This window comes from Phyllostomus discolor, chromosome 4 (genome assembly GCF_004126475.2).
Source record: "Phyllostomus discolor isolate MPI-MPIP mPhyDis1 chromosome 4, mPhyDis1.pri.v3, whole genome shotgun sequence".
Classification (NCBI taxonomy): domain Eukaryota; kingdom Metazoa; phylum Chordata; class Mammalia; order Chiroptera; family Phyllostomidae; genus Phyllostomus; species Phyllostomus discolor.
Genome location: NC_040906.2, coordinates 148,476,830 through 148,548,918, shown reverse-complemented (window position 1 = coordinate 148,548,918; position 72,089 = coordinate 148,476,830). Strand labels below are relative to the sequence as shown.

At 39.0% G+C, this 72,089-nt stretch overlaps 1 pseudogene; it reads left to right on the top strand.

Moving 5' to 3' along the window:
- Positions 1-24,807: 24,807 nt before the first annotated feature.
- Positions 24,808-65,661, top strand: LOC118499950 (annotated as a pseudogene).
- The last annotated feature ends 6,428 nt before the right edge of the window (positions 65,662-72,089 follow it).

Sequence of the window (72,089 nt, the reverse complement as noted above, 5' to 3'; positions counted from 1 at the left end):
TCTAAACAGTCCCAAACTTAGAACTGGTTCATCCCTTTTTTTTCTTGCCGTAGATTCCCTCAAAAACTTTGTAGCCAGAAGACACTTGCAGTGAGTTTTAAATGCCAATAATCATATCCAAAATTCCTTCTAAGACATAGTTTTCAAACCTGTCTTATTTTTCTCATAGCTTCTTCACCCCATGTCTTTTTTTCTCCCTCTTTCTCTCCCTTTCTCTTTGTACAGCAATTTAATGGTTACATTATTATAAAACAATAGAGTTTAGTGTAAATACAACTTTTAATCTGAGTTATTGTGTTTCAGTGAGAAACATTACTAGTTTTTTTCAATAAAGCCTTTACAGTCTTAAATTCTACTATTCACTGTTCTCTGAAGTAGTTGACCTGTAAGGCCCTTATATCTAGAATGTATCCACTCTCTTGGTTCTCTGCTTTGTAATTAGCCAAATCTTGCTTTATTTTTTTACTATAATATTTTTCTCAAAACAGCCCATAATGATCAATATAATCGCAGCGATCCTCATTTCTGCTAGATATACAGGGTCCTAGGCACATATATGCCTTCCAAGTTATCACAGGTGATATTTTTCCCAAACAGTTTGCCACAGCACACAGAGCTCTTCAGCCTTCTAGATTTATGTGATCCTAAAGGAATTTTTTTTTACTCCAAAGATGAGATAACTTTGGTCTGAATATTCTTTTTCAGACCTTTTCGAACTGTTTGGACCTAGGGGATCAAACAAATTGTAGCATAAAAACACTATTGCTTTTGTAAAATTAACAAAAATGAAATAGAAAAATGTGTGCAAAAACGTCAGGAAGTAGCAAGAAATGATAAGTTGGACATAGACTAGTTCCTGAAAGAAATAAGAACCACTTAGTTGTACTCCCTCACTATGAGCTCTTATCCTTGGAATAGGTGATTTATCCTCTCCAAATCTCCAAATAACAGTTTCTTCTCTGCCTCATTGCTGGGGTTGTGGTTAGGATAAAATGAAATGATGTACACAAAAATGAATTGCAAGAAGGTTCCACATGACAGAAGTAGGAAGATCCTGAACTCACCTCCTCCCTCCCATGGACACAACGAATCTAGAACTATTGAATACATATGGAGTAATTTCCTATGCAAAAGACCTGAAAGCTGGATGAACTGAACTTCTATAACAAAGGCTAAAAAGGCAGCATCAAGACAAGTAGGAGAAGCAGAAACAGTTTTGAAAAAAAAAAAAAAAAAGTCACTCCAGTCACCTCCAGGCACAGAGATCCATACTATGGAGGGATCTTAAAATATGGAACTTTTCCCTAAGGAGTGAAGGGTTTTGGCTCCACATTAGGCACCCCAACCCTTAGATCCTGAGCAAGAGAGGTGAATCCAAAACACTTGGCTTTGAAAACCAATAAGGATTACATCCAAGAAAACCATACAATGGGATAGAGAACCCACTCTCAAAGGGCTCATGCTCAGACTCACTCACCATGGGCCTGAGCATAAAATACCAGTTTGAAAACTACCTAAGACATATGTGAAGGAGACTCACCAATCTTAAGGAGTGTGCCAGAAAGGCAGGAAACTGTCAGGACTCTCCTGGGAGACAGATACCAGCAGGCACCATTTTTGTGATTTCATGCTACCATGCTACGCCAGCATGCATAGTAGCCATTTTGGACCTCTTCTCTAACCTGCTGGAGCTGGCAGGTTGCCCCACTGAGAGCACTGTCCACCCCTGCCAGGCATCACAGTCAGGCTGGGCAAGAGCTCCACCCACCCCAGCACCACAGCTGTGGCCTTGCCACATAAAGTGGGTAGGCACAGCCCACGCAGGCGATACTCCTTGAGTATCTAGCTGTAGTAGAAAGGTGAGATGGGGCTTGTGGGCCTTACATGACATTTCCTACACAAGGTTGTTTGTTTAAGACTAGGAGAGGTAGTTGAATTCCCTAATACATAGAAACAAACACAGAGAGTCAAATAAAATGAGGAAACAAAGGAATATGTTTCAAATAAAAGAACAAGACAAACCTTAGAAAAATACATTAATAAAATGGAGATAAGCCACTTAATAAAGGGTTTAAAATAATGCTCATAAAGATGCTCACAAAACTCGGGAGGAGACTAGATAAACAGAGTCAGATCTTCAACAAAAAGATAGAAAATATAAGAAGTTCTAAACAGAAGTTACAGAGCTGAAGAACACAATAAATAAAAAATACATTAGAGGGGTTCAGCAGTACACCGGGTGGAGTATAAGAATGGATCAATACGCTGTATACAAAAGGATGGAACTTATCAGATGGAGCAGTAAAAAGGAAAAAATGAAGAGAACTTGAGGGCCTTTTGAGATAACATCAAGCAAAATGACATTCACTTTACAGAGGTCCCGGAAGAAGAAAAAGTAGAGAGAAAGAGCCAGAAAATTTATTTGAAAAAATAATAGCTGAAAATGGCCCTAACCTAGAGAATGAAACAGACATTTAGCTCTAAGAAGCCCAGAGGATTCTGAATATGATCAACCATAAGAGATCCACACCATAGCACATTATAATTAAAATAGCAAAAATTAAAAATAAAGAAGAATCATAAATGTAGCAAGAAAAAAACAACTTGTTACATATGAGAGAAAGGTCATAAGGCTTTCAGCAGATTTTTCAGCAAAAACTTTACAAGCTAGAACACAGTGCCATGAATATTCAAGGGGTAAAGGGAAAAAATGACTTCCAACCAGGAATTCTCTACCCTGAAAAATGATTATTCAAAATTGAAAAAGAGATTAAGAGTTTTCCAGATCACACCCTGATCCGTGTAACTTAGTGGGTTAGGGGTTGACCTACAAATGGAAGTGTCACTGTTTCAATTTCAAATTTGGGCACATACTTGGGGTGTGTGCCCCAATTTGGGACATGGGAGAGGCAACCAAGAAATGTTTGTCTTGCATATTGAGGTTTCTCTCCTCATTCTCCCTCCCTTCCGTTCTCTCTAAAAATAAGTAAATAGACTTTCAATCAAGATGGCAGCATAGGCAGACATGGCTCACCCCTTCACAAAACCACATCAAAATTACAACTAAAGTATAGAAGAGCCATCATGCAGAACCATCAGAAATCAAGTAGAATGGAAGTCTGACAACTATGGAATTAAAGAACCCATATCCATCCAGACTGGTAGGAGGAGCAAAGACGCAGAACAGGCTGCTCCCTCACACATGTGTGGTGAATAAAAATTCAAGAGGGATATCCCAGGAACAAGGAGTCCCAGCCCTATAGCATGCCCCTCAACCTAGGGTTCCAGTGCCAGGAAGGTAAGTCTCCATGACTTCTGGCAGCAAAAACTAGCAGGGATTGATTTGGTGGAAGAAACTTCTGGAGCCTCAAGCAGTTCCTCTTAACCCAAACACAGACTAACCTACTTAGACTCACTCCCTCTGAGCTCTAGCACCAAAGTAGCAGCTTGAAAGGCACCAGTGGCATACTGGGAGAAACTGAAGTGTTTAAGTTTCAAGGCAAGCAGAGGCGATCGTCCCTTTTCTAAACCCTCCAGCCACAGAGCCATAGATCTGGAAAGTTGGTGCCATATCTGAGACTCCATCAACATGACTAACACTGTTTGATCCACCTCAGAAATCTCCAGAGACTCTTCCCCACCCAATTTACAGGCTCACCAAGATGCTTTTCCATATGAATGGCAGGTCTTGACTCTAGCTTCACAACTTCCTAAATCTTCTCACAGAAGCAACAGCTGGCCTTAGTGAGTCCCAGACCCAGCACTAGCAGCAGCCAGCCTACATTTACAACTTGGCTGTGCCTGAGAATCTCCAAGCCCAGCAAAAGATGCAGCCATCTCAGATTGCTTTATAGCTCAAGCAGGGTGGCCCAGGCAAAGTACACATGAGGGATGACCTTCACCTGCACCACCCAAGAAACTTCAGGGCCTGCTCACCCATTGGACAGCTATCGACCACATCAGGGAACCACTACCCTGCCTCTGCATAGCTGATCCTCCAAGGAGGGTGGAGGTTTGTGGAGATTGGCACAGCCAATCCTTATGGCTTACTGGCCTGGATAAATCCCTCTCATTGATCTTCCAACAGCAACAAAGGTGTAACTACAAGAGGAAGGTGTACTCAGCCCACATGAAGGGCACACCTTGAGTACCCAGCTTGAGTGATAGCAAATGCTGTGCCACTGGATCCTACAGGATACCTACTACATTAGGCCACACTACCAAGACACAAAGTCAAAGCAGCTCTACCTAATACATAGAAACAAACACAGGGAGGCTGCCAAAATGAGGAGACAAAGAATTATGGCCCAAATGAAAGAACAGATCAAAACTCTGAAAAAAAGAGCTAAACTAAATAGATAATCAATCTATCACATGCAGAGTTCAAAACACTGGTTATAGGAATGCTCAAGGAACTTATTGAGGATCTCAACAGCATTAAAAAGATCAAGTCAGAAACAAAGGATACATTAATTGAAATAAAGAACAATTTACAGAGAAACAACAGTTGAGTGGGGGAAGCTAAGAATCAAATCAATGATTTGGAATATAAGGAAGCAAAAAAACAACCAATCAAAACAAGAAGAAGAAAAAATAATTTAAAAAATGAGGATAGTATAAACAGTCTCTGGGACAACTTCAAGGGGTCCAACATTGATATCATAAGGGGTTCCAGAAAGAGAAGAGAAAGAGCTAGAAATTGGAAATCTATTTGAAAAATAATGAAAAACTTCCCTAATTTGGTGAATAAAGTAGACACACAAGTCCAGGAAGCACAGAGAGTCCCAAACAAGATGGATACAAAGAGGCTCACTCCAAGACCTTGCAAGCTAGAAGGGATTGGCAAGAAATATTCAAAAGTCATGAAAAGCAATGACCTACAGCCATGATTGCCCTACTCAACAAAGCTATCATTTATAATCAAAGGGCAGATAAAGAGCTTTCTGGATTAGAAAATACTAAAGGACTTCATTATCACCAAAACATCATTACATGAAATGTTAAAAGGACTTATTTAAGGATAAGAAGAAGATCAAAATTATGAACAATAAAATGGCAACAAATACATACCTGCCAGAGTCCAGCTCCAGCAAGTCCAGGGATTCCCAGTGGAGGGACAGCATCGGTGCAGGAATGACATGAGAGGTGCAGTTTCAAACTCAACAGCCAGGCATCTCTGCTGGGCTCTTGAGTTCTTCATTTTTATACAGTTGGGTGTGTACATGTGGCATATGTGAAAGCAATCAAAAAATGAGGTTTTCAGGGCATATTTGCTTTGTCATTGTTCTGCAGAAAATATGACACAGACATAATAGGAAGTAGCTGTCCATTGCATATTATTGTGCAAGCTTTTAGCTCCTAACTTTGCAATTAATTAATAACACATTTTACCATGTTACATAACACCTTAATTTCCTAAAGCTTAACTGAATTTTAATCTATATATTCCAAAGCCACAAGCTGGGCACGTAGATGGGCGCAGGATTATTTTAGCTCACTGGCAAAGGCCATGGGGAAGGCTTTCGTGGTCAATGTGGTTAGTACCTGTCTCTCACTTCTCACTTCAGCACCAGAGCCCTGTCTTTCCATGCAAGTAATAATCTTTGTGTTGCTCAGTCCATTCAGCTACCTGCCATTCACCTCAGTGCATTTCTATTATTTGTTTCCATCTTTGATGTCTGACCTTTTTTTGGCAACAAACACCATGGGGGCCCTGATCACTTAAGTGCCTCATAGAAGGGGAGTGTATAATAATCTTTCCAATATCCATTTACATTTACCCATCCTGTCCCTTTATGATAGATTCCGGTATAGGGTAAAGGGGTATCAGTGGGCCTAGGAGTTAGAAGGGGAACAGACCATGGATGGATACTGGTACAATGCTGACCAAATGTGTTTTCTGAATCTATTTCTAGTTCCTAGAGCCCTGGTTTTAAGAAATTGTGTAATAAGGGTGGGTATAGGGGCTTTTGTAGGGAGTAAACCTAGGAGTCTTTTCCATTCCCATTCTTTGAAGTCCCTAACCCAGGAGGACTGGTGGGGAGTCACTTTCCAGTGAGCTGTCATTTTCTTGCTTATTTCCAAAGAACTGTATTTCTTCTGTGGAATTGCCATCTGTCGCGGTTCCAAGGTAAATCACATAGACCCTAAGCATGGGTAGTAATCCAATTATTAAGCAGAGGAGTGCCAGGTACTTTCCCCTGCCGTGTCTGCTGTGCGGACTCGAAGCTCCCTCTGTGACTGTGTCAGACAGCAGGGCTGGGCTGGCTCCTGGCACATATTTCTCCACACTTGAGTTTAAAAACAAACTAAGCATAGAAGGACAGAGACAGAATCATGGATATAAAGAGTGTTTTTATGGTTGCCAGATGGGAGGAGAGTGTGGCCAAATGGGTGAAGAAGTGAGGGGATTAAGAAGTACAAATAGGTAGTTACAGAATAGCCATGGGGATGTAAAATACAGTATAGGAAATGGAGTAGCCAAAGAACTTATACACATGACTCATGAACGTGAATGATTATGGGGTAATTGCTTGAGGGAGTGGGGATTGCTGGGTGGAGGGGGGCAAAATGGGAAAAATCAGGACAACTATTATAGTATAATTAATAAAATATAATTAAAATAAAAACAAAATTTTGTTTAAACATAAATAAAATATTTTTTTAAAAAGAGTTTTCCGCCCTGACTTGCGTAGCTCAGTGGATTGAGCACAGGCTGCAAACCAAAGTGTCGCAGGTTCGATTCCCAGTCAGGGTACATGCCTGGTTGCAGGCCACAGCCCCCAGCAACTGCACATTGCTCTTTCTCTCTCTCTCTCTCTTTCTCTCCCTCCCTTCCCTCTCTAAAAATAAATAAATAAAATCTTTAAAAAAAAGTTTTCCATATAAGCAGAAGCTAAAGAAATTCATCACCACTAAACCGACATACCAGAAATTTTAAAGGGAATTCATTAAGCTGGTAAGGAATGATCCTAATTAATAACAAGAAAACACATGAAAGTAAAAAATCTCACTGGAAGAATGTGAATATATAGTGGAGGTATTGGAAAAATCACTTATTAAGCAAGTATTAAAAAGCCAAAGGTAGCAAAATTAACTGGAACTACAGTAATGAAAGGAGGCATAAAATAAAACGATGTAAAATGTTACATCAAAATATAAAACATAGAGGAAGTAAAATGTAAAGTTTCCAATGTATTTAAATTTACGTTGCTATCAATCTAAAACAGACAGGATGTTATATGTGAATCTCACCATAACCACAAACCAAAAACTTATAGTGAATACATAAAAGAAAATAAGAAAGGAATCTATACATATAATACTAAAGAAAGCCATCACCACAAGGAAGAGAAAAAGAGGGGAAAAAAGGAACAGCAAGGAACTACTAAAACACCCAGGAAACAGTTAACAAAATAGCAATAAGTACATACCTATCAATAAATACGTTAAATATAAATGGACTAAATTCTCCAACTAAAACACAAAAAGTGGCAGAATAGATTTAAAAAAAAACACCCTTCTGCCCTGGCTGGCATAGCTCAGGGGATTGAGTGCGGGCTGTGAACCAAAGTGTCGCAGATTCGATTCCCAGTCAGGGTACATGCCTGGGTTGCAGGCCATGACCCCCAGCAACCACACATTGATGTTTCTCTCTCTCTATCTCCCTCCCTTCCCTCTCTAAAAATAAATAAATAAAATCTTAAAAAATAAAATAAATAAAATTAAAAAACACCCTTCTACATGTTGCCTCCATGAGATTCTTCACAAGTAAGGGCACACAGACTGAATATAAAGAGATGAAGAAATATATTTTATGCAAATGAATATAAAACTAAAGCTGGTATAGCTGTTTTTATATCAAACAAAATAGACTTAATCATAAAAAAAATAGAAAATCTGAATAAACCAATTACTGATAAAGACATTGTATCAGTATTTAGGTACTTCCCAACAAACAAAAGTCTAGGACCCGACAGCTTTACTGATGAATTTCACCAAACATTCAAAGAACATTTAACACTTATGATTCTCAAACTCTTCCATAGATATTGAAGAGGAGAGATGCTTCCAAACTCATTTTACAAGGCCAGTATTATCCTGATACCAAAACTAGACAAGAAAAAAATTAGAGGCCAATATCCTCAATGAGTATACATGCAAAAATCCTCAACAAAATTTTAGCAAACAATACATTAAAAATACTACACGTCATGAACAAATGGGATTTATTCCAGAACTGCAAAGACAGTCGAACATCTGCAAATCAATCAACATGATACACCACATTAACAAAATGAATGATAAAAATCACATGATCATCTTGATAGGTGCAGAAAAGGCATTTGACAAAATTCAACATCCATTTATGATTTTAAAACTCTCAATAAAGTGGGTATATAGGAGCCATACCTCAACATAATAAAGGTCATACATGACAAACCCACAGCTAACACATACTAATGGTGAAAAGCTAAAAGCTTTTCCTCTAAAGTAAGAAACAAGAAAAGGATGCCCACTCTCACCACTTTTGTACAACATAGTGTTAGAAGCATTAGCCACAACAATTAGGGAAGAAATAAAAGGCATTCAAATTGAAAATAAAGCAGTAAAATTCTCATTAGCTGCAGATCACATTATATACAGAACCCTAAAAATGCCACCAAATAACTGTTAGAACTAATAAATAAATTCAGTGAAGTTGCAGGATACAAAATCAATATGGAGATTTGTGGAATCTCTACATGCTGATAACAAACTATCAGAAAGAATAATTTAAAAATCACAGGGAGCTTCCAGCCAAGATGGAGGTATAGGTAGATATGCTTCACTACCTCACACAACCAAAAGAAGTATATCAACGAATTTAAAAACAGAAAACAACCTGAACTTCCAGAAAATTGAACTGTATAGAAGTCCGACAATCAAGGAGTTAAAAAAGAAACATTCATCAAGACTGTTTGTGGGGAGGAGATGAGCAGCTGGGGTGGAGAGGACATGTGGCAAGGTGGCAGCTGGCAAACCAGGCCATCCCACATTTGTGTGGGTATAAACTGGGAGGAACAACTGGGGAGCAAGACAGACCACACAACCTAGCATTCTAACAACAGGAAGAGAAAGCTTCAAAACCTCTGGCTGTAAAAACCTGTGGAGGTTGTGACAGTGAAAGGAACTGCCAGTCTCACAGGAGAGTCCATTGGATGGGCACAGGAAAATGACAACACACAACTGTCAATACTGAGCCTAAAAACAAACAAACAAAAAAACAAACAAACAAACTAAGCAAACAACTAGAACAGGAACAGAATCACAGAAATGGATATCATATGGAGGGATGCCAGCGGTGGGGGAGAAGGGCTAAAATGGGGAAAATGGTACAGAGAATAAGAAACATAATTGGTAGGTACTAACTGGACAGGAGGAGGTTAAGAATAGTATAGGAAATTTAGAAGCCAAAGAACTTTTATGTAAGACTGATGAACATGAAACAAAGCGTTGGGGGAGGATGCTGGAGGGAAAGGGGGTACAAGGTGGAGAGGGATGAAAGGGAGAGAAAAATGGGACAACTGTAGTAGCATAATCAATAAAATATACTTGAAAATAAAATAAAATACTCTTACAGAAAAAAATCAATCTCATTTAAAATTGTGTGAAAAAGAATGAAATACCTAAAAATTAATTCAAGCAAGGAGGTGAAAGATCTGCACACTGAAAACTATGACAGTGATAAAAGAAATTGAACAAGATACAAATAAATGGAAAGGTATTTCATGCTTATAGATTGGAAAAATTAATTATTCATATGTTCATATTACCCAAAACAATCTATAGTTTCAATGCAATTCCTATCAAAATTCCAATGACATTTTCACATAACTAGAACGAATGATTTTAAAATTTGTATGGAACAAACAGGGGAAGGAAGGGAAAGAGTCAAGTCAAGGAACACGTGTAAAGGACCCATGGAAAAGACAACAGGGGGGCAGAGGATTGAATGTGGGAACTAGGGGGTGGATAGGGCAGGAGAGAGTGATGGGGAAAAAATTGGGACAACTGTAACTGAATACAAAAATGCAAACAACAATAAATTAATTAGAATAAAGTTTGTATGGAACAACTTAAGATCCAAAACATGCAAAGCAAACTTCAGAAATAACAAAACATGAAGGTGTCGTGCTTCATAATTTCCAACTAGAACACAAACCTATATAATCAAAACAGTTTGATATAGTGATAAAAACAGATACACATATCATTGGAACAGACTTCAAAGCCCAGAAATAAACTCATACATACATGAATAATTAATATACAACAAAGGAGCCAAGAACATACAATAGTTAAGGAACAGTTTCTTCAACAAATGGTGTTCAGGGAACTGGACAGCCACATGCAAAAGAATGACACTAGAGCACTATCTTACATTATACATAAAAATTAACTCAAAATAGGTTAAAGCATTGAATGTAATACCTAAAACTATAAAATTCCTAGAGGGAAACATGACAGCAAGCCCCTTGATGTTAGTTGTAGAGATGTTTTTGTGGGTCTGACTCCAAAGGCAAAAATAAACAAGTGGGATTACCTCAAACTAAAAAGTTTCTGCACAGAAAAAAGAAATCATCATTAAAATGAAAAGGCAACCTACTGAATGGGAGAATATATTTGCAAATCATATATCAGAAAAGGAGTTAATATCCACAAATATAGAAATAACTCAGGCAACTCAACAATGACAATAAAACAACCCTATTAAAAATGGGCAAAGACCTGATTGGTGTGGCTCAGTGGATTGAGTGCCAGCCTCAGAACCAAAAGGTCACTGATTGGTTTCCCAGTCAGGGCACATGCCTGGGTTGTGAGCCAGGTCCCCAGTAGGGGGCACACAAGAAGCAACCACACATTGATGTTTCTCTCCCTCTCTTTCTCCCTCCCTTCCCCTCTGTCTAAAAATAAATAAATAAAATCTTTAAAAAACATGGTCAAAGAATCTTAATAGATATTTTTTCCAAGAAGATATACAGATGGCCAACTGGCACAAGACAAATGTTCAAAATCACTAATTATTAAGAAAATGCAAATTAAAACTACAATGAGATATCACTTTACACTTGTTCCAAAAGCTATTGTTGAAAGATAAGAAACAAGTGTTCGATAGAATGTGAAGAAAAGGGAACTCCTGTTCACTGTTGGTAGAATATAAATTGCTGCAGCCACAATGAAAAGCAATATGGAGATTCCTCAAAACATTAAGAATAGAACTACCATATGGTCCAATTATTCCACTTCTGGGTATTTATCCAAAGAGTATGACAACACTAATTTAAAGACATATGCACCCATATGTTCACTGCAGCATTATTTACAGTAACCAAGATATGAAAATAACCTAAGTATTCATAAGTGGATGAATGGATAAAAAGATGTGGTGTATATGTGCAGTGGAATACTACTGGACCATAAAAAATGAAATCCTGCCATTTGGGTAAACCTGCCCCTAATTATGCTAAGTAAAATAAGTAAAATTTCACTCATATGTGAAATCTTTAAAAAAAAAGAAGAACAAACAAAAATTTTTTTAAATCATGGTTACAGGAAATAGATTGGTGATTACCAGAGGCAAAGGGAGTTGGAGAGTGGGCAAGATGGATCAAGAAGATCAAGTGAATGGTGAAAGATGGTAACTAGACTTTTGGTGGTGATTACTTTGTAGTGTATACAGATGTTGAATTACGATGTTGTATACCTGTAACTTATATGATGTTTTCATACCAATTTTTTCTCAATGAAAAAGTGATTTGCAAGTTTAAAATAAATATCAAAGAGAATGTTGTTATTATTTTCAAATGATTAAGAATAAATCTCCTTAGTCTTTAAATAACATTAAAATTTATTGTAGTTTATGTGTTCCTCATAGACTACATATAAACATAAGTAGTTGTCTAGGTTAATTGTTACTGTTTCTATAATTATTGTTTACTAAAAAGAATTCCCAATGCTTTCTCTACTTACGCAATTACAAAGGCAACATGACCTAGACTAGACTAGAAATACAAAGCATACTTTTAGAAAGGTATTTACACAAGGCAAAATGTAGTCAGCTTTTATAAATTTACTTCTAAAACTATCATGGCTAACTAAAGAGCAATAAACCAATGTGGAGAAATATCATTTAAGAATGAGGTCTTGGTAAAGCAAATAACAAAACTGAGGAAATATGCATTTGATGAAAAATGTCCAAATGTAAGAGAGGGAGGTGATGATCTGGCAAAAAGGGTCAAACACAATCATGAGTAGAATCAAAAAACTTAAGCTAACAGTAGCAACTCATTTGAATGGGAAATCCATGAGTTCAGAAAATAATTCTTCTTGAGAATTATTCGACATGCCAGTGTGAATTGAATTTCTTATATTCAATAGATGATAGAAAATATCAAAGAGAGCATTGTGAAGAACTGGTTTTCCTTTTTTTTAGTTTTGTGTAATTTAAAAAAATTTTTTTATTGTTGTTCAATTACAGTTGTCCCCATTTTCTCCCATTACTCTCCCCTGCCCTACCCATCCCCCACCCCAGCTGTCTTTGTCCGTGGGTCCTTTATACATGAGTGGCAGATCACAAGGTTTTTAAGGTCTCCACCCTCTTCTGTAGATTTTGCAATAAAGCATAATTTACAATGTAGAAAGATAGTTTCCATCTAGGGCCAGACTCAGAAAAAAGTAGATTCAAAAGAAACCTAGTATTAGTCCTGGCTGGTGTGGCTCAGTGGATTGAGTGCCTGCCTGCAAAGCAGAGGGTTGCCTGTTTGATCCCCAGTCATGGCACATTCTGGGGTTGCAGGCCAGGTCCCCAGCTGGGGCATGTAAGAGGCAACCACACATTGATGTTCCTCTCCCTCTCTTTACCCCTTCCCCTCTCTCTAAAATTAAATAAATAAAATTAAAAATACATAAACCTAATATTGACAAGTTTTCTACGTATTATCCAGTAAGGCAAACCCATCTGCACCCTCATTCCTACCTCTCATCTAAAACCCATAAAATTTTCTGAATTTCTAGGCTCTGAGTCTGGAAGAATGCAGGACTCTAACATCTGTCTGGATATAGACTGAAGCCTCCACAGAAACTTTGGCTCTGGTAGTGCTGGTACCCTATGGAGATAGCCCTCCCAAAGGTGCCTCATTGAAGCAGATTGCTTATTTTAGTGTCAGAGAAATAGGTAACAGATAGCAACAACTCAAATGATATTCAAGATCTATGAAAACAGACCTCAGTGCAAAAGGAACATCAGCAGGAAGTCAAGATAAATGGGTTTATCTTTTTTAAAAAAGTGATGAAGGGCCAGTTAGTATTATAAATACTAGTATATAGTGCCCCAGTCATAGACAGGCCTCCAATTGTTCACTTGTCAGCCTCTGTACATGCCTGTGTAAGGGTGAGTCTTTTTGATAGTATTACTTGGAGCTCTGAATGGCATTTTTGATATGACTAATTATGGTTGCCAAAGCTTCTAGAAAATCACAAGAGATCATTATATTTGTTGAATCTAAAATATAAAGGAACAACAGAAAGGAAAACAAACATATTAGGATATAATTCCCTTTTTATCAAGGATTCAAACCAAAGAAAACAGTTTGGTCTGAATTTTGTTCAGGGGCATTTTGACATTTTGGCTTTCTTCCAGCTCAGTGTTTTTTGGAGAAAATATACATGCTTAATTATGGTTCAAACCAGTTCAATTTTTTGGAATAAAACGGATGCAATTTCTATTTAATACAAAAGTGACATTTGGGCTCAGTTCAAGACTCAGCAAATTAGTATGGTTCATTCTAATTTAATGTTTCATTCAAGTCTCTATTTCTCAACTGTTTGTTTCATCAGTTATAGTCCAAAGGAGAAAATTATATGCATAGTTTTATATATATATATATATATATATATATATATATATATGTATATACATATATACTATTGCCAGAGGAAAAATAGAGGCATACAAGTAATGGCTTTGAAAGGAACCAAGAATCTCATTAGAGTGTAAACTAAGCACAAGTTTTTTTCTGTTGTCACATCATTTAGAGTATAAACGTATCTGTGACCAAAAAACTCTTAGAATAATCCATAGACATCTTTTTCATTAAGCATTTGCTCCATTTCCCTTCTCCCAAAGAAACTAAAAAGTTTCTGACTAGTCTTTTCTAGAAAAAACTAAATTAGAAAATTTTAACTCTTCATTCTTTTTATGAATCAATATTATACATAAATTTTATATTGAGTGATATGTAGTAATTGTATTATACATACACATTATACATAAATAAAGTATGTATACATTATATTACACATACACATTCATATATAAAAGGTAGTTGGGAATGAGGAGTGTTGAGTTCACTGAGAGCAAGAGAAAGGCAAGTGAGCCAATAAAAACAGATTGATCCAACATTGGGGGTATCCAAGATTCTTTTCTTGATCAAAACCCACTGCTTAGAATTTATCATTCTACAAGTACATTTGGTAAGATGATTTATTGAGCTTTACATGTGTTTGCACAGAATTTTCTTTTTTTCACAACCAATTCAATTCTCTTCATTTTTTATTGTTATTCAAGTACAACTGTCTCTGTTTCCCTCCCATTACTGCCCCACTGACCCCCACCTCCCACCCTCAATCCTTCCCTCCTTTGATTTTCCCTCTTCCATTCAAGATGGTCTCCAAGGCACCTTGCAGTTCTGTTATTTATGTACTTCATTATATAGATATGTATTCTTTCAAAGAATTTCAATATATTATATAAGAATTATTTCTCTTGAGTAAACCATGCTATCTTCCAACTGCCTCACCCCTATCCCCAAGAGATAGTTCATTTGTGTTCAGTGGCCCTACTCTTTATCAAAGATTCTGCCAGCTTTCCTGGTGCAGCTGCAAAGGAAAGGTCTCTTCCACTTTTACTGAGTGTCTGGAATAAATTATGCCTTACCTTTACAATTCGTATGCTGAAGCTCTGACCCTCAATGTGACTATTTGGAGACAGGGCCTTCAAGGAGGTAATTAAAGTTAAACGAGGCTATTACAGTGGGGCCCTAATTCAAAGGACTAGTGTCCTTAGCAGGAAAAAACACAAGGGGTACACACACACACACACACACACACAGAAAAGTCTGTTTGAGGACAGAGGAAAAAGGCAACCATCTGCAAGCCAAGGAGAGAGGCCTTAGGAAGAACCAAATCTGCAGCACCTGGGTCTTGGACTTCCAGACTTCAGAAATATGAAAAAATAAATTTCTGCTGTTTAAACCACCCAGTCTATGGTATTTTGTTATGGCAGCCCTAGCAGATTAATACATTGAATAAATATATTTGATATGCAGACACAAGAAGCAACAAGTAAACAATTTTTGATAGAACATAATCAAATGAAGATGTGCATACTCTTATTTGCAGATGACATCTCAATGTAGCTGGAGAAATTAGTATGGAGATCACGGTTTAGCTCTCTCTCACCCATCTGTGTGACATGATCAAAATGAGCATTTTCAACCCTATGCACTAGAAATTGACAAGAGGCTTGTTTCCTGGGCATCATACACAAAGAAAACAAAAAATGAAGTGGCACAATTTTCTCTCCCAATGCATTTCACATCTTAATTCTGTGTTAGGCTACCTAATTGGGTCCAATGTTTTCTTTTGAAATGAATGTAGCTAGCAATGGCTATGATTTTAGTAATAACTCTTTTTTAAATTTTATTTTAATAATTGTTCAAGTACAGTTGTCTGTCCTTTATTCCCATTTACTAATAACTCTTTAACTTGGGAGCCATGAGGCCCCCTCTTAAGTGGTTTATTTTTTTTAAAAAGCCAGAAGGGTCATTATAGGTCTTACAACATCATCTAAGCAAGCAAGTTATGGTCCTCAGCCACCCACTCCCTGTAACAGCTTGCTCCCTTCCTCCATCACCTTCCTCCTCTCTCTATCCATCCCTCTCTACCTCCTGCCCTCAGAGCAGGACCCCTATTCTCACACCCAAGGCTGGTCTACCTACAGCAGTGGTTTTTAACCAGTGTGCCACAGAATTTTTAAAACATGCAATACTTGACTATTTAGTCAGGGGCACTGACCTCTTTTCCCTTAGATTGTCAATAAAATAAAATAACAACAGCCAACATAACAATAGTCATCCAGTGTGAATGAATCAAAATTATATGTAATTATTTGTCATATCAGCAAAAAATATTATATATTTTTGGTGTGCTACAGAATTTTAGTTAATTAGTTTATATGTACCACGAGATGAAAAAAAGTTGAAAATCACCGACCTACAATAAGAACTTAGCTTGTATTGACTTATTCCCCACCCCAAAAGACCCACTCAAAGGAGTTTCTATATAATTGTTATGGCTTGGTTGTATTACCTTGTTCAGGGACACAGAATTTAACTAACATGAACAATTAAAACCTTGTGTGGGCCCCACCATGCTGACTGTATTCCTCCCTGTCTCTTTAAGTGTTCTTTCTGTTTATAAGCATGCTCATACTTGCTCTCACATCCTTTACACCTAAGATTGGTAACCACACCATTATTTAGGAAACTCTTCAGACAGTTCTGAGCATGCATGCTCCATAGCCCCTAGCACAATGTACTTTACAGAGCTGGTATTCAAAATATATGTGTGGAACAAATTATAAGAACAGAAAGAACTGCATTTAAAACCCTCTTCAGCTAAAAAATAAATAAATAAAATTAAAAATAAATTAAAAATAAAAATTTGACAGCTGTTTTTTATGTTTATATATAAATTATACTAGCAGATTTTATTTTAAAAACTAACTTTAAAGAAAAACTATTTGTTAGGCACTCTACTAGATGCTTTACAGATAATAACATAGTGAGATCACACCCATGTTCTCACCTGCCAGAGTCTCCTTACAACAATGCTGCATCCTTCACCATAAAGAGCATGGAGCAGAGAAGGAGTTTGTGTGACGACCATTGTGCTTGGTATGTGCCCACTGCCTGCCAAACAGATCCTCATTCAGCCAGCCTAAGGAAATGGGTGTGGTGCCAGGCAGGCTCTGGTCCTAATCAAAACACCAGAGATTTATCAGCTTCAGGGTTGATTGTGGGTTGTGGGAAAGGAATTTGATTTTCTAAGACACCTTCATTCAGAATTCTACATTCAAAGACAAGTCCTCTGAAACTGATACATCTAAACATCATCTGATTATCAGCAGAATTCTTGCTGTAAAGCCTTAAAAAGCTTTGGGGATCACATGGGGTGATGTGTAACAGAAAGAGTACTTATCTCTGCACAGACAGAAGAGGTGAGGCTGCAAATGCCGAGCGAAGGGCAGAACAGAGGGCAGCAGATGTTCAGCTCTTTAATCGGCTCCTTAGGGGACAGGAGAACTTGCAAATTCACAAAACAAATCATTTGTTTTGGGGGCATTTGGCTCAATCCACAGTCTAGAGTTAAAGCTGAAGACAAGATTGGATTTCTAAAGAAACAGAAAGAATTTGCCAATTCATCCTCCTTCTTCCTGCTGGTTAATAAATATGGAATTTCCATTGGGAGAAATGAAAAAGGCCTGCAAGAAGATAAGGGTGATGGCAGCACAACATTGTGAATTTACTTAATGTCACTGAATTGTACACTTTAAAATGGCTAAAGTGATATATTTTATGTAATATATAAATATACCCATGAGTATCTCACACACAGCTCTCTCCCCATCTCTCTCTCTCTTTCTCTCTCTCTCCACACACACACCCCTCTTAAATAATAGACTAAGGTTGATTTCAGAGAACTTTTATCCACATTTCTAAAACTACTTCATTTTGTATATACTCTTCTTAAAACTTAAAAAGTTCCTTTCTTATATAAAACTTAGACCTCCAAGGCTGGGAGTGAAAGAGGAGAGGTGGCTGGACAATTCTGTCCCAGCTGTACCACTAAGATCTCTCCCATGGGGAATTCTAGATGCTGCTCCCCAGTATTCACTCAAATACACACAGCCAGCTGGGTTGGGGACGGTGGGCAAGACATAAAGAAATAGGTTAAGAGTTTTCAATGGTCTGGGTAACATGATATACAGAGCCCACTCTAAGAGTGTGCCAACTACGGAATTAAAGAAACCACATGCATCCAGACTGATAAAAGGGGTGCAGATGCAGACCAGGCTGGTCCCACACCCATGTGTGGTAAAATTTGGGAAGGATATCTCTGAAGCAAGGAGCTCCGACCCACACCAGGCCTCCCAGTCAAGGACTCCAGTACCGAGAAGATAACTCCCCACAAATTTTGGCTGTGAAAACTGGTGGGGATTGAGTCAGTGGAGGAGGTTGCTGGAGCCCCAAGCAGTTCCTCTTGGGGAACCCACACATGGACTCACCTACTCAGACTCACTCTTCCTGAGCTCCAGCACCAGGGTGGCACCTTGAAAGGCACCAGTGGCATACAGGGAGAGAATGAAGTGTCTGGCATCAGGGTGAGCAGAAGCCATTGCTCCTTTGCTGAGCCCTCCCCCAGTAGAGCCAGTAGACTGGTGCCATATCTGAGACTCCATCAACCTGGCTAACGCTGTGTGAACCCACCTTGGAGATCCACAGGAGCTCTACTCCACACAACTCATGGACCCATCCAAACTGCTTTTCCATAACAATGGCTGGTCTTAGTTTTCTGCCTTTTACTCTCATTCCAGCCCACCCACCCATCCCTCCCCACCTGCCTCCCATTTCCACACCACCCTGTAATTGTCCATGTGAACTTTATAATTGTCCCTGAAAACCCTTCACCCTTTTATGCTGAAATTCCCTCCCCTTTCCCCTCTGGTCACTGTCAGCCTGTTCTCTATTTCAGTGTCTTTGGTTATATTTTGCTTGTTTCTTTGTTTTGTTGATTAGGTTCCTGTTAAAGGTGAGATCATATGGAATTTGTCTTTTACTGTCTGGCTTATTTTGCTTAGCATAATGCTTTCCAGTTGCATCCATACTGTTGCAAAGGGTAGAAGCTCCTTCTTTCTTTCTGCTGCACAGAATTCCATTTTGTAAATGGACCATAGTTTTTTGATCCATTTATTTACTGATGGGCACTTAGGTTGCTTCCAGCACTTGGCTATTGTAAATAGTGCTGCTATAAACATGGGGGTGCATAGGTTCTTTTGATTTGGTGTTTCAGGGTTCTTAGGGTATAATCCTAGCAGTGGAATTGCCAGGTCAAAGGGCATTTCGACTTTTAGTTTTCTGAGAAAATTCCATGCTGTTTTCCATAGTGGTTGCACCAGTCTACAGTCCCACCAACAGTTCACTAGGGTCCCCTTTTCTCCACCACCTCTCCAACACTTGTTGTTTGTTGCTTTGTTTATGATGGCCATTCTGACTGGTGTGAGGTGGTATACTCATTGTATTTTTAATTTGCATCTTTCTGATAGCTAGCAATACTGAGCATGTTTTCATGTGTCTCTGAATCCTCTGTATGTCCTCCTTGGAGAAGTGTCTGTTCAAGTCCTTTGCCCATTTTTTAGCTGGGTTGCCTGTCTTCTTAGAGTGGAGTTGTGTGAGTTCTTTATATATTTTGGAGATTAAACCCTTGTCTGAGGTATCATTGGCAAATATGTTTTCCCATACAGTTGGTTTCCTTTTTATTTTAATACTGTTTTCTTTAGCTGTGCAGAAGCTTTTTATTTTGATGAGATCCTATTTGTTTATTCTTTCCTTTATGTCCCTTGCTCTAGGGGACATGTCAATGAAAATATTGCTGTGTGACATATCTGAGATTTTCCTACCTACGTTCTCCTCTAGGACTTTAATGGTGTCACGATTTATATTTAAGTCTTTTATCCACCTTGAATTTATTTCTGTGTATGGTGTAAGTTGGTGCTCAAGTTTCATTTTTTTGCATGTAGCTGTCCAGCTCTCCCAACACCATTTGTTGAAGAGGTAATTTTTACTCCATTTTATGTTGCTGCCCCCTTTATCAAATATTAATTGACCATAGAGACTTGAGTTTATTTCTGGGCTCTCTGTTCTGTTCCATTGGTGTAGTTGTCTGTTTTTATGCCAGTACCAGGCTGTTTTGATTACAGTGGCCTTGTGATACAGTTTGGTATCAGGTATTGTGACCCCTCCTACTTTGCTCTTCTTCCTCAAAATTGCAGCAGCTATTTGGGGTCGTTTATGGTTCCACATAAATTTTTGAAGTGTTTGTTCTATGTCTGTGAAATATGCTATTGGTACTTCAATAGGTATTGCATTGAATGTGTAAAGTCCTCTGGGTAGTATGGACATTTAATGATGTTAATTATTCCAATCCATGAACACAGTATATGTTTCCATTTGTGTGTGTCTTCCTTGATTTCTTTCCTCACTGTTATGTAGTTTTCTGAATACAGGTCTTATACCTCTTTGGTTAGGTTTATTCCTAGGTATTTTGTTTTTGTCTTTTTGCTATATCGAATGGGATTTTTTCTTGATTTCTGCTTCTGCTGTTTCATTGATGGTGTACAGAAATGCCTTTGATTTCTGGATATTGACTTTGTATCTGCTGTTTTGCCAAATTTGCTTATTAGGTCAAGCAGTTTTTTTGCAGAGTCTATAGGATTTTCTATGTACATTATCATGTCATCTGCAAACAGTGACAGTTTTTTTTCCTCCTTTCCTATCTGGATGCCTTTTCTTTCCTTTTCTTGTCTGATTGCTGTGGCTAAAACTTCCAGTACTATATTGAATAGAAGTGGTGAAAGTGGACAGCCTTGACTTGTTCCTGATCTTAGTGGAAAAGATTTTAGTTTTTGCTCATTGAGTATGATGTTGGCTGTAGGTCTCTCATATATGATCTTTATTATGTTGAGGAATGCTCCCCCTATTCCCACTTTGCTGAGTATTTTTAATCATCAATGGGTGCTGTACCTTAAATGCTTTTTCTGCATCTATTGATATGATCATGTGGTTTTTGTCTTTGCTTTTGTTTATGTGATGTATTACATTTACTGATTTGTGAATATTGGACCTTCCTTTCATTCCTGAAATGAATCACACTTGGTCATGGCATATGATCTTTTTAATGTATTGTTGGATGTGGTTTGCCAGTATCTTGTTGAGGATTTTAGCATCTATGTTCACCAGCAATATTGGCCTGAAGTTTTCTTTCTTTGTTGTGTCTTTATCTGGTTTTGGAATTAGGATGATGTTGGCCTCATAAAAAGAGTTTGGGAGTCTTCCATCATTTTGGATTTTTTGAAATAGTCTGTGGAGGATAGGGGTTAGCTTTTCCTTAAATGCTTTGTAGAATTCTCCTGTGAAACCATCTGGTCCCGGGCTTTTGTGTGTCGGGAGTTTTTTGATTACTGCTTCAATTTCTTTTGCTGTTATTGGTCTGTTCAGGCTTTCTGCTTCTTCTTCATTGAGCTTTGGAAGATTATATTTTTCTAAAATTTGTCCATTTCACCTAGGTTTTCAAATTTCTTGGCATACAGTTCTTTGTAGTAATTTCTTACAATCCTTTGTATTTCTGTGGTATCAGTTGTAATCTCTCCTCTTTCATTTCTGATTTTGTTTATTTGGATCCTCTCCCTTTTTTTTTTTTTGATGAGTTTGCTTACAGGCTTGTCAATTTTGTTTATCTTTTCAAAGAACCTGCTCTTGGATTCATTGATCCTTAGAATTGTGCTTTTAGTCTCTATGTCATTTAATTCTGCTCTGATCTTGGTTATTTCCTTCTTTCTACTTGCTCTGGACTGTCTTTGTTGTTGCCCCTTGAGTTTTTCTAGGCATAGGGTTAGGTTGTTCACTTGAAATGTTTCTGTCTTTTTTTTTTAGGTAGGCCAGTATCACTATGAACTTCCCTCTCAGGACTGCCTTAACTGTGTCCCATAAATTTTGGGTTATTGTGTGTTTATTTTCATTTATTTCCAGAAACATTTTGATGTCTTTCTTAATCTCATTGTTGACCCATTCATTGTTTAATAGCATGCTATTCAATCTCAAGAGTTTGAGTGTTTTGGGTTTTTTTCCTTGAGGTTGGTTTCTAGTTTCAGTCCCTTGTGGTCTGAGAAAATGCTTGGTATGATTTCAATTTTTTTGAATTTTTTGAGGCTCGTTTTGTTTCCTATCATGTGGTCTATCTTTGAAAATGTTCTCTGTGCATTTGAAAAGAATGTATTTTGCTTCTTTGGGGGTGAAAGGCCCTATATATACCAGTTAAGTACATTTCATCTAGGGCATTGTTCAGTGCCACATATCTTTGTTGATATTTTGTTTGAAAGGTCTGTCCATTTTACAGTGGGGTGTTAAAATCTCCTACTATGATTGTGTTGCTGTCAATATCTTTATTGAAGTCCTCCAAGATTTTCTTTATGTATTTGGGTCCTCCTGTGTTGGGTGCATATATATTTACAGTGTTTTTGTCTTCTTGGTGGATTCTTCCCTTGAGTATTATGAAGTGACCTTCTGGGTCTCTCTTTATGGCCCTTTTTTGGAGGTCTATTTTGTCTGGTATGAGTATTGCTACCCTGGTTTTTTTTTTCCTGTCCATTTGCTTGGAAAATTTGTTTCCAGCCCTTCACTTTCAGCCTGTGTAGGTCTTTTGTCCTGAGGTGGGTCTCTTGTATGCAGCATGTGTGTGGATCAGTCTTTCTTATCCATTCAGCTATTCTATGTCTTTTGATTGGAGCATTTAATCCATTTACATTTAAGGTTATTATTGATAGGTACTTATTTATTGCCATTTATGTACCTGTGTTCCTCTCTCCCCCCCTCCCTTTCCTTCCTTTTCTTACAGCAGTCCCTTTAGCATCTCTTGCAGAGCTGGTTTGGTGGAGGTGTATTCTTTTAGATTCCTTTTGTCTGGGAAGCTTCTTATTTGGCCTTGTATCTTGATTGAGAGCCTTTCTGGGTAAAGTAGCCTTGGTTGCAGGTCTCTGGTTCTCATTACTTGTAATATTTCTCACCATTTTCTTCTGGCTTGGAGCATTTCTGTTGAGAAATCGGGTGCTAACTCTATCGGGATTCCCTTGTATGTACTTCCTGTTTCTCCCTTGCTGCCTTTAAGATTCTCTCTTTGTCTTGAAATTTTGCCATTTTAATTATGATGTGTCTTGCAGTGGGCCTCTTTGGGCTCCTCTTGATTGGGACTCTCTGTGTTTCCTCTAGATTTGTGTGACTTTTTGCCTCATCAAATTAGGAAAGTTTTCCATCATTACTTTTTCAAATAGGTTTTCTATCTCTTGCTCTTCTTCTCCTTCTGGTATCCCTATTTTACAAATATTAATACATTTCATATTGTCTTGCATTTCTCTTAATCCCTCTTCATTCTTTGTGAGCCTCTTTTCCTTTTCTTGCTCTTTCTGGGTGTTTTTTTCTACTTTGTGCTTCAATTCACTGATCTGATCTTCTCCTTCATCGATCCTGCTTTTGATTCCTTCAGTTCAGAAATTGTATTCTTCATTTCCTGTTGCCCCTTGTTGATAGTTTCTATTTCCTTTTTCATTTTGATATAGTTTGCAGTGAGTTCATTGTAGTTTCCTGGTAGTTTCTGGTAATTCTCAGTGACCTCATTGAGCTTCTTGATAACAATTGTTTTGAACTCAATATCTGATAGTTGAGTTGACTCTATTTCATTTAGCATTCTTTTTGAGGCTTCCTCCTTTTCCTTCATTTGGGGATTATTTCTTTGTCTTCTCATTGTTCGTGAGACTCTTCTTGTTAGTCTCTACTTCTTAAATTGATCTGTTCTGACTCCCTGGGTTTCTGGTGTGAACTTCTGTCGTAGAGTACCTGTGAGATTCAGTGGTGCAGTCTCCCTCGGGTATCCTGGTGTTCACAGTTTCCGTCTACTCTTTTCTGTGATCAGTTGGAGGAGTAAGGCAAAATGGTTTAAGACAGCAAGAGAGTATTCTATGGTATTTACAGTAGTGGGCAGTAGAGAAGAGATAGGAGATCCTTTGGCTTCCTATAGTGTTAACCGTGGTCTTCCACTCCACTAGCCAAGTTTTAGAAAGGATGGAAAGAAGATAAGACTCTTATTGGGGAGGAAAGGATTGTGATTTGGGTCTAGAAAGTAGTGAGGCTGTGGGAGGTCAGATTCAGAGGTAGAGGGGGAGTAAAGAATAGTAAATAGGGGTAGTGTGTAAGAGAATAGAGTTAACCACTACAATAATAGAGTTCGGGAAACCGTGAAATGTGCTGTGATCTGGGAGGGGTGTTGTGTAGTATTTACAATTGTATGGAATAGGTCTTATTTACAGTAATATTAGAGCAACAATCATATGGCAAAATCTACAAGATCTAGGTAACAAGAATAGGGAGTATAGAACCTTGAGTAGTATACTAAAGGAACACAAATGAAGGACAGTAAATCAGCAATACACTATGAATGAGATAACAGGGGAAACCTATCAAATGATACAGTATAACCAGCCAAGCAAAGAAGACTATACAGAAAGAAGGGGAATGCCAAAATACTATTAAAATAAAAATGTAAGAATAATGAAAAAAGATAATACAAATTTGCAGTAACTTGCAGGTTCAAAAAAAAAGGAAAAAAGCAGAAGATGGAATGAAGGAGGGATAAATTTGGAAAGGAAGGAATAACACTAGGATGAAAGAAAGAGAACTATAAGGAATTGAGAGATATAAAAATAATAAGAATTAAAAAATTAAAAATTACTTAAAAAAGATAAAATTAAACAATCAAACAACAACAACAAACAAAACAAAACAAAACAAAACAAAACAAAAACCTCTTGTTGGTTTCTAACTGGCCAAACCAGTTTTTCTGGTCTTGCTGGCTTCAGCAGACTGAGGGGTGATTAGAATGCTTTTCACCCTTCCCAGTCAGAATTCAGTCAGTCTCTCGCATACTGCCCCAGGGCTAGCCACAAGCTCTCCCGAGAGCCAGTCCCGTGCCTCTCTGCAGGGCCCCGGGTGTGGGTCTGGGCGCTGCCAATCATACTCTCCTGAGCTCACCACCGAAAGCTTCCCGGGCTCCAGGATCCCGCAGAGCGTCCTCGATTTTTCAGGGTTCACAATGTAAGCTACAGGGATCCTGAGGGGGCGCATACTTCATGGTGTAAGCCCCAGGGAGAGGCACGTACTTCATGGTGTAAGCTCCGGGGATCCTGAAGGGGTGTGCACTTCCCCCTAGTTCATTGCGACGGCTCAGGATCCCGCCAAGCATCCTCATCTTTTCACCTTGTGAGATCTGGGAATCCCCAGGGGGCAAGCACTTCCCCCGAGGTCACCGCCATGGGCTCCAGGTTCCCTCCAGCACCTGTGCCTTTTCTGTGTTCAGTGCTGTGGGGTCTGGGTCTTCCACAAAACCACAGTCTCTCTGGCTTGGGGGTGCAGGTGCCTGGCCAGGCCGCCCTTGATCATGCAGTCTGGGGCACTCACTCTTCCCAGGGCTATGCATGGGAGCATGCAGCCTCTGTGTGATTATCTTCCAGTCCTCACTCCCCTCTCTGTGCCTTCAAGCAAGAGGCCTCCTCTGGTGCTGCTCAAACCTTGTTTTACTGGGGAGGGAGCGGTTGACTCTGCTCTCTCCCAAGTGCCCTGAGGCAGACCCAGGAGTGCTGGGCTTGGGGCTGCAACCTCCCTAGTGCCCGTGCTGATCCCTGGGCCCTTATTATCCTGAAGCAGTCTCCTTACTGTCTGGTTTTTCAATGTCCACTATAATTTTTGATGCCCTATTTTCATAAATGTTGTGATATTGTTGGCCCCTTGCTCTGTTCCTCTGCAGATTGGCCAGTTTCTCTCCCGTGCCTAGGGGGAAGGGAAATCTGCTCCCTCCTACCATGCTACCATCTTCCTCCTCTCCTTTTAACAATATATTTTGTTTAACCTAACATATCTAAACTTTAGTTGTCACTTCAGTGTGTAATCAATATAAAAAATTAGTAATGAGGTACAGTATATCCTTTTTTGGTATTTAGTTTTCAAAATCCAGGGTGTATTTCAAGTTTATAGTATACTTCTGTGTGAAACAGCTACATTTCTAGAGCTCAGTAGCCATGTGTAGCTAGCTAATGGCTAATATATTGGGACCACAGTGCCAGACAAATGTTCCTCCAAATCCCAGAGATTCCTAAAGCAAAGCAACCACTTCTTTCTTCATGGAAGAAAAATCACACACTCTCCACTGGAAAGACTGGACTCTGGACACTTCCTTTTCCCTTTCTCTAATTAAAAAGATATCAGAGCAGGGGTGTTTCTTTGGGTTCTGCTTTTGTGCTCCCGAACTTCTTATTTATTCTGCTTTGTAAGCATAAGAGGCACACTTACTCTGCCTGTGTGGGGCTTCTGGCCTTCCCTGGGCTTACAGGTAAAGCTCATGGGATTCTGCCACCACTACAAAGCTCACTCCCTCGTCCTAACTCTGTTTCAGGCCCCATACCAAGAGTAAAATGGCAAGTCCTGAATCTGTCAATAAATAGTCAGTGATACAACTCTCAATTATTCCCTTCGTAAGTGCACAAATCACAAGACTTGTTCTCCAACTATGCTGTCCTGCATTTCTCTACTGACCAACTATCTAGCTTACTAATCAGAACTACCATTTATTGTGTGTTCCATGTATAAGATTTAATTTGCTAAGTTTTCATAGTATAATTTCATGGATGTTATTATTAACCTTATTTGATAGATAAGTATAAAAGAACTCTTTAGGCACATTGAGTGAGTTGGCCAAAGTCACACAGTCTAGGGTAGAGCTGGAGTCAGGCCCAGCTCAGACGCCTATACTCACAAGCACTATGTTCTACCCTAACCTGCTTTCTGGTTCTTGGACTCTCCTGTTAGCTTCATGATCCACATCTTGTCCTAACTTCCTAGCCTGGCAGCCTCCCATCAAGATGAGCTCCAAATCTTTCCTGACCTAGCTCTGCTCCTGCTACTTTATAAAAATTTTCCAGCAGGACTAGACCCTTGTTTCCACCTTAATCATCATCTACAAGACTCAGAGTTCTCACTTGCTCTATACACCAAACTGAAGACCTTTGACCATCCACCTCTGCAAGGGAAAACAGGAAAGAAGTGAGCAGAGCAGCACTCTTTTAACAGTTGTTTTCCAAGACTTGCTGACCAAGGTGCTGGAAGCTGGGGCTACAGCATGAAACAAAAATAACATGCTACCTACATTCAGACAGCTTATATTTTAGTGAGAGGACAAAGACAGTAAGTAAATAAACCCAAGAACTAAGGACACTTTTACATAATGATAAGTCCTATGAAAAAATAAAACAGTGTGTTATGGCAGATCCATTTGACCCTTCCATGAGGAGACAGAACCATACATATCAGCCAATGTGTCAAATGCTCCCCCACCAAACACCAGGATCAGTCACCAGAACCCTCTGAAGGGCTGAGGATATCTTTGATTTATAAGATCTAAATGTTATCTAAACCTACCTCATGCCCCAAGCAGCACAGCTGGAGCTGTTAGCCAACATTGTTCAATACCCAGAACTTTGTACCAGAAGCTGCCTACAGTCAGCTGCAATTGCGTTGGTCACGTTATTTCAGATCTCCTACATGGCACAGAAAGCATAGTTGAAAAGGCACAGTCTGTGAATCAGGCAGACTTGGCTCAGATGCTTACAAAGCTGTGTGACCTTGGAAAAGGTCTACAAAATAGGTATGTGACATCCAACTTGCCGAGACTAAAGTAAGAATTTTTGCTATACCTGTTTTGATGTAGAAAATCACTGCTTTGTTGTTGCTTTTTGTCACTAAGTAGTAAGTACAGCTATCACTGTCGGTTGCTCTATCCTGAACCCTTACTCTACCTATAGTGGACTTTTACTTTCTATTTTATTAACTTTTATGTAGTTGATATTTTTAATGATTATTTTTATCCTTTTATAGAGATGAAATTATATTACATACTGAATATCCTTTTTAAAATGTGTATTCTAATATAGCCCTCTGAGAGCACTGAGATTCACTGCTCTAGTTTTTTCAACTGGAAATCAAAAAGCTTTATTATTAAGTAGGCATATGTGATTACCAATTAAAACTCATTGAGCATGACCACTGAATGTTTAGGAAGAAATCTAAGACTGTAAGATACCCACAAGCGAATTCTCAGAGAATTAGATTTCTTTTTCAGAAGAGAGATGGGATGACAGGTTTTTTGTGCTTAGCAAGTGTGGTAGTCATATGAATTCCACTTCTATGTATGTTTGAGTGAGAAGATGCTTCTCCATCATCCCTGTCTGAGCTGTGCCTCAGAGTTGGAATTGGGTAATGGTCTGTGGCTTAAAGATAGAGTGCCAATGACTTGATAATAAATAAAGCTGAAAAAATCATGTTTTGTTTATTTAAATGTTCATAACCTCTGAACAGCTATATCAAAACAGCAACATCAAAGTAGTTCATTCAAAATGTCCAGTACCCTTCCATACAGTACATGTAGAACATGGCACATATGCTTGAGCACATAGTAGGTTCACAATAAATAGTGAATGTCACTATCATTTTCTTTAACTGCTACCACTCTAGATTTCTGGTACTGGTAATGAACTCAGCAGACATTTATTAAGCACCTAGTATGTTCCTGATACTGACCCCACACCTGCAGGAGCAGAACTATGTCTCCAGCGGCTAGGTTTCCTTATTTCCCTGGAGCCTTCCAGCAGCTGACCCAGTAATGAAAGAAACTCTGCCAAAGCTAGCATAGGTGATGCAAGAACTTGACTGGAACATTTTGTTTGAGCTCCACCTCATTTATTATTGTATTTTTATTCGTGCTCTCAGCTGCTGCTATAGTGTGCATTATTTTTAGAGGCTGAAAAATATGAGTAAGTAAGGAGAAAGAAAAGGTGTTTTACCCTGATAAATTTTCAACATTTAGGGAACAACCAGATTCTAAAATTCCAGGGGGATCATTTAGAGAAAATGTTTAAGACAGAAAAGATAGCTCTGTTCTTCCAGTGAATTTTGGAAATCATTTTGAAAAATGCAGTGCATAGACCTGGAGGGCAATTAAAAGCTAAAACATCACAGCTCTCTGATGCCCTCCACATTTCCTACAGAGCCAGGATACTTGGTTCTTAGAATTGATGGAATTTTATGTTCATGACAATAATCCAGGTCAGTTAAGGTATTTACTAAAGATGAACGATGCTTCTCATTGTATGTGAGACCTAATTTATTAGAGAGAAAAACACACTTACTTTCAGACTAAATAAAATCCTCTCTAAATCCAGACTTTAAATATACCTTAAAACAGGAAATTCAGAATATTCTTGTAACTAGAGACTAGGGAAAGTTATAAATCACAATCTGTATTTGAACATTGTCATCTGATTACTTGAAGTATTATTTTGAATTTTTGAGACTAAGGAAAAGATTTGGAGTATTAAAGCTAAGGAGTATTAGCACATAGAGGAAGGCTGGATAGATTAGGAAAAGCAAAAACTGCAAAGTCCAGATTTCAGAGAACACAGGGGTGGTGATCAGCTGTGCAGAATCAGAGCAAAGTTAGAGTTTGGAGGAGGGTAAGGGATGGATCTAGGTTTTGGGGGGCATGAGAGTCATATAAATGAGGGTAGGGAGTCTTCTTTAAAAGACAAAAATTAAAAATTACACATTAACAAAATTAGGTTCTGGACTTTGGAAGGAACTCATGCAACAGAGGGGCCCTGAAGCTTATGTTTCCTTAGCTCCATATTAAATCTGCCACATTTTAAAGGATGAAGAGAAAAGCATTCACAGACCAGAACTCAAGAGCTATCAACTCTGATCTCATTACTCCCATCCATTCTTTGTAAGTATGAGTGAGTTATTTATTCTCATTGTACTTCCATTTTTAATCTGGCAAATGATGCTTGTGATATATGAAAAAATGAAAGAGAGAAAGGTGAGAGACTTGTAGTTAAGATGGCAGCCTAGGTAAACACAGGTCAGCTCCTCTCACAACCACATCAAAATTAAAACTAAATTAGAGATCTAAGATGGCGTCGGAGTAGGAAGGAGCAGGTTTGGCTTTCCTCTGCTCAGGGGAGAGAGTCCTGACCGATCTTTGGAGTAGAAAGGCAAGCAACCAACATATTTCAGCATTTTTGAAAACAGAGGACCAAGGATTGTGGCAGAACCGAAAGAACAAAGAACGGATCCTAGGGGGAGTGCTGCATCAAGGTAGGCTCCCAGGACAGGCGTGTGGTCCCGGGGCTGCAGCCCCAGGCCCGGGGGCCGCGGCTGGGTTTACCATAGGGTTAGTGGGAGAGAGCCAGGTCAACTGCTCCCTCCCCAGCCGAGCAAGGTCTGGGCGGCTCTGGGAGGAATCCAGGTGCTGGCGGGCACACCGGGTGGCGAGCAGCTTTGGAGGCGGTGAGCACCAGAGCCGAGTCATGCTGCGGACCCGGACTCCCAGGGTCACCGTTCTGGCTGGAGCTTTGGCGGTGAGAGAAACCGGGCCACTGTGGAGAAAGGCGGGCTCGATTGGGAGGAATTTCCCAAGAGGAAGGAGTGAATGGACACAGACACTGTTTGGGGAATTCTCCTGAAGTGATCAGTGGTTCTGGCCTGTCTGCTCCCCAGCTGTGAGCGGGCGGGCGGCGGACGGGCCGCGCCCGCCTGCGGGGGGCACCGGTCGCGCAGCGGCGGACGGCTGCGCGGGCAGCAGACGGGCCGCACCCGCTCACGGGAGCACGGTCGCGCCCGGTGGTGGAGACCGGGCCAGTGGACGGCCGCGTCCGCTCGCGGGAGCGCCGGCGCGGGGGCGGCGCCTGCAGGGGGGAGCATCCCCGCACACCAGCCCACAGCAGTAACCCTGGGGAAAGACCTGATTCCCACACCCAGGACCCAAAGCTGAGGAGCCAGTGCGAACCCCACGGGCCTAGGAAGAAAAGCCAAACAAGTCATCCTTCAGCCTGCCTCAGCCAGCAAGAGCGGAAAAACCACTTTGGCCACTTTGAAATCAAGAGACTTTTTAATTTGATTCTATTTTTTTTAACAATTTTTAATTTTTTAGTTTTATTGTTTTTATTCTCTTTTGATTTCTTTTTCCTCTCTTACCTGATTTCTTGTTTTATTCCTTCCTCCTTCCTGTCCTCCAATTTTATCTCTTCTTCCTGCCTTCGTCTGCCTTTTCTATTTTTTTCTTTTTTAAATTTTTTCCTAAATACCTACAAGTGAGACAAAATCCTGGATCGGTGAAAAGACCAAAGTTGAACCCAAAGAAGGGGCATCACAACAGCTGGGACAGTGAGATAAATGTCACTCTGCTATTACAGAGAACCTGCAAGTTATTGCATATTTGTATTATTATTATTTTTCCAGTGTTCCTACATCTTTTTTTTTAACAGTATTTTTATATCCCTCTTATTTTTGTATAGCCTGCTTTGCTAGGCTGGTTTTATTGTATGACCTGACAGCTTTCCCCTGATATCTCTTTCTATACCGTATTACTAATCTACTGTCCATTAACTCACCTGTGTCCTATCAGCATACTACTCAATGTTCTGTACTCCCTATCCTTATTACCTAGATTTCATAGACTCTGCCATATGAATGTTGCCATAATATTATTGTAAATAACTGCTGTTCCATGCAATTGTAATTACTTCACAACACCCCCCCCCCCAGATCTTAGCCCATTTCAAAGTTTTCTGAACTCTATTACTGTAGTGGTTAACTCTATTCTCTCACACACTACACCTATTTACTATCCTTTACTCTCACCTTACCCCAGAATCTGACCTCCCACAACCTCTCTGCTTTATAGATCCAACTCACAATCCTTCCTCCCCCAACAAGAGTATTATCTTCTTTCCATCCTTTCTAAAAATCAGCTAGCTGGGTGGAAGACCACGGTTAACACTATACATAGTGAAAGGATCTCCTATATCTTCCCTACTTGCTACTACTGTAAATAGCATAGAGTTCTCGGTTGCTGTCTTAAACCATTTTGCCTTCCCCTCCATCTGATGACAAAAAAGAATAGGTGGAGGAGGTGAACACCAGGATACCCACTGGAAGAGGAAACCCAACAACTAAGGAACCACTAACAGATAACAGCAGAAGAAGGTGAAGGAGGGAGTAGTAACCACACAAACCTCAATCCAGGACTTATCTGGAAATACAACTAAACAGTAGAGACAGTACCCAATACAAACAACTGAACAAGATTTCTTTAAACCTTGTACAAACAGAAGAACCAGCCTCAACACAACCTGCCCTCACCAGCACAACAAAATACAGAAGGTGGTGGACAGACTGACCCACATTTAACCAGCTGGCGGGAAGGAACCACCAAAGAAAGACTCAACAACCATCAAAACCCAAAGGCAAACACAAAGCCAACTTAAACAACAGCCCAAGACCAGTGAGCTTGGGGGGTCAAGGAAACAGCACCACTGAAACTCACTGCTACTCTACTAAAGAAGTTCACACCATAAACCCAGGGAGCCAGAACAGATCAATATAAGAAGCTGAGGTGAACAAGAAGAGTCTCACAAACAATGGGAAGACAAAGAAATACTCCCCAAATGAAAGGAAAGGAGGAAGCCTCAAAAAGAATGCTAAATGAAACAGAGGCAATTCAACTATCAGATATTGAATTCAAAGCAGTGATTGTCAGGAAGCTCAATGAGCTCACAATGAGCTACGAGAAACTACAGGGAAGCTACAATGAACTCAATGAAAACTACATCAGCATAAAAAAGGAAATAGAAACTCTCAACAAGGGCCAAGAGGAAATGAAGAATACAATCTCTGAAATGAAGAACACAGTAGAAGGAATGAAAAGCAGGATCGATGAAGCAGAAGATCGGATCAGCGAGCTAGAGGACAAAATAGAAGAAAACACCCAGAAAGAGCAAGAAAGGGAACAGAGGCTCAGAAAGAATGAAGAGGGATTAAGAGAAATGCAAGACAATATGAAACGTAATAATATCCATATAATAGGGATACCAGAAGGAGAAGAAGAAGAACAAGGGATAGAAAACCTAGTTGAACAAGTGATGATGGAAAACTTCCCTAGTTTGATGAGGCAAAAAGTCACACAAATCCAGGAAACACAGAGAGTCCCAATCAAGAGGAACCCAAGGAGGCCCACTGCAAGACACATCATAATTAAAATGGCAAAATTTCAAGACAAAGAGAGAATCTTAAAGGCAGCAAGGGAGAAGAAGGAAGTAACATACAAGGGGGCCCCAATAAGGCTAACAGCTGACTTCTCAATGGAAACACTCCAAGCCAGAAGAGAATGGCAAGAAATAATCCAAGTAATGAGAACCAGAGGCCTTCAACCACGACTACTTTACCCAGCAAGGCTCTCAATTAAGATAGAAGGCCAAATAAGAAGCTTCTCAGACAAAAGAAGTCTAAAAGAATACACCTCCACTAAACCAGCTCTGCAAGAGATGCTGAAGGGACTGCTTTAAGGAAAGAAAGGAAAAGAGAGAGTGAGAGAGGATCACATGTACATAAAAGGCAATGAATAAGTACCTATCAATAATAACCTTAAACGTAAATGGATTAAATGCTCCAATCAAAAGACATAGAATAGCTGATTGGATAAGAAAACATGACCCACACATATGCTGTCTACAAGAGACCCCCCTCAGGATAAAAGATCTGCACAGGTTGAAAGTGAAGGGCTGGAAACAAATTTCCCAAGCAAATGGACAGGAAAAAAAAGCCGGGGTAGCAATACTCATATCTGACAAAATAGACTTCCAAAGAAGATCCATAAAGAGAGACCCAGAAGGTCATTTCATAATACTCAAGGGAAGAATTCACCAAGAAGACATAAATATAGTAAATATATATGCACCCAACATAGGAGCACCCAAATACATAAAGAAAATCTTAGAGGACTTCAAGAAAGATATGGACAGCAACACAATTATTGTGGGGGATTTTAACACCCCTCTATCAAAAATGGACAGATCTTCCAAACAAAACATCAACAAAGATATTATGGCATTGAACAATATCCTAGACGAACTGGGCTTTACTGATATTTACAGAACCCTCCATCCCAAAGAAGCTAAATACACATTTTTTTCAAATGTACATGGAACATTTTCAAAGATTGACCACATGATAGGACACAAAACAAGCCTCAACAATTTCAAAAAAATTGAAATCATACCAAGCAATTTCTCGGATCACAAGGGACTGAAACTAGAAACCAACCCCAAGGAAAAAAACCCAAAACACTCAAATTCATGGAGATTAAACAGCATGCTATTAAACAATGAATGGGTCAAGAATGATATTAGGGAAGAAATCAAACGGTTTTTGGAAACAAATGAAAACGAACTCACAACAACCCAAAACTTATGGGACACAGCCAAGGCAGTCCTGAGAGGGAAGATCATAGCGATACAGGCCCACCTAAAGAATTTAGAAACATTTCAAACAAACAACCTAACCCTACGTCTACAAGAACTCGAGGAACAACAACAAAGACAGCCCAGAGCAAGCAGAAGGAAGGAAATAACCAAGATCAGAGCAGAATTAAATGACATAGAGACTAAAAGCACAATTCTAAAGATAAATGAATCCAAGAGTTGGTTCTTTGAAAAGATAAACAAAATCGACAAGCCTTTAAGCAGACTCATCAAGAAAAAAAGAGAGAAAACCCAAATAAACACAATCAGAAATGAAAGAGGAGAGATTACAACAGATACCACAGAAATACAAAGGATTGTAAGAAATTACTACAAAGAACTGTATGCCAAGAAATTTGAAAACCTAGATGAAATGGACAAATTTCTAGAAAAATATAACCTTCCAAAACTCAGTAAAATGGAAGCAGAAAGCCTGAACAAACCAATAACAGCAAAAGAAATTGAAGCAGTAATCAAAAAACTCCCAACACACAAAAGCCCTGGACCAGATGGTTTCACAGGAGAATTCTACAAAGCATTTAAGGAAGAACTAACACCTATCCTTCTCAGACTATTTCAAAAAATCCAAAAAGATGGAAGACCACCAAACTCTTTTTATGAGGCCAACATCATCTTAATTCCAAAACCAGATAAAGACACAACAAAGAAAGAAAACTACAGGCCAATATCACTGATGAACATTGACGCTAAAATCCTCAACAAGATACTGGCAAACCGCATCCAACAGTACATTAAGAAGATCATACACCATGACCAAGTTGGATTCATTCCAGGTATGCAAGGATGGTACAATATACGCAAATCAGTAAATGTAATACATCACATAAACAAAAGCAAAGACAAAAACCACATGATCATACCAATAGATGCAGAAAAAGCATTTGATAAGGTACAGCACCCATTTATGATAAAAACACTCAGTAAAGTGGGAATAGAGGGAGCATTCCTCAACATAATAAAGGCCATATATGAGAAACCTACAGCCAACATTATACTCAATGGGCAAAAATTAAAATCTTTTCCACTAAGAACAGGAACAAGACAAGGCTGTCCACTTTCATCACTTCTATTCAATATAGTACTGGAAGTTCTAGCCACAGCAATCAGACAAGAAAAAGAAATAAAAGGAATCCAAATCAGAAAGGAGGATTCACTGTCACTGTTTGCAGATGACATGATAGTGTACATAGAAAATCCTATAGACTCCACCAAAAAACTGCTTGACCTAATAAATGAATTTGGTAAAACAGCGGGATACAAAGTCAATATCCAGAAATCAAAGGCATTTCTGTACACCAACAATGAAACAGCAGAAGCAGAGATCAAGAAAAAAATCCCATTTGAAATAGCAAAAAGGAAAATAAAATTCCGAGGAATAAACCTAACCAAAGAGGTAAAAGACCTGTATTCAGAAAACTACATAACACTGAGGAGAGAAATCAAGGAAGACACAAACAAATGGAAACATATACGGTGTTCATGGATTGGAAGAATGAATATCATTAAAATGTCCATACTACCAAAAGCAATTTACACATTCAATGCAATACCTATTAAAGTACCAATGGCATATTTCACAGACATAGAACAAACACTTCAACAATTTATATGGAACCATAAACGACCCCGAATAGCTGCTGCAATTTTGAGAAAGAAGAGTAAAGTAGGAGGAATCACAATACCTGACACTAAACTATACTACAAGGCCACTGTCATCAAAACAGCCTGGTACTGGCATAAAAACAGGCACATAGACCAATGGAACAGAACAGAGAGCCCAGAAATAAACCCAAGCCTCTATGGTCAATTAATATTTGACAAAGGAAGCAGCAACATAAAATGGAATAAAAATAGCCTCTTCAACAAATGGTGTTGGGAGAACTGGACAGCTACGTGCAAAAAAATGAAACTCGAGCACCAACTTACACCTTATACAAAAATAGATTCAAGGTGGATAAAAGACTTAAATATAAAGCGTGACACCATTAAAGTCCTAGAAGAGAACGCAGGTAGGAAAATCTCAGATATTTCACGCAGAAACTTTTTTACTGACTTGTCTCCTAGAGCAAGGGACATAAAGGAAAGAATAAACAAATGGGACCTCATCAAAATTAAAAGCTTTTGCACAGCTAAGGAAAACAGTATCAAAATAAAAAGAGAACCAACTGTATGGAAAACATATTTGCTAATGATACCTCAGACAAGGGTTTAATCTCCAAAATATATAAAGAACTCACACAACTCCACTCTAAGAAGACAGGCAACCCAGCTAAAAAATGGGCAAAGGACTTGAACAGACACTTCTCCAAGGAGGACATACAGAAAATCCAAAGACACATGAAGCGATGCTCAATATCGCTAGCCATCAGAGAGATGCAGATTAAAACCACAATGAGATACCACTTCACACCAGTCAGAATGGCCATCATAAACAAAGCAACAAACAACAAGTGTTGGAGAGGATGTGGAGAAAAGGGGACCCTAGTGCACTGTTGGTGGGACTGCAGACTGGTACAACCATTATGGAAAGCAGTTTGGAACTTCCTCAGAAAACTAAAAATGGATCTGCCTTTTGACCCAGCAATTCCATTGCTGGGACTCTATCCTAAGAACACTAAAACACCAATACAAAAGAACCTTTGCACCCCGATGTTCATAGCAGCACAATTTACAATAGCTAGGTGCTGGAAGCAACCTAGATGCCCATCAGTAAATGAATGGATCAAAAAACTATGGTACATTTACACAATGGAATTCTATGCAGCAGAAAGAAGAAGGAGCTCATACCCTTTGCAACAGCATGGATGGAGCTGGAAAGCATTATGCTAAGTGAAACAAGCCAGGCAGTGAAAGCCAAATACCACATGATATCACCTTTAACAGGAATCTAAACACCAAAACAAAACAAAACAAAAAACTAGCAAAATATAACCAAAGACACTGAAATAGGGGATAGTCTGACAGTGGCCAGAGGGGAGAGAAGAGGGAATTTCAGGGGGGAATGGGTAGGGATTACAGGAACAAATTTGGAGGACACATGGACAAAAACTAGGGGTGGGGGGTAATGGGGGGAAGGGGGGAGGGTTGGGTGGATGGGCTGGAACAGGAGTAGGGGGCAGAAAACTGTACTTGAACAATGATTGAAATTTAAAAAATTACAACTAAATTATAGAATAATCATCACTCAAAACCATCAGAAATAAAATTGAATGGAAGTCTGACAACTACGGAATTAAAGAAACCACATCCATCCAGACTGCTAGGAGGGGCAGAGACATGGAACAAGCTGGTCCCACATCCATGTGTGGTGGATAAAAATTCAGCAGGGATATCTCAGGAACGAGGAGTTCGAGCCCTACACCAGGCATCCCTGCCCAGGGTTCCAGTGCCAGGAATATAAATCCCCATAACTTCTGGTTGCATAAACCAGTAGAAATTGAGTTAGTGGAAGAAACTCCTTGAGTCCCAAGCAGTTTCCCTAAAAGAACCTGCACACAGACGTATTCCCTCTGAGCCCCAGCACAGGGAAGCAGCTTGAAAGTCACCAGTGGTATACAGGCAGGAACTGAAATGTTTGCATCAGGGCAAGAGCTGAGAGACAGTTTTCTTCCAGACAGAAAGGCAGGCAGAGCCACAGAGTCCGCAGGCAGGTTCCATATTTGAGACTATCAACCTGGTTAACACTGTTTGCCACTGCTCTGGAGATCCCCTGAGGGTATGTCCCACTCAATTTATGTCTGTTAACAATGGCTTTTCCATATGAAAGGCTAGTATTGGTTCATACTCCATAGCTTCCTAAATCCCTGCAAACAAGCAACAGCTGGCCTCAGTGAACCCCCAAGCCACCGTACCTCTTACTAAATGGCCCCAGGCCCAGCACTAGCAGCAATCAAACCAGATTCACAGCTTGGCCCCACCTAGGAATTTCCAAGCCTAGCACAAGTAGCAGCCATCTCAGATTGCTTTATAAGCCCTGGGCAAAACATGGGTTGGGCTGAAATGGCCAGCACCACCCAGGAAACCTCAGGGCCTACTAACCCAGTAGACAGCTACAGGACACACTGAAGCACCATCACCCTGTCCCTGCACAGCTGATCCTCCATGGAGGGCAGAGTTTTGTGGTCAGTGGTCACAGCAATCCATGCAACTGACTGGCTTCGGTAAATCCCTCCCAATGATCTCCCAACAGTAACCAAGACTCAACTACAAGAGGAAGGTATATTCAGCCCACAAGAAGGGTGGACCTCAAGTACCCAGCTTGGGTGATAAGGGAAGCTGTGCCCCTGGAACCTACAGGACATCTACCACATTAGGCTGCACTACCAAGACACAGAGTCAAAGCAGCTCTACCTAATACATAGAAACAAACACATGGACACTGCCCAAACAAGGAGACATGGCCCAAATGAAAGAATACATCAAAACTCCAGAAAAAAAGATAAACTAAATGTAGATTAGCAATCTATGACATGCAGAGTTGTTTTTTAAATATATTTTATTGATTATGTTATTACAGTTGTCCCATTTTTTTCTCCCCTTATTCTCCTCTACCTTGTAGCCCCCTCCCACCATCATTCCACCACCTTAGTTCATGTCCATGGGTCATACATATAAGTTCTTTGGCTTCCCCATTTCCCATACTATTCTTAACCTTCCCCTGTCTATTTTGTGCCTACCATTTACACTTCTTATTCCCTGTACCTTTCCCTCCAATTTTCTCCCTCTCCTTCCCCTCTGATAACCCTCCTTGTGATCTCTATTTCTGTAATCTGTTCCTGCTCTAGTTGTTTGCTTAATTTGTATTTGTTTTTGTTTTTTTAGGTTCAGATGTTGACAATTGTGAGTTCATTGTCAATTTACTATCTGTATTTTTGATCTTCTTCTTTTTCTTAGATAAGTCCCTTTAACATTTCATATAATAAGGGCTTCAAGATGATGAACTCCTTTAACTTGACCTTGTCTTGGAAGCACTTTATCTGCCCTTCCATTCTAAATGATAGCTTTGCTGGATAGAGTAATCTTGGATGTAGGTCCTTGCCTATCATGACTTGGAATACTTCTTTCCAGCCCCTTCTTGCCCGCAAGGTTTCTTTTGAGAAATCAGCTCATAGTGTTATAGGAACTCCTTTGTAGGTAACTGTCTCCTTTTCTCTTGCTGTTTTTAAGATTCATTCCTTATCTTTAATATTGGGTAATGTAATTATGATGTGCCTTGATGTGTGCTTCCTGGGACCCAACTTCTTTTGGACTCTCTGAGCTTCCTGGACTTCCTGGGAATCTATTTCCTTTGCCAGATTGGGGAAGTTCTCCTTCATTATGTTTTCAAATAAGTTTTCAATTTCTTGCTCTTCTTCTTCTCCTTCTGGTAACCCTATGATTCAATGTTGGAACATTTAAAGTTGTCCCAGAGGATCCTAAACCTCTCCTCATTTTTTTGAATTCTTCATTTTGTTCTATTTGAATGTTTATTTCTTCCTTCTGCTCCAAATCATTGAGTCCCAGTTACCTTCCCATCACTATTGGTTCCCTGTACAACATCCTTTATTTTACTGTTCATAGCCTTCACTTTATCCTCTATTTTATGACCGTACTCAACCATTTCTGTGAGTATCCTGATTACCAGTGTATTGAATTCTGCATCTTAGAGGTTGGCTATCTCTTCATCACTTAGTTGTACTTTTTCTGGAGGTTTGATCTTTCATTTGGGCCATATTTTTTTTCTTGGAGTACCTGTTATGTAGTAAGGGGCAGAGACTTATGTATTCACCAGGGTGGGGCAACCCACATCACTTTGTTGTGGTGCTGTATGTGGTGGGGGGGGATCTGAGATGGAAAAATGCTGCTTGATCAGCTCTCTGCTGGCTTTCAGTCACTTCCTCCACTACCCACAAGTACATTGGGCCCTTCTGGTGCTGATTCCCAGGTGGGTAGTTTTGTGTACATTCTAGGACCCTTTGGTCTCTCCAACAAACTTTCCTGTGAGGCTGGGTGTTTCTCCTGCCATCTCAACCTTAATCATTTTTTTTAGTCAGAGGTTCTGGGGCTTTCTTTCCCTGAGCTGGAACCCTGGGTTACATGGTCTGTCTCTCTCCCCAGTTGTTGCTCCCAGTTTATCCACATGCAAATGTGGGATCACCCAGTTCTCCAACTTGCCACCTCACCTGGCATGCCACCCACCACCTTGTCCACTCCATCCTCCAGCTGCTTCCTAGCCATAAGTTATCTCCACCTTGGCTACCCATCTCTGTCCCTCGTACCAGTCTGGATGAATGTTTCCTGTTTAATTCCTTGATTGTCAGACTTCCATACAGTTCAATTTTCTGACAATTCTGGTAATTTTTTGTTTTTAAATTTGTTGTTACCCTTCTTTTGGTTGCGCAAGGAGGCAAAGTGTATCTGCCTGTGCCTCTATCTTGGCTGAAAGCCCTCGATGCAGAGTTCTAAACACTGCTTATAAGGGTGCTCAAGGAACTTAGTGAGGATTTCAAAGGCTAAAAAAGATCCAGTCCAAAACAAAGGAAATGCTAATTGAAATAAATAACAATTTAGAGGGAAACAACAGTACAGTGGATAAAGCCAAGAATCAAATAGATGACTTGGGACATAGAAAGCAAAAAACAACCAATCAGAACAAGGAGAAGAAAAAAAGAATCCAAAACATAAGGCTAGTATAAGCAGCCTCTGGTACCACTTTAAGAGGTCCAACATTTGCATCAGGGGTGCCAGAAGGAAAAGAAAAAGAGCAAGAAATTGGAAATCTGTTTGAAAAATAATGAAAGAAAACTTCCCTAATTTCATGAAAGAAATAGATATGCAAGTCCAGGAAGTACAGAGTCCCAAACAAGATGGATGCAAAGAGGCCCACTCCAAGACACATCATAATTAAAATGCCAAAGGTTAAAGATAAAGAGATAATCTTAAAAGCAACAAGAGAAAAGAGGACTGGCAAGGTAGCAGAGGAGTGAATGGAAGCCATACTAACCTCATACCAGGACCAATCTGGAATTACAACTAAATTGTGAAGAAATCACTGGAACAAACAACTTCTATTTGACAAGGTATTGGAAGTCCTAGTCACATCAATTAGATAAGAAAAAGAAATAAAAGGCATCCAAACTGGAAAGAGGAAAGTAAAACTGTCATTGTTTTCAGATGACATGATAGTATACATAGAAAACCCTTTAGACTCCACCAAAAAAACTAATGAAACTAATAAGTGAATTTGGCAATAGTGGGATAGAAAGTCAATATTCAGAAATCAAAGGCATTTTTGTACACCAACATTGAAATATTAGAAACAGAAATCAGAAAAAAATCCCACTTGCTGTAACAACAACAAAAAATAAAGCATCTAGAAATAAACCTAACCAAGGAGTTAACAGACTTGTACTCAGAAAACTACACAACACTGAAGAAAAAAATTAAGGAAGACACAAAAAAAATGGAAGCATTTATATCATGTTCATGGATTGGAAGAGTTAGCATCATCAAAATGTCCATACCACCCAATGCAATTTATAGATTCAACACAATCCCTATTAAAGTACCAATGATGTATTTCACAGATATAGAACAAATATTTCAAGTATTTGTATGGAACAGTAAGTGACCCCAAATAGCTATAGCAATACTGAGAAAGAAAAACAAAGTCGGAGGGATCACAATACCTGACATCAAACTATATTACAAAGCCACAGTAATCAAAACAGTTTGATACTGGCATAAGAACAGACACATAGATCAATGGAACAGAATAGGGAGTCCAGAAATAAACCCTTGTCTCTATAGCCAATTAATATTCAACAAAGGGGGCAGAAGCACACTATGGCATAAAAATAGCCTCATCAACAAATGACGTTGGGAGAGCTGGACAGCTACATGCAAGAAAATGAAACTTGACCACCAACTTACACCATACACAAAAATAAGCTCAAGATGAATAAAAGACTTAAATATAAGTCAGGATACCATAAAAGTCCTAGAGGAGAACCTAAGCAACAAAATCTGATATTCCGTGTAGCAAAATTTTTACTGATATGTCCCAAAGAGCAAGGGACATAAAGGAATGAATAAATAAATGTCACTTCATTAAAAAAAAACAACTTCTGTATGACTAAAGAAAACATCAGCAAAATGAAAAGGAAACCATCTGTATGGGAAAATATATTTGCCAATGATACATTGGACAAGGGTTTGATCTCTAAAATATATAAAGAATTCGCATGACTCCATTCCAGGAAGGCAAATGACCCAATTACAAAATGGGCAAAGGACCTGCCCAGACACTTCTCCAAGGAGGACATACAGAGGGCCCAGAGACATATGAAAAGATGCTCAGCATCACTAGCCATCAGAGAGATGCAAATTAAAACCACAATGAGATAACACCTCACACCAGTCAGAACGGCCATCATAAACAAATCAACATACAGTAGGTATTGGTGAGGCTGTGGAGAAAAGGGAACCCTAGTACACTGTTGGTGGGAACGCAGACTGGTGCAGCCACTGTGGAAAACAGTATGGAATTTCCTCAGAAAACTAAAAATGGAACTGCCTTTTGTTCTGGCAATTCCACTGCTGGGATTATACCCTAAGAATCCTGAAACACCAATTCAAAAAAACCTATGCATCCCAATGTGCATAGCAGCACAATTTTACAATAGCCAACTGCTGGAAGCAGCCTAGCTGCCCGTCAGCAAATGAGTGGATCAAAAACTGTGGCACATTTACACAATGGAATACTACACAGCAAGAAGAAAGAAGGAGCTCCTACCTTTCATGACAGCATAGATCGAACTAGAAAGCATTATGCTAAGTGAAGTAAGCCAGGTGGTGAAAGACAAATACTATACAATCTCACCTATAAGTGGAACCCAATCAACAAAACAAACAAGCAAGCAAAATATAACCAGAGATATTGAAATAAAGAACAAACTGATAGTAACCAGAGGGGAGGTGGGAGGGGATAATGGGAAAGAAGGGAATGGGTTATCAGGGAACAAATATAAAGGGCCCATGGACATAGCAAAGAGGAGAAGGATTGAGAGTGGGAGGTGGGGGTGGGTGGAGAGGAGGAAAATGGAGACAACTGTACTTGAAGTACAAAAAGAAAAGCAGAAAAAAATAGCAGCAAGAGAAAAGCAGCTAGTTACCTACAGGGAGTTTCAATAAGACTGTCAGCTGATTTCTCAAAAGAAACCTTGCAAGCTAGAAGGGACTGGCAAGAAATATTCAAAATCATGACAAGCAGCGACCTACAGCCAAGATTTCTCTACCTAGCAAAGCTATCATTTAGAATCAAAGGTCAGATAAAGAGTTTCTCAGACAAGAAAAAAAGCTAAATTAGGAGTTCATCATCACCAAACCATTATTATATGAAATGTTAAAGGGACTTATTTAAGAAAAAGATGAAAACTATGAATAATAAATTAGCAAAAATACATATCTATCAACAATTTAATTTAAAAAACAAACTAAGCAAACAAGAACAGAAACAGTATCATGGATATGGAGAGCATTTTGATGGTTGCCAGATGGAATGGGCTTGTGGAGAATTGATGTAGTAGATGTGAGATGATTAAGAAGTACAAATAGGTAGTGACAGAATATCCATGTGGACATAAAGTACAGTATAGGAAATGGAGTAGCCAGAGAACTTTTACACATGACCCATGGACATGAACAATGGTCGGGAGATTGCCTGAGGGAAAGGGGAGTGTTGGATTGAGGGGACAATAAAGGGAAAATTGGGACAACTGTAATAGCATACTGAATAAAATATAATTAGAAAAAGAGAAAGGCATGAAAATGACTTGATCAGTATAGGGAAAATGGAGTAAGTCAGGCTCCTTCACCTGAATATCAGGGCAATTCTTATAAGCAGTATTCCCATAATCTTGAGAATTGTCCCACATGTGGAGAATCACACTTTGTTATATAATATGTTGGCATCCTGCTGGCTTTGTGTGCATTTGTTACATAAGGGAATGGGACATCCAGTGGCATGACACTCGGCTTACAGCATGTGTGAATCACCACACCCTTGAATAAAGGCATGCAAGGCATTCCCACAGCTCTGCAAATTTTCTTCCATCTGCCCGAATTCCATGTGAACCTGCCCAGCTTTGAAAGGCTCCAAGACAATTGGTGCCATCGGCAGGATTCCTTGCAGTATGGTATGAATGTGGAGGAGCCATTGGCCCTCTAGAAGGTGGGTCTGAAGGGTGGCCAGGTACCAGTATGTGGTATCCAGTGACAAATCTCCTGGCAGCATGGGCTCCTCCCCAAAAGTAGCCCGATGTTAGATGAAAGGCTGCAAAATAATCAGTAAGGATTATTGGGCCCCCAATCTACCTTTTTCTCTATAATTTTTATTGGCATTATTATATAATGTATACATCTCTACATTCAATTATTTATTTACTCAACCAACAACTGCTGAGTGCTGGGAATAATGAAGTGAACATGACAGGTAAGTTCCCTGCTCCTTGTGCTGTTTCATTTCAGTTGAGAGTAAGAAATTATAAATGAGTAAGAAACAACCACTGTAAAATGCAGTGGTTTTAGCTAGTAACAATGTCTGTGAAGAAAATAAAACAGGAAATTGGATATGGAAGGAATTTATTAGATAAATTAACTTCTATATATCCTCATTGTGAGACATGCAGAGGTGAATGAAAATATCATAACCCTTATCTAGTATAACAAGTAAGACAAACTCTACAATGTGAGGAAGCATCAAATATTTTGAGATAGAATAAAAGGGATTTGGTGTTCAAAGAAAGGAGCAAGAATAAGAAAGTTCACCTTAAGGAGCTGACATCTGAGTGAGGATTCAAGGATGAAGAGATTTTATCCAATTATAAGAGAAAGAGGATTAGCACATCCCTTGTGAATATTTAAGATACTGAAGCTTAAATACTCAAATCTGGTGACATAACATTCCTGTCAAGAATTAACATCTTTGTATGCCCAGACAGAATATTTTAATATTTTTTGTTTTTTAGAATGTTATCTATACATTTCACATAGCTACAGTACCATCATGAGAAAATTTACTACAGTGCATTTTATTTGATGTACAAAAGCTGTAAATATACATCAGCATCATTTTTCATTAAGTGTGACTTAGTTATAGCAGCTCCCAATTAAGTTGTAGTTTATGAACACGTTGAAATTGTTTCCCCTAATGTAAAAACTCATTTGCATTGCTAAGTAGTTTTAATGTTATTTATTTTTGAGAGCATCTTGAAGGTTTGAGCTGCAATGATATTTGCCCGCAAGCCAAAATAATTTAAAGATAATGTTGCTGTGATATTTTAAATTGCTTTAAAACATACAGAGAGAAATAAAATTATCTTTCTCCTCATGATAGAAGGTCTTTTTCATGACCCTCCATCCACAATTTTAATAAATACTTTTTTTCTATTGACTATTCTTTGAAATTGAAGATATAAATAAACCTAGTAAGAGTTCCATCACCCAAGGAGGGTAGCTTCTAATTCTGGAACATCTCCCCTTCTTCATATTAAGTATAAAAAAATAATCCTTTAGCCAAGTGTTTGGGGGATTTGGTCACTTTTTTAAATTGTTGATGTTGCCTTTTTCTGTTACTGTTGTGATTTATTTTGTTTATGTGTTTTATGACTTAAGAACATAGACAAAAAAACATTATCATATATTCCTCTTGAAATTATAACTGTGACCCTAATCTGTATTTCAATTCCACGAGAAAATCCTACAGAAAGGGAAGGAAGGAAAGAAGAGGAGAGGGGAGGGGAGGGGAGGGAGGGTAAGAAAGAGAGGGAGAAATAGAGAGGGAGGGAGGGAAGAAGGGGAGGTGAGGGGAGGGGTAGAGAAAAAAGAAAAGAAAGAAGAGGAAGGGAAGGAAGGCAGCAGGGAAAGATTTGGCAGCCAACAAACTTGTTCTAATGTATGAAGGGCCCATGGACAAAGAACAGAGTGGAGAGGATTGAATGTAGGAGGTGTGGGTAGGTAGAGCAAGGGAGAATATCAGGGGGAAATGGGGACAACTGTAATTGAACAATAATTTATAAAGGAAAAATAAATAAACTTGTTCTAGAAACAGGTGGCAAATTTCAAGTTCCTATTCAAAGAGAGCAAGCTTCCTTCTGTTATCTTCTTCCCCAATCTACTCCTTCCCAGTTATTGTGTTGTGGTGTTGTGGTGGTGCTTGTCATGGTAGTGTTGGCCATGGTGGTGATGGTTCTAGTCATATTCAGCTCCCATCATTATGGCCACAATCTTAAGAATGAGGCATGTCTGACCTCAGGAATACCAACTGGTGGGAAAGAGTATTTAACGAGGACCAAGATGAGATTAGGAAACAACCAGAGCTGACCCGGCAGTACAACGATAATATCCAGAGAGAGACCCATCGTTCATGAAGCTCATGTGAGGTTGTGACCTCAGGATCTTTCAAGAGACAATCTTGCAAGTCTATCACCATCCAAGGAAATCCTATATCATGGTAATCCAGTGACTGCTCTTAGGAAACTGGAGAGTTCGTGATCCTACAGTGGGAACAGGGAGATATCACTACATAAAATATGGGGGGAAGACTGGAACTAATGGCCAGAAATTTAGAAACTGCCTCAGACATTCCATTTGTTCTTCAGTTGAGAGGATGTAGTTACTTTAAGTCAGTTCGTTTTGTCATAACATAACATAAAAAAATTGAATTAAGAAAAGCGTTATATAAAAAATAATAAAAATAATGGTAGTTAAATATTAAGAACTAATTTTCCAGGGGAAGTTTGTTCTGTCATATCCATTGCCCACATAAGGCAAATTGACTATAATCTAATAAAACTCTTATAGGTTTGCCAATGAGACACCTACTTCTCCTGCATAAAGTAAAATTCTAAGCAACATAATTGCTTTTCTAGATTAATCAACAAAGACAAAACACTGACCCAAAAAAGAAAATAGCAAAAATGCCTTTGTTCTCAAAGAAAGAGAAAGGTAGTGAGGTTAGAGTTCCACTATAATCATTTTTTTCTTGCATTCACAGAAAATAATTTGCAAGAAAATTTCGAGGAGAATGGAACACAAGATTCCATGTAGTGTGGTCAACAAAAATCTAACATTTATTTATCCTTCTACTAGTCCGTCTCCCACTCATGTAATGGCCTCACTCCTACATCCCCAACCCACTTACTCCCAGTGTATACAGCCTATCCCACTCTCCTCTCCAAGTGCTTACTCTGACTCTGATACTCCAGGGTCCTCTTCAGCCTGATCTTTCTCTAGTCACCTTCCTTCTCCAAACTTCATTTCTAGCCTCACTTCCTGGATCTCCAGGATTACTGGCCCTTGAATCCCTACTAATATTCTCTGCCCATTTCTAGGGACACCTCAGTATTTCATCTTTAGCTCTTTCTTGACAATTGTTTGCCAGACCTCTGACACTGTTGCAGTCTCCAATAGGTACAGTTTCGAGTTCTAGTCCATTCAACGTCTATTGAATCTCAAGACAAAGCACCTGTCAATAAACTCAAACCTATCCCTCATCTTCTCCATGAACAGAGAGTGTCATGAGCATCCTGGGCACTTATGGCTCTTGGTCATAAACAATCTAAATTAGCAATAAAAGTGTTGTTAAATTAAGGAAGGGGATGTCTCTATTCTCTACCCTGCATCTGATTGATGAGTTCATGCCCAAGATATTTTTTTTTTGTATTTTTAAAGAGAATATGAGGCAAGTAATAAAAACAAAAATGTTCCCACACTTTGAAAGACTAATTGATAAGGGAAAATCTTAGAGATGTTAAATGCCTCATAAGAGACTTAATGAATGAGGTGTCCATGAACATTTAAAAATATAAACTAGGCAAAGAAGTAAAAAAGCATTTGGAGAAATTAAAAAAGCCCAGATTAAAAAATTGAATTAAGAAAAGCAGTATATAAAAAATAAAAATAATGGTAGTTAAATATTAAGAACTAATTTTCCAGGGAAAGTTTGTTTCTGTCATATCCATTGCCCACATAAGGCAAATTGCCTATAATCTAATAAAGCTCTATCTAACAGCAATAACACTACATATGCAGAGCCCTTGAGTAGGAGAGAGGTGAAAAGGCAACATTATAGCTTGTGCTTCTAGGAATCAAGTTTTGCTCATTTCTGATCTAGGTAGACATGATTAGATTTTAATATAAGCAATTCTCTAAGCCAAGAAACTAATAAAGAAGATCGTTAATACATACCCAGTCTACAACCCCAGCTATACAAGATCACTATTGAACTCCAAATAACTATTTATTCATAAAGTAAAATGATTTTTCTTTAGAACTTGTTCCTCAGTCTCATGCAAAAAATGTCTTGTCTTATTAGCTTTGCCAACTGCAGCAGCTAAAACTAGAAATAAAATCACAGTCTTGCCTCTCTCTTCCAAAATCAGTGGTAGATGGGAATAAAATGCTAGCTAATGTAAGAAGCCTTGGGTACCAGTCATGATCTCACCATTATCCAGGGACCATATAGGCTTTATGGCCCTGGACAATTCACTTCTCTTGATCTCCTTTCCCTCATTCATTGAATGGCAAGACTCTTGGCTTTCCTAAATCATGTATTGCCATGAGGATCACTTGAAATGATGGCTGTAAAAAGGATTGAAGACTAGAAAATTCAAGGAGGGCTGCTCAGGAATGCCTGAGTTGAGTCTGAAAGAACAGACAGGAGAGATGTGGTAAGAGTCATTTCAGGGAGAGTCAACATGAATGTGAGAGAGACGACTGAGTTTCCAGAGAGCCATAAATAGTTACTTCAGTATCTGTGAGTCCCAAAATGTTAGAGAAGATGCACCCAGAAAAGGGCTGGATCAAAAAGGGCCTTGTGTGCCAGGCTATTGTCTGGGAAGACTTGTGCTCAAGTTTGACCTCTTATAGTTTCCCTCTCTGAAAGAATCCACAAGAGCAGGAGCTCGCTAAGAGCACATGGTCACATTTTTTCATTATAGAATAAGTTAAACATGAACAGAGACCCAAGAAAGGATCATCAGCAGTGTACTGTTTGTTTGTTTGTTTGTTTGTTTTTCAGAGAATTTTTGCTATCAAATCAAAAATATTCTGTAGATAACTTCACATCTACTAAGCCATGGAAATAAGTTTATCATATGAAAATGTTAATCATTTAGATGATCAGATAATTGTGATTCCTACAACAATCAATGGTCAAGGGCCTCAGATAAAGCTTCACTTCTCTTTTCCACAGCCTTTTAATTCAATAGTCCAGTTTAACAATCTTCTAATATCAAAGAACAATAATGCCCAGGCTTTTAATTCAAAATTACACCTCCTTCCAAATTAAAAATGTCTTTGTTGAATACCTTCCCCATAGCAGACATTGAGGTAGGGACTTTCACATATAACATCCCTTTTAATTCTGCTGAAGACATAGTTTCTTCTTTAAATTTAACATCATAAAAATAAATGATAGTCTGAGAACTTCATAATATTGTCTGAGAACATTAGCATAGCCCTAGATGGTTCTCCCTACCACCACCAAAAATAGGGGCAATCAGTTTAGAAATAGTCCCTGATTAGTGGCTCTAGCATTATCTACCTCACTGCCCCTAATCTTTGAACTTCTGCTTTGAAATCATTCTCAAATCCTCATTCATGCTGATATTGTTGTTTTCTTTCCCTTTTTTCCTTAAGTTCCAGGAAAAATGGTTAATCAGCCCATTCTATATTAATGTGTCTCTCCTATTTTTAATTGTATAAAAAGCCAATAGCAAAACACATACCCTCAGAGTCCTGACTTGCACTTATTTTCACAAAATTCTGGCAACCAATAACACCAAAGGAAAATAAATAATCCACAGATACACTGAAATAGATCAGAGCTGACAGATGAATCAACCATAACTAAAACCCTTAGGTGCAAGCTGAAAGTAATAAAAGTATCTTCTTTCACCTTCTCTTGTCATCAACTTGGTAGAGTCACAAGATCCTCTCTGAGAATATATAGACTTAAAAGCTCTCCTATATTATTATTTTTTTCCTAAGACATCTCCAATTATGGAAGTATGATATACCAAATAAAAGATAGCATTAAAATTATTAGCCAAGTTTTCAGCAGTAGGCTAAAATTTCTGATATGCCACAAGAAGCTTTCAAAGTCGCTGACTTCTGACCCTAAAAATATTTCCATGACAGTAACTTCTGGGAACAGTATGCATTGTTTAGCATTTCATGCTTATTGACCCTCCATAGCTTTGTTAAAGTAGTCAGTTAAGTATTAACATGAGTGGAAGGAGTGAACAGAACAATCACAGGGGGTAACTGGCATCCTTCTCCAGGATTAATGAGGGCAAGGAAGAAAATGACCAGGAAATTCCTTTTACTAAGCATGCACAGTAGAAGCCAAATGCTGACCCTATAAGGGCAATGGCACTGGCCTGAAGAAAGGACCACAATGAGGAAAGGCACAAGCCACAGAAAAGCCAAGAAAGAATTTGTGTAGTTTGAAAAAAAGCTTGATCTTTCCCCAAACCCAAGGAAATATATGGAAGCTAAACAAAGAATCCAGCACTCACCCTCCCTGAAGCATATTCATGCCCTTCCTTCTTTCACCATGTACTTTCCACCTTCTTTTCTCCTAAATCCTAAGGGTCCTCATGAACCTGTAACCAGAGGAGCAGCAAGCAGCCGCAGAGGACTCTGCTTTTGCCTCTGTAACTTCCTTTCCTGAATCCACACAGCCACTGCCCTCTCGCCTGCCCACCCTCTGCCTCTGGGAGAGTGCAGTATCACTTTTCCTTCCAATAAATCTTACCACTATCACTTAGCATTCTTCCTACGTGAGTATCCCTGAAATTCTTCTCCTGTGACACTGCTGAAAAACCGATTTCCTCCAGTAACAGCTTGATATGTGTCTACAGTTGTTTTCTTGTCAAATTCTCTTCATGAAGCTTTGATTACTTTCAGTATTGCCTTCCCTTGAGCACACCTCATATCTACAAGCAGTTCTTTGGCTTAACTTTTTGTCTTTGTTTTAGTCAAAGTTAGTTTAGGAGCAAGGAATAAATATTTGAGCTTGTTCAAATAAAGGGGATCTTGCAGGATGTGGCACTGCAAGAAAAAAGCCATCGAAAATCAGAACACTTTATAGGCCTCTTGGTCTGTTTATTTATCTCAATCTCTCTCTCTCCCCACCAATCTCCTCACTCCCCCACCCAACTCTGGTTCCCATCTGTTTCTCTTAGCCTGCCCTTTCTCTTGCTTGCAGATAGGCTCTCTTATAGTTTTTTTTATCTGCCCCCAACTTTAGCTTGAAAGCAGTTTGGGCTTTAAGGGCACACACTGTACCCCCAACACTACATGACCTCAAGAGTCAGTTCTTGAGAGAAAGAATCTTTGGAGCACTTTATGGACAATGGATTAACTCCACTGGAATAGGTTGCCCCCACAATTTAAACTGCTTGGCCAGGGTACAAGTCACATGAACACTTAAGCATGGCCTTGTACAAGGCTATGTATGGTGTAGTTCCAGAGAAAATGATGTGGCAAGACAGCCCCCCAGTGTTGTTTCAGAGTCATCCCCAGATTCCCGAAGGAAGATAATGATCCATGGAATTTCTCTACCATAGCCCCAAAATGGCAGGAGCCAGATGAAACTGAGTGTCTTGGTAGCACTCATCACAGTTGAACTCAGCTTCCCCACCTCTGATGTGGTCTTCCCCCCAGGGGAAAAATTAAAACCCCCTGAGTTAGGCAATATTTTCCAACACAAAGTCCCTCCCTGCTTATTCTCATTATGACATTAGATTTAGATGAAATTTCTCCTGAAAAACAAAGCAGTTTTTAGAAATATTACTAAGATACTTCAGATCATTAATCACTAGACTTCTTTCTTTACAAAGAAAAAAAAAGATACTCTCCTAGAGATTACCTGAGCTACTTAAGTTAACCTGAACTACTGAAATTTTTAAGTTAAATAAAATTAATCAAACCCTATAATATGTTAGGAATAGGCTTTGGCTTCTGCTACAAGCACAGCTGACTCCTCCCTGGCTATTGACATACACCTAACAAGATTTGTCAGCCCAAAGGGAACAAAGTCTGGAAGAAAGGTGGTGAGTAACCTTAGCCTGAATCTTGAGACACTGGCATCCCTTTCCTTGTCTCCCCCTTCCTCTCCCATCTGCAAGGCTCCCAGCATTTTCTGAAGCTGAGCCTGAACTACAAGCTCCAGACACTGCAGCCACCCAGAGTCTTTTCCCTTTTGTTCCGGCCACCTCATCTGCATCCCAGTGCCTAGGTCTGTCTCCCTGAACACCTTTCCTGAGCAACGTTGGTGGATGACCTGTTATGAACTCCAAAACTATATCTATTATGCATATCTCTTCACCCAGTTCTCACACCCACTTCCTGTGTCGCACCTCAGACCCATTGCTGAGCTGATTTTGGTGACTCCAGATTCTCTTTCCCACCCAGGTTTATGATGCTCTTACACTCAGTGCAGGTCTAAATGCCCTGACCCCTTGGCTGACCAAACCCTGCATATCCATGGCACACACCCCTCACACTAAATCCCCAGTTCTGCCCCCTTCTGCCTTCTCACTTACTGGACTGTGTTATTAATTGAGTTAATGTCTCAGATAAATTAATTCATTTGCTTCTAAAAGAAGAACTCAAAGGACTCATTGAGAGTACTACCCATGACTCAGAAGGTCTACCAGACTGGTCAAAGCATGCAAATTTGAGCAAGGAAAACTGAACTCATGAAGAGACAATTGTCAAATGTTTAAGTCTGCTTCTAAGAAAATGCCAGGGTGAACCATGCTTCCTCTGCAAATTCTTTTTTTTTTTAAGATTTATTTATTTATTTATTTTTTAGAGAGGGAAGTGAGGGAGGGAGAGAGAGAGAGAAATATCAATGTGCAGTTGCTGGGGGACGTGGCCTGCAACCCAGGCATGTGGCCTGACTGGCCTCTGCAAATTCCATAGGCTACTGATAGAAACAAGTAACATATGTAACCAAATGAAAAGACCAGAAGACTAGTAAGCAGATATAAGGGATGACTTACTCTTGCAGATGTAGATTTTAAACTGTATCATATAAATAACCATACTTAAGAACTGAATCTCTGGAAAAAAATATTAAAGTGTATATTTAAAATTTACTTCATCAAGTAAAATCACTTGGTAAAACTGGGAATGTACTTTGAATAATAATAATGCTCACATCATAGAGTAGAAAAAATTTCTTATGAATTGTGGTTTGAATTTTGGACTTGGTAAAGGAGAACTTCAGTGTAAATTGCCTGAAACAGGTAAAACTTGGGAATATTAAGTACTACTAGTGTTTCTCCCATTATCCTGCATTCCATTTTTAAAGCCCTCACTGGGCTAATCCAGAAAAATTTGAAAAGTACTTTCTAGTACTTTATCATTTTATTATCTAATGAACTTTCTAATATACTTTCTAGCTTTAAGTCTTATTTAAATGAGAAGAAACTAATCATATCAGACAAGAAGATAATGAAAAGGAGGTTAAGATAAAGAATATCAATAGCCCTCACATTTTAAAAAGTATGTCTGTGTTCTACTTCAGCTATATATGTGCTGTTGAAAGACTGTTTCCCTGTGGTTAACAAATTTGGGGAATAAAATTAAAAAAATCTCTTTGTCAAATGGAGGGAACTATTGAGAGACTTGCTGTATTAGTCTGCTGTGGCTGCCATAACAAAGTACCACAGTCTGAGTGGCTTATGCAACAGAAATTTATGTCCTCACAGATTTGGAAGATATAAGTCCAAGATTATAGTGTCAGTAAGTTTCTTCTAAGGCCTCTATCTTTGGTTTGCAAATAACGGCCTTCTTGCTGGGCCCTCACATGGCCTTTCCTCTGTGTGCACACACCCCTGGGTATATGTGCATCCACATCTCTTCTTAAAGGGACATCAACCATATTGGGTTAAACCCTAATGGCTACATTTTGACTTAATCACCTCTTTGAAACCCTTATCTCTGAATATAGTCACATTCAGACTTTAATATATGAATTTTGGAGGGGCATACTCCAGTCCATAACATTTGTCAAAAGGCATTTATAAATTAAAAATTAATAATTATTAACCAAGCTGAGTTTCTCAACTACAAGGGAGAAAGTACCTAAACAGTTTCAATAGTATTTTTCCTGCTTGGATCCTCAAAACAAATGTGAGAGGTGACTGTAAAGGCCCCTGAGCTACAGAACACATTCGAGTGCTGTTTTCTCTGGTGTAGCTATCAGAGCATACACCCCCATTATTACAAAACCTTCTTGACCTCTCTACATTCACTAAAGCTGCAGTTTGAACTTTCTGTCCTTAGAAATCTGTTTGTATAAATGCAGTCCAAAATGGATCATGGGGGTAAATCTCTTGTTATTAAGTGTTCTATTTTTAATTTAGAATAAAGATAAGAACAAACTAATTAGTACAGATTCTCGTCATAAATTCTTTTTAAAAACTTTAGACCAGTTACTTACATATTTTAATCATAGGAAAACATACCTGAAAGAAATAAAATTATGTTAAAAATTCTTACATTAGTCAATAATAAAAAGGTACCATCAAAAAAGTAAAAAGCTAATTAAAAAGAACAAATGGGATAAAATATTATCAGTAATGCAGACAAAAATAACAAAAGTATATTTATAATTTATTACAAATCTGAATTAGTAATTGTCACATAAAGAATAGAGAAAGAAATACTGCATTCATGAATAAGAATTAAAATAACATAAAATACAGAGAGCTAATGAAAATCCTAAATATATGGAGAGAGGTGGAGATTCACCAATAAATCAAATACAAATTATTTATACTCTGGAACAAAAAAACTAAAATTACTCTAAAATATTGAAAGGAAATGCCAACAGGAATTTTACATCTCAATGGACATGTAAAACAGTGAAAATAAACTATAAACTAACAAGAATGTGACTAATAGAAGTAAATAAAATAAACTTTCTTTTCTCTTTGAAATGAGTTCTTTAAGGGATTTGAGTTGGGAAACAATTAAAAAAAACAAGTTATATTAGCATAAAGATAGTGTCAACTAAGCTATATATTTGTTTCAAATCACTGGAAACCAAAGATAATTCTATCTTAGTTAATTCTAGCTTAGTTAAACTATGCTTGTTAAATTACTGTGGAAAAAATTATTGTAATCAGAATAATACACACACACACAAAATCTAAGATTTAGAGTCTTGCAAAAATATCATTAAAAATTCTTTAAGAAGTTTTAAGATTTAACTTATAAGTACATAAAATGTTTTCAATGTTTGAGTTTTTGTTTCTATACTAACAAAAGATTGAAAACTGGTGGATTCCTCTCTGAAGAAACTGGTCAACCCTTGTGAAAAGATCTAAAGATGCTGAGAGTTGGTCACCCAACCAAAACAGTCCAGACAGCTCTTCCTAGCCTAAAACTCACTGGTTAACTTTCTCCACCCAAATATATAGTTTCCTACCTGTTTTTACCACTTTCTTCTTAAAGAATCAGACTCTGTCATGAAAGATGGAAATCAAAGTGAACATATAGGGAAAATTTTTTAAGAAAAAAAACCCTCCAAGGAACAGAAAATATAGCCAGAAAGCTTCAAAATACAATAATGGATTCTCCTCTGAAGATAAAAAATATTGCATTCATGAAATAAAAGTAGGAGGCTAGAAAAACAAAGCACCTTCAGAGAACAAAGAGAGCTCTTGGAAATTAAAAATACAAAGACAGAAATAAAGAATTCAGAAGAGAGACATGGCCAAGATGGAGGACTAGGGAAACATGCTTCACCTCCTCACACAACTACAGCAATAATTACAATTAGACTACAAAACAAATATCACCAAGATTCATCAGAATGTTGAACTGCATGGAAGTCCAACAACCAAGGATTTAAAGAAGTCACCTTCATCCAGACAAGTAGGAGCGGTGGAGATATGAAGTAGCATAGAGAGACAGCAGAACAAGTGGTCCCACATTCATGTGTTGTGGATAAAATCAGGAGATTAGGAGAGATACCTTGGGAGAAAGAGATCCCAACACCAGGCCAGACCACCTAGCCTAGGGTTCCAGCACCAGGAAGATAAGTCCCCATAACTTCTGGCTATAAAAACCAATGGAGGTTGGGGTGGCAAAAGAAACTGCAGGATTCTCAGGAGACTCCTCTTAAAGGCCCACAAAGGTCTCAGGACATGCATAGATCTGCTCCCTCTGGGATTAAACACCAGGGCAAGAGCTGGAAAGGTTCAAGTGGCATACAGGGAGAAAGTGAAGTGACTGGCAAAGGGTGAATGCTGGAAGACAGCTTCCTCCCAGGCAAATCTCCAGAGATTAGGCAGTGGCATTGTGCCCTCTCTGAGCCCTCCCCTACACAGAGTCACAAAGCAGAAATGGGTTGTCCCACCTTGGCTATTACCTAAGGTTCCACCCCACACAATTTACAGGTGCCTTTTCTACTATAAGCCATGCTACTAAGACAGGGAGTTAAAGCAGCTCTACCTACTACACAGAAACAAACATAGGGAGGCTGCCAAATTGAGGAGACAAAGAAATATGGACCAAATGAAAGAACAGGACAAAACTCCACAAAAGAAACCAAATAAAATGGACATAAACAACCTATCAGATACAGAGTTCAAAACACTGGTTATCAGGGTGCTCAAAGAACTCACTGGATATAGCAAAAGCATAAAGAAGACTCAGGCATAAATGAAGATTGCATTAAGTTGAATAAAGAAAAATCTATAGGGAACCAACAGTGGAGGGGATGAGGCCAAGAATCAAATCAACAATTTGGGACATAAGGAAGAAAAAAGCATTCAATCAGAGGAATAAGAAAAAAAAAGAATTTAAAAAAATGAGGACAGTGTAAGGAGCCACTGGGACGTCTCCAAATGTACCAATACCCAAATCATAGGGGTGCCAGAAGGAAAAGAGGAAGAGCAAGGAATTTGAAAACTTAATTGAAAAAAATAATGAAAGTAAACTTTCCTAATTTGGTGAAGGAAATAGACATACAAGTCCAGGGGCACAGAGAGTCCCAAACAAGGTGGACCCAAAGAGGACCACACAAAGACACATCATAATTAAAATGCCAAAGGTTAAAGATAAAGAGAGAATCTTACAATCAGCAAGAGAAAAGCAGATAATTACCTACAAAGGAGTTCCCATAAGACTGTGAGCTGACTTCTCAAAAGAAACTTTGCAGGCTAGAAGGGACTGGCAAGGGGTATTTAAAGTGATGTAAGGCAAGGACCTACAACCTAGATTACCCTATCCAGCAAAACTATCATTTAGAATGGAAGGGTAGATAAAATGTTTCCCAGACAAGGTAAAAACTGAAGAAGTTCATCATCACCACCAAGCCATTATTACTACATGAAATGTTAAAGGGAACTATATAAGAAAAATATCAAAACTATGAATATTAAAATAGTAACAAACTCACAACTATCAACAACTGAATCTAAAAAAAATTAAGCAAGCAAAACAGGAACAGAATCATAAATATGGAGGGTTATCAACTGAGAGGAAGAATGGGGAGAATGGGGTAAAAGGTGCAGGGATTAAGAGCTACAAATTTGTAGATACAAAATAGACAGGGAGATGTTAAGAACAGTATAGGAAAGGGAGTGGCCAAAGAACTTATGTGCAGACCCATAGACATGAACTAAGGTGAGTGGTGGGGGGGTGGGCAGTGCTGAAGGGAATGTGGGTACTAGGTAAAGGAGGGCAAAGGGGAAAAAATTGGCACAACTGTAATAGCATAATCAATAAAATATGTTTTTAAAAAAGAATTCTAAAGAAGCACTGGAAAATGCAGTTGAGAAAATATCTCAGAGACTAAAACAAGAAAGTAAGGAAGAAAAAAATAAAATTAGAGCATCCACTGAGGGCTCTAACATCTAAATAAAAGTCATTCCAATCAGAAAGAGCAGAGAGAATACTCCGTGTTCTAGAGTTTTGTGTATTTTAATGAAATAGCACATACTTTTTAGAGCAAAGAGAGACTGTGATCTAAATTCATAACCCTTTAGATTTGTCTGCTGAGAACAAACCTCGAGACAAACCAGAAAGAATCATTCATATTCCCCCTGCATTTCCTTCCAATACATTGAAGTTCATTAATCAAACCAGGAAAGAACTAATATATTATTTTTCTCTTTCCAAGTCATGCAAAAACAGTTTCAATCATCTAATACGATTCTTATATGCATTCACTACTGTGTTTTTCAAAGGATTTCATCAAGGCTCGTCACCCCTACCTTCAGCTGTGCCTAAATATCCCTAAAATTCAGTCTCTCCAAACAATCCTCCTGGCTTCTGGCAGGTGTGGAAAGGCCTTCACCCAACTGCAGGGGATAGAGCAGGGATCTGGAGGCTGAGCTATCTCTCTCTTTTTTTTTTTTACTTTTTTTTTATTGTTGTTCATGTACAGTTGTCTCCATTTTCTCTCCACCATTCACCCCCACACACACTTTCTGATCCTCTGTCACCACTTACAGAAGTATCTGGTACCTTTGATCCTTGCACCTTTCTGATATGCCTTTTATTTTATTAGACACTAGACCAGAGGTATCAAATTCATTTTCACTGGGGGCCTCATCAGCCTCATGGTTGCCTTCAAAGGGCTGAATGTCATTTCAACTCCTTAACAGTTAAGGAGTAATTACATTTATACAGTCCTAAAATTATTTCAGCCCTTTGAAGGCAACTGCAAGGCTGAAGTGGCCCCCAGGGAAAATGAGTTTGATGGCCCTACATTAGACATTTGTGCATAAATGATAAATTCCTATGACCAGTTGATTTCCAAAAGGGTTTCAAAATATTTCTAGACCCAGATGCAAAAGGGCTATGGTTACTAACAGACACATATAAAAGGCTAAATTTTTTGTAAAAAGGAGAAAGGTGCTTATTTTTTTTTCTCTTACAGGCACACACATATGTATGTCTGAGGCAGCCTTGGTTTTAAAACTTTAGCCAACATCAAGAGCAGATACAGATTCATAAATGTTTATTACTCTATTTTGCAACTGAAATTGTCACAGCCTTTTAGATATTTCCACACACTTTCAAAGACTCTTCAAAATAATCTTTGGCTCTCCGGCTTTCAGCTGGCAGATAGAAGGCCAACGACGTCATCCAGGATCTCACCCTGCAGACCACTTCTGGCATCCAGACCAGATTCTTTAGCAAGCAGGACTCTGAATGAAAAAAAAAAGCCTTTTAATCATTTAGTTCATTTTCACATAGTAGTTTTAATTTATAGGAACAAATTCTTTTAGTTTCTAATTTTAAAATGGTAAAGACATTTTAACCAAGGCAGACAGGCAGGCAAATGGCCATCAAACCTTGACACATGAGCTCTGAAATTGAACACACCTGCCACTCTCTCATTAAAAAACTCAAGGGTGGGTAGTAACAGCATCAGAACATGAAAGATGGGGACACACAAAAGATTTTAAAACTACACTGGTTGTGACATTCCTTGATCCAGGAACTGGTTCTTTTTTCCTTGCACTTTTGTGAAATGAGTATACTTTTTTTGTTCTTGAGACCAAGACAGACAGCAAAGATAATTTTATCAGCAGTCAGAAAGGCAAATATTCAATGCCACAGGAAATGACATGAATACCTTGTTAACCCCACAGTTGAGGCAGACCCTTGGTCTAACTAAACCAAGGTCTACTGAGATTATGACAAAGATATGGGTAGCTCGAATGCCAGAAAATAAGAGAATTATTAATTAAAAATAAACAAAAGGGTCATACATAAGGAGTCATCTAAATTCCTTGTTATTTCCTCTTCAAAGAGATTGATACCCTGTCTTTGATAGTAAGATCTAAAACCAAAAACATATTCCAGTATTTCCTCCACTACTGAAGGCAATAGAAAAGCTGTTTTAAAAACAAAACTAGAGTTAATCTATAATCAAGAGAAGTGAATATGAAATATTTATTACCAGATGGTAAGATTAACTCTGAGAGGTCAAAACGGCAAACTCAGGTTCTTGGGGCCCATGAGACACACATCTCAGACAACAAAGTATAGTTGACTCCCACAGTTGGGACCATACTTAGGACCTATAGATCCATGCCAACTGGGCAAGGAAGACTAAGAAACAAAGGTCAGCATTAAAAAAGTAACTTTATTTGCAACTTTATATTTTATATTTCAGAAGAACTAGGCTCTCAATGTAAGATATAGCAAATGCTCAAATTAAAAAAAAACTCCAAGTTTGAATTAGTCTGTTTAAATTCTCTTTTTTTTTTGCACTAGGCATTTTAATATATTTTATTGATTATGCTATTACAGTTGTCCCATTACCCCCCTTCATTCCCCTTCACCTTGCACACCCTCTCCTACCCACATTCCCCATCTTTAGTTCACATCCATGTGTCATAAGTTCTTTAGCTTCTACATTTCTCATACTATCTTGCCTCCCCGTCTATTTTCTACCTACCATCTATGCTACTTATTCTCCGTACCTTTTCCCCCTCTCCTCCTCCCACTCCCATGTTGCTAACCCTCCATGTGATCTCCATTTCTGTGGTTCTGTTCCTGTTCTAGTTGTTTGCTTAGTTTCTTTTGGTTTTTGTTTTAGGTGTGGTTGTTAATAATTGTGAGTTTGCTGTCATTTTACTATACATGTTTTTTATCTTCTTTTTATTAGATAAGTCCCTTTAATATTTCATAAAATAAGGGCTTGGTGATGATGAACTCCTTTAACTTGACCTTATCTGAGATGCACTTTATCTGCCCTTGCATTCTAAATGAAAGCTTTGCTGGATAGAGCAGTCTTGGATGTAGGTCCTTGCTTTTCATGACTTGGAATACTTCTTTCCAGCCCCTTCTTGCCTGTAAGGTCTCTTTTGAGAAATCAGCTGACAGTCTGATGGGAACTCCTTTGTAGGTGACTGTCTCCTTATCTCTTGATGCTTCTAGGATTCTCTCCTTCATTTTTACCTTGGCTAACATAATTATGATGTGTTTTGGTGTGTTCCTCCTTGGGTCCAACTTCTTTGGGACTTTCTGAGCTTCCTGGACTTCCTGGAAACCTATTTCCTTTGCCAGATTGGGGAAGTTCTCCTTCATTATTTGTTCAAATAACATTTCCACTTCTTGCTCTTCCTCTTCCCCTTCTGGTACCCCTATAATTCGGATGTTGGAATGTTTAAAGATGTCCTGGAGGTTCCTAAGCCTCTCCTCATTTTTTTGAATTCTTATTTCTTTATTCTTTTCTGGTTGTATGTTTTTTTTCTTCCTTCTGGTCCACTCCATTGATGTGAGACCCAGCTTTCATTCCATCACTATTGGTCCCTTGTGCATTTTTCTTCATTTCACTTATTGTAGCCTTCATTTTTTCATCTAATTTGTGACTGAAATCAACTAATTCTGTGAGCATCCTGATCACCAGTGCTTTGAACTGTGCATCTAATACATTGGCTATCTCTTGGTTGCTTAAAAGTATTGGTTCTGAGGCTTTCATTTGTTCTTCTGTTTGAGCCATCTTTTTTTTTCCTTTGGTCTGGTCACACCTGTTGTGTATGAGGGGCAGAGCCTTACGTGTTCACCAGGGTGGGGCACCCCAGTCCCTGGGTTGTGACATATGTGGGGGCAGGGTCCAAGAAGGAACAATGGCACTTGCTCCACTCTCTGTTGGACCTCAGTCCCTCGTGCCACTTCCCCCGAGCAAACTGGGCCCCTCTATGGTCAATTCCCGTGTAGGTGGGCCTGTGCACCCTGTGGGACTTTCCAATGACTTCTCCTGTGAGGTTGGGAGTCTCTCCCTGCACCTCAACCCCCACAGATGTTTTCAATCAGTGCCCCAAGGCTCTATTTCCCAGCACTAAGATCCTGGGTTGAGTGCAGTGCCTTGTTTCACAATCGCCACCTTGCTGGGTCTGCTGGTTGCCACCCCTCAGCCAGGGTCTGCCAGCTGCCAGTTGCACACCAAGGGTCTGCCCACTGTGGTCTTGCATGCCCCAGTTGCCTTACATGCCCAGTCCCAACACACTCTGCTCTCTGCACCACCACCTGGCCAGCTGCAGGACTCCACCCCTCCTACTGGTCTGGATAAAAGTGTCTATTTTAACTCCATAGGTGTTCGACTTCCATACAGTTCAATTTTCTGTAAGTTCTGGTTGTTATTCTGTTTCTAAATTGCTATTGTCCCTATCTTGGTTGTGTGAAGAGGCACAGTGTATCTACCTATGCCTCCATCTTGGCCGGAAGTCTGTTTAAATTCTTAATGGTAGAAAATAACAGTTACTTCGACATAAGTACTATGTTTTCAAAGATCTTACATATGTGTTGGTATCAGCATTTAGTTAAGGAGTCATCAACTCACAGGAAGGGGGCTCAAGGCTTCTTCTATCTTGTAGTCTAGAAGGAAATACAGTGTTCATGTGCATAAGTGCATTCCTCTGTGTGCACTTAGATAAAATGGCAGCTGGGTAAAATACCTGCTTTCCATCTATAACATAATTGCACTCTTTGTTCAAAGTACTTCATGTGTAAAGACTCACATCATAGCTCATACTACACAGAGCTTTATTTAAATGCCAATTATGTATTAATACTATCCTAAACTTTGGAAGTATAGCAGTTAAAAGAATAGACTGTGGCTGATGTGGCTCAATGGATTGAGTGCAGGCTGTGAACCAAAGAGCTGCCAGTTCAATTCCCAGTCAGGGCACATGCCTGGGTTATGGGCCAGGTCCCCAGTGAGGGCTGCGTGAGAAGCAACCACACATTGATGTTTTTCTCTCTCTCTTTCTCCTTCCCTTCCCCTCTCTCTAAAAATAAGTAAATCTTTAAAAAAGGAATAGAAAAAAAACCCTGCCCTCATCTTTGAAAACTGAGCCATGCTTTACTTATTATAACATCCCTCCACCCATCTTGCTTAGTACCTCATATGTATGCATAATAGATGCCAAAGAAATGATTGTTAAATTGAATTGATTTTTTATTAGAAGTTGACTTCTAAATGAAGTTGCATTATAGAACTGCTTTTGTATATGACTATTTGGGAGCAATTATTTTACCAATCATATGTGAATTGTTTGAAACTTTATTTTTCATGAACACACAATACACTTATTGAGACTAATGTTGGTTAGAAGGAATTAGCTAAATTGTTAGCTACTAGAACATAGCTGTTTTAATCTCAGTCTTTAAACCATTTCCATTGCTGGGACATTACAATTAAAAATCCTTTTATATTTATTCATAGATACTTGAATCCTTCCTTTCAAATTAAATCATTAGGGATTTCCATATATTGAAATTTAGTAAGACCTTTTTTCTTCATCCACAGCTTGCTCAAAATGAATGCTCAATTTTTTTTCTCAGTCTGAGATATTGACAAAATTTCAAATCAGCCAACATTGGTCAAACTGTGGGCAACTCCAAGACAGGGGCTAGCTCCTCAAAATGCCGAGCACAACCCCTGGCACAGAACCAAATTGGTTCTGTTAAATTGGACCAAACCTACTGATTTTGATTAAGAATCCTGTCATCACACAACACTACAACTGATGGCAGATTCTTTTCTTCAGAATGCATTTTAACACTGTCTAACTTATAAGATGACATGGGAACTTGAAAATATAGCATATTTTGTGCTACTCAGGCAGACTAAAAATTAAACATTTTTTTAAACAGGAAAGATTCTTGAACACATTTCTTTTCAAAGCACCTCAGAAGTAGCTTTGGTTTTGTGATTTTGGTCTCCTAGGTTATATCAGATGCCTCAGGTTGTTTTCTTTCTCTTTCTTTTTATTTGAGGAGCAAACTCAAAATCTTCATAATAATTTCTTTGTTCTGTTTTCTATTGTAAACAACAAAACATCATTTCTGCTTCCCCTAGATACCAAGCCATTTTTCCTCTTAATACAGGAAAAATTACCTCCTGTCTAAAAATGTTTTGCACCAGCACTTCCTTGTAAAGGAGAGTACTGTAAGCATATGTAGAGGGATAAATGTCCATGTGTTCAGATGTGCAAGAAGCAATATTTCTATGTTACTTTGAAACAAGATAATTTTCTTAAGGCCTCATTTCACCTAATGAGAGATAATATAATCTTAGTCAACAGCTCTCCTAAAGTTAGGCATTTCAGGTAAAATTTAATAAAATATAGTTAAAATATCAATCTAGGACTACCCATCACCATTTTTCTCCATACTAAGTATCTTCTAAGTTCCTGAGGCAGAGATTACCCAGGGTCATGGTGTGAGGATATGGCATTTGTCCATGCTGGACGATGCATTCTCCAGATCAGATCCTCTGTAAGTACTGAATTCCCTGCCTTAAGAACAGATTCACTGTTATTCCATACAGGCTGAATTCATTTCCCATACTAGTAACCTGTGGCCTTTGGATGTGGTCAGTTCCTCATACTGAGACCCTCTACATATACCATCCACACTGATTGTCCCTACTCTGCTGCGCTCATGCCAGGGCGAGGACCAGAACTCCAACACAGTTTCCAGGCAAGAAGAAGATGCACCTCTCTTCTCTTCCCTTCTCATATACCCCCACTCAGTGATGGCTCTATTGCTAATCTCAGAGTGCAGAGGCAAGAAACAGGGCTTTTTTTTCCCCCAAAAAACATCAATAGCCTCCAAGTATCTTGCTTACATTTCCAATAACTTTTGCCTCATCCCTGACTTTTAGAATATTTATATAGGCGGGGAGAGAGAATATTATTATTTATGACAAAAAAATTGATGACCTGAGAGCTCTGCTTTTGAAAAAACAAAATTAAAGTTGTTAAAATTCAAAATTATTGTCTCTATCTTGGCCTTCAAAAGAACATTTAAAAAATAAAAACACCAGTCTCTTCCTCAGTGCCGCTACAGAGATGGCAGCTATCTCTTACTCAGTACCATACCTGCCCTCAGACCTCTCATGAAACCCAAGATTGTAAAAAAGAGGACCAAGAACTTCATCTGGCACTAGTCAGGCCAATATGTCAAAATTATGTGGAACTGGTGGAAACCCAGAGGTATTGAGAGTAGGGCATGAAGAAGATTCAAGGGCCAGATCCTGATGCCCAACGCTGGTTATGGGAGCAACAAGAAAACAAAGCACATGCTGCCCAGTGGCTTTTGGAAGTTCCTGATCCACAGCGTCAAGGAGCTTGAAGTGCTCCTGATGTGCAACAAATCTTACTGTGCTGAGATTGCTCACATCTCCTCAAAGAACAGCAATGCCATTGCGGAAAGAGTGGCCCAGCTGCCATCATATCACCTATCCCAATGCCATGCTGTGCAGCGAAGAAAATAAATAGAAAGATGTGTACACATTGCATTTGTGTTAATAAAACCTTAAAATCCTGCCAAAATAAAATAAAATAAAAACACCAACCCCTAACCTTTCTCTCCTCCTGGATTTCCACAATATCAGCCTACTCTGGAGACAACAATCCTACAATGTTCCAGCTACCTAGATTATGGGAAAGTTGAGATACATGCACAGTTCAGGGTCCAAGCTCTTAAAAGAAGCAAAGTAAGTTATTTCAAATACAGGAAGTTTAATACAGGCCATTAGTGTGAAAGGTATTGAAAGTTAATAAAACAAAAATTGAACTCTGAGATAACTTTAAGAGGCAGTCACCACCCCTAGGTCTTGGAGAACAAAAAGGAAAAGATAGGTGTTACCAGATCCTAGGACCTCAGAACAGGTCTGACCAGCGAAGGGATGTTCCCAGCCAGTGCACAGACCTCAAGGGTGGGCCCTGCATGGCTGGCACTAGGACTTGGAGGGGGCACTGCAACCCAGTGCTCGAACTCCTGAGAAGGTTACTACAGTGGCTGGCTCTCAAACCTCTGATGAAGCACTGCTTCTCTGATCTTGGATTCCTGAGGCTGCTCATAGAACAACTGGTGCTCAGAGATCTAAGAGGCACTGTCCAGCTAACCTTTGGACTTTTGAGGGGCTGTGCATGCCTCCCAGTGGCACCAAGAACTCTGAGATGAGGCTTCATGGGGGCCATTTTCCAGTACTCTGAGCAGGTGCTGCACATCTGCTGCTTAGACCTGTGAGGGGATACCTTGCAGCTGCTACTTGGCATACCAAAATATAAGTAGTAGTTGTCCACTGCTCCTGTAACTCCTGCTGCTAGAAGAATGTTTACCGGACTTGGGATCAGGATAAGCGTCCCTTCTCCCTTTCTCATGCTGTCTGGTTTTCTGCCAGTTCTTCCCACTGCAGCTGCAAGGGAGTCTTGAAAGTATAGTTCACAGACTCTTAGCCTGGCATCACAAAGCCAGGTATAGAAGGGTGGACATGAGTTAAGAAATACTAGGTTACTGGAGATAACTGTACTTGAACAATTAAATAAATAAACAAATAAATAAATAAATAGAAATACTAGGTCATTAGCTGTCTTATACAGTACAAAAAGAAACTGTATCACTGGAGAGAAGAACAATGAGGATATTTCAAAGTGTTGTAAAGGAGATACTTTTCAAGCAAATAGGGGTACTGCAGAACCAGTTACCTAGACCCAGGCATGAGTTCTCTCACCTGCCTTCAATCAAAGAAGCATGTAATTTTTATTTTTATTAACAAAAGGTTGGAACTTAATGTCTTAAGCTATTAGATTGCTACGACTATTTTAGACACTAAGAAGGCACTTTAATAAAATTAAACCTTGAAACAGGTAAGTTTTGCTAAAGAAACAAGAGGAGCAAAATTTTAACCTTTGCCCACTTGAGCAAGGCCTGAAATAGGAAACCTCAGGAACTTTGTTTGGTCTGCATCATCTGCACCATCACTCAGTGGTCAATGCTAAATCAGAAGAGGCAGAGTGGGGCCAAGCTAACCATCAATACAACTTCTATCTTACAGTTCTTTGGCCCTGACCAACTGGACATAGCCTGTTTACTTCCAGTCACAGACTGAGTTAAACTGTGGCTATTCTTGGGCCCCCACCTGATTTCTAGCTCCTGATTTGGGCTCTCACTGTACCTTCTTTTGTCCTTATTATGATTAATTTTATGTCTCAGTTTGGCTAGGCAATGGTGGCCAGTTGTTTGGTCAAAAAGTAGTCTATGTATTGCTGTGTAAGCATGTCTTAGATACATCAACATTTCCAATCAGTACACTTTGATTAAAACAGATGATCCCCCCATTATGTGAGTGGGCCTCATCTGATAGCTGAGGCTTTAAGAGCTAAGACTGAGGTTTCTTGAAGAAGGAATTCTTGCCCTGTGGAATTTAAAGCAAGACCGAAACATAAACTCTTCCCTGAGCCTCCAGACTGCCAGCCTGCCCCACAAATTTCATACTTAACAGCCTAACAATTGTGTGAGCCAGTTTCTTAAAATAAATCTCTCTCTTTATGTATACATGTGTGTGTGTCTATCCTCTTGGTTCCATATCTCTAAAAGCCCCAACCCACAGACCCCTCAGTCCCTCCTGTCATCCCCCAATATTAATTTTAATCATCTTTGGTTACCACTATTTGGGGCTTCCAAGTCTAGTTGTGAGCATAGTTTCTGAAATACCCCCTGCTGGTTTAAGTATGTTTTTGACTTGTTCTATATACTTCCCAAACACTTTCAAGGTTTCCAGCAGCCTTGACCAGCCTCCCGTCCTCCTGAGTGACTAAAAATGGAAAGTCATTTATCATCTTCTGACTCCTAATCACCAAAATATGGCCTCCCTAGGGCCTTCACATTCCAGTTGAAATTATTTATTTAGTTGCTGACAGCCTCCACATTGAGCAGCTGAGGCACTAGAGGTCTGTTGATAGGAGGGGATGGGGCACACACAGTAACATGGCAGAGTGAGGGTCATGGTCGTGGGCTTCACCTGCTAACCCACTGACTATAGGGCTATCTGTCATGAAGGAAAGGACTGTGGGTTTATATATGTATTTTAATATAACTCAAAAGATGAAAGTACTGTTCAAATGATGAAATATCCAGCTACTAAATTGTTTTTTACCTTTCCCGAGAAAAGGAAAATAAGCCTTAGGTGTTTTCAGACTGATTACAAAGGTTTTGCTCTGAATTTTATTGAAGCAGATGCATTTAGCTGCTCTTTATGTGGCTAAAAGCCATGCTCACCCAAATCACTCATATCTTTCTGTCACTCTAATTGCTTCACAATTCACTTTTAGAAACTCTTAACAGCTTTCCTCTCCATTATGAAACATCACAGAGAGAGATGAGGTTGGTGTTCAAGCACGCAGACTTCCCTACAAGCATCTCAGTGCCCAGACTGGGAAAGCTAAATATTTACTGAACCTCATCTCTTCAAGGTCAGCAGAGACCTTTTGCTAACCAAATACAATGACCTTTTATCTGTCCTTAGTCTATTTGACCTCCTCCATTCATTTCAAAAACATTTACTGAGGGTTTACTGGGTATCTGGCTCTTTCTAGGTGCTAGGAACAAAGAAATCAACAAGACATGGTTTCTGCTCCCAAATGAAATGAAAGAAGGAGAGATATTAGAATGTGTGTAGTGGTTCCAAAAATTATGTGAATTAAAGGTATGTGTGAAGCAGCACAGAAAAAGGCCACCTTATTCAGGCTGGGCTCTTGAGGGATGGCTTCTGGAGGAGGTAGCAGGAAGTAATTCATAACACATAAGTAGGAATTAACTCACTAAGTGAGGGGAAGAAAAGTGACACAGAAGAACCTACTTATGTAAAAGCAGCAAAGCATGAAAGAGTGGGAAGCATTCCAAGAACTGCTAGAAGACTGACTGGAGGAAAATGAGTGTATAGGGAGTATAGCCAGATAGGAGGCAGGACAAAATGGGGTATGGGGGAGGCCCCAAAAGATTTTAAAGGAGTACTCTAAGAGTAATATGGAAATAGACTGCTGTGAAAAAGGAGTGGGAAGCAGAAAGATTCTCTAGAAAGTTATTAGAATAGCCCATGGGAGAAATGATGAGAACCTGAACTATGGAACTGGCTGAATCATCCTGCCATTAAATGAGATGACACATGCAAGAATGCATCCAGCTAGTGAGAGGATTCAGTGTGACACTTTGAGCAGCAAAGTCTTTGCAGAGCAAACAGATACAAGGTTCTGGCTAGAATATAGATATGGGAAGTGAGTATATGCACAGCAATGAAAAGAATTAGTATGTTTAAAATCACCATAAAGTGTGAGTCAGAAGAACAATGACCTGAAGATGGAACTTTTAAAAGGAATGACATTTCTTAGAAGCACAGAAAGTGATGAGCCTGAAGAACAAGGGAGCAGTCAAGAAGAGAAAATCCAAAGGATAGCAGTATCAAAGAAGCTTTCAAAACCATTGACTACTGCCCTGACCACTTTGGCTGAGTTGATTGGCTGTCATCCACAAAGTGAAAGGTCTCTGGGTTCAATTCCCAGTGAGGGTATGTGCCCTGGTTACTGGTCCAGTCCCCAAATAGGGCACATATGAGAGGCAACTGATCAATGTTTCTCTCTCTCATGATATTTCTCTCTCTTTCTCCCTCTCTTCCCCTCTCTCTAAATAAAAATACAATCTTTTTTTAAAAAATAAAAATATAAAATCATTGACTACCTAGGAGAGGATCTGTGTAAAAGCTGATAGGTGTGGGTAATGGAGGTAATGGTTTCAAATTATGTGCTTTGTTCTTTTGCCTTCTTGAGTAAACCATATTTCACATGAGGCATCTATCTACCTATGGATAATTAGATTTGTTACCTAATAAATGTGAAGGAAGGACAAAGAGAAAGTTAGTTTTTTATACCCCACATATGATTGGGTATGCAGCAAGCAGTAAACCTTGCTCAACAGGTTGTTATCTTGAGAAAGAATAGGCTGAAGGACTTAGAATTTAGGGCTTACTAACATGGAGGCTACTCCATATCCCTACCAACAACCAGGACAAGGAAGGGAAGATATAATAAAAAAAGGAATAAACGAGCTATCTGGCTGTTTCTGGCTAGGAGGTGAGGGAGAAAGAGATTGGAAGATGTTAATCTTGCATCTCCCACTTCCATTTCCTAGACTTCAGGGAGATGTTTGTTATATAAGTGAGGATAAAATCAATGATAAAGATATAAGCTATTAGCCACCCACTCATTTTTTTATGGACAACTCTATGAAAAGAGCACCTTTCAACTTGTCCCCTTCCCCTAAGTACAACCTGGGCCACAGCCACAGCTCCCTGATGGTGCAATGTGTACGTAAAAAGAAAGGTTCAGAGGTTGAGCTTTCTCAAACCTCCAAGTTTCTGCATTTGTGCAGCTGAGGAATAATATGCCTGCCAAGGGGCTTGTTGGGCAGACAGCATGGTGACCTTACAGAGCAGACTTAGTGAACACTGGGGCAGCAGGATGGACAAAGGCCAAGGCAGTCACTTAGGCGCAAGGTGGGGCAGGGTCAGCCAGGAGCACTGCTGGATCCTTGCAAAGAAAACAAAGTGACATCAGCTGTAGACTGCCTCTAACAGGGATAGCAGCACCCAGTCAGCCAAGAGACATTGCCCTGAGAACAGCAGATAACTACAAGCATATATCCCAGGACAAGGATGAGCCATGGAAGCCCTTCCCCAACACACCTGAATGCCTCCTTTAGGGAAGAAGCAGGCACTGGAGATGGTCACTTGAAAGACCGAATAAATATTTGTCCCAAGAAGAAACAAACAAACAAAAAAACCCTCCTAATATCATACTGACCTTTGTTTATCCCGGATAAACAAAGATACACCATAGATACTACACCATAGATAAAAGCTCAGGAAAAAGATGAAATTCATTTGAGATAAAATAAAGAATTTATATTTTTCTTTACATTACAGTGTAAGCTCAATTTGCAACCTTGCTTTATAGGTAAAAATGGGAAATAACACTTGCCAAAGTCTATTCCATAGAAAACTGATTTTTCATAATGTTGACAGATATTATGCAGGCAAAAAAATAATAAAATTTAAAATCTATGGTCATTTTACACTGGGCTAAAAATAAGCAAAAATTTTTAGTGCAAAATCTTCTAAGAGTATTTACTTTGCTTACAAAAATTCTGAATCTCTAAGAGAGAGAAAGATAGTATGCCTCATTTCCCATATATTTGTCCACAAAATTTGTTTCACAGAACACATCTCTGAAGACTTCTGGAAACACTTCTAGCATTCAAAAATGGAGACACCTTCAAATCTTTAGAACAATCAGAATCAGGAGCCCTATAGTCCACTGTTTTCCCCTCTACTATGGTTTGTTTATCAGTTGGAAACCTGAGCTATTGCTAAACAGGTAAGTGCAGGACTACCACTGAGCAAAATGTTGAAGCTATACAGACTAACATTTTCTGAGCACAGAATTTCAGTTTCCTCCACTATGGCCACATTTCCTCCCACTCCTTCCCTCCTAAAAAACACCTCAGTTTTTGTTTGTTTATTCTAAAGTACCTCGATCATTTATGGACTGTGATAGTGGACCAACCACACAAGTTGCCTCCTCTTTTTCACAAGAATCAGTGGCAGTGTAGTGTTGTGGGTAAGAGTCTGAAGACAGACTCCCTGGGTTTGTTTGAATCCTGCTTCGACACTTCCTAGCTGCATGATGATCTTGGAAAAGTTACTTAGCTTCCCTAACCAATGTCCTCATGTGCAAAGTAGACTAAATATTTTGTCCATGGACCATTATTTGCCAATACTTGTTCTAGAGCATGTTTATGTGAGAAATGGTAAGTAGGTTCTAAACTAAAAACAAAAATCCAGGCTGCTTTTATACACAAAAAAGAATGA